Below are 72,089 nucleotides of genomic sequence, written 5' to 3'. Positions count from 1 at the left end.
CAGAGACTTATATTGGTTACAAACTGTATGGCCATGGCAGGCTTTTTGTTAACTGTTCTTACAGCTTAAATTAATCCATTTCTATTAATCTATGCCTTGCCACATGGCTCATGGCTTACCGGCATCTTCACAAGCTGTTTTTCATCATGGCGGCTGGCAGTGTCTCTCTGACTCAGCCTTCCACTTCCCAGCTTTATTCTCCTCCTTGTCCCGCCTACACTTCCTGCCTAGCCAATGGCCAATCAGTGTTTTATTTATCGACTAATTAGCAACACATTTGCCATACAGAACTTCCCACAGCACTTCCCCCCCCCTTTTTTTTTTCAAAAAGGAAGGTTTTAATCTTAAAGTAAAATTACATATAATTTGGGAATTTGGGCGTAGCTTCTCTTACTACTTCCTGCTGGAAGGGGGCGCTGTATCTTATGAGGAAACAAAGAAAATTTTAGAATTATGGAATAGTCCATGAGGCTGTATCGTCTGAGCCAGATGCCTTCAAACCATTCTGGATGTTGGATCGTCTGGGCCATGGTGTCACCAGAGACCTTTCAGGGGGTCTTGGGTGGTCAAATCTGATGTATCTTAATCTTGAACAAATCCATAGCCTCTGTCTTTCTGTGGGAACAAAAGCAGAGTCTCCTTTCCAAAGTAACATATCCTTATATTCAAATTTTGAAGTCAAGATATCTTTAAAATATACATTTTGGCATAACTCAACAGCTTTTACAATCAAATGTTTTTCTGCAGTTAAAAATCCCAAAGCCAACACAATTCAGATTCTCTGTGTAATATTCATCTTCACGTGGCTTTTTTTTATATTAATTTTACTGTCTCTTTAAAGACTTTATTTTTAAAAACTGTTTATTTCTTTATATAACTGTATATATTCCTTTTTCTCTCTTTCAAGCCTACGTACATTTTTACACACATTGTAAACTATTACATCTGAATCTGTCTTATTGTGAATCTATCACTTTAAACTGAAGCAGCTGTGGCTGCTGGCTCCACCCACCTCAGCTTCCCAACTTGGCTACATTTACCACCAGCTCTGGGAGCTATCGTGGGTCTATGCTTTTATCCAAGCAGCGTGTAGTCCAGAAACCTATTTTTTTTGTGCTAGCAAAGTCTAAATCCACCATGCAGCTTAATCTGCCACTTGCAGAGGCCTCATTCCCGCCATACGGCAGGTCGAGCATGCAGGCCAGGAACCCACAAGTAGCTCAAACCAGCAGCTGACGCTCATTTGAGAGAGACAATTAGGAACTGTTTTTAGCTCCGTTTTAGAATCATTTTTCTCAGTTTTTAGGTGGAAACCCTTGCCACCACGTTGGACGCCATTTGTTGCTAGAATTTTCCTGCCTGGCCCACAGTCAGGGCAAATCTCTTTCACCTGCCAGTCCCACAGCGTCTCAGACCCGACCAAGTAAACACAGAGACTTATGTTGCTTTCAAACTGTATGGCCATGGCAGGCTTCTTGCTAACTGTTCTTATAGCTTAAATTAATCCACTTCTATAAATCTATACCTTGCCACGTGACTCGTGGCTTACCGGCATCTTCACATGCTGTTTGTCATCGTGGCGGCTGGCAGTGTCTCTCTGACTCAGCCTTCCACTTCCCAGCTTTATTCTCCTCCTTGCCCCGCCTATACTTCCTGCCTAGCCAACGGCCAATCAGTGTTTTATTGATTAATCAGCAACACATTTGCCATACATCCCACAGCAAATGTCCTTATTGAAAAAAATGAATCCAGACAAATAAAACAAAATTCTCACCTGAAAAAGGTTTACTATCTAAAATGTCCTTTTGAACAAAAGAATCCAGACAAATAAAAGATAATGCTCCCATGACAAAGGTCTACTATCTAAAATGTACACACTGAACTAAGAAATCCAAACAAATAAAACAAAATTCTGCCCTGGCAAAGGTCTTCTATCCATAATGTACATATTTAACCCAAGTATCCACAGAAATAAAACAAAATTTTCACCTGACAAAGGCTTACTATCCAAAATATACACACTGAACCCAAGAATCCAAACAAATAACACAAAATCTCATATGACTAAGGTCTGCAATCCAAAATGTCCATACTGAACCCAACAATCAAGGCAAATAAAACAAACTTCTTTCCTGACAAAGCTCTCCTATCCAAAATGTACACACTGAACCCAAGTTTCCAGACAAATAAAATAAAATTCTCCCCTGATACAGCTCTACTATCCTAAAGGTACACAGTGAACCAAAGAATCAGGACAAATAAAACAAACTTCACCCCTGACAAAGGTCTACTATCCAAAATATCCTCATTGAACACAAGAATCTGGACAAATAAAACAAAATTCTCCCATGAAAAAGGTGTACTATCCAAAATGTCCTTATTGAACCCAGAATCCAGACAAAGAAAAGAAATTTCTCACCTGACAAAGGTCTACCATCCAAAATGTCCTTATTGAACACAGGACTCAAGACAAATAAAACAAAATTCTCCCCTGACAAAGGTTTTCTCTCCAAAATATACACACTGAATCCAAGAAACCAGACAAATAAAACAAAATTCTCCACTGACAAAGGTCGACAATTCAAAATGTCCTTATGGAACCCAAGAATCCAGTAAAAGAAAAAAAAAAAACCTCACTGACAAAGGTCTACTATCCAAAATGAGAACACTGAACCCAAGAATCCAGACATATAAAACAAAATTCTCCCCTGACAAAGGCCTACTACCTAAAATGTCTTTATTGAAGCCAAGAACCCAGACAAATAAAACAAAATTATCCAATGACAAAGGTATACTATCAAAAATGTCCTTATTGAACCCAAGAATACAGACAAATAACACAAAATTCTCCTGACAATGGTCTATTATACAAATTGTCCTTATTGAACCTGAGAATCCGGAAAAATAAACCAAAATTCTTCCCTGAAAAAGGTGTGCTATCCAAAATGTACTTATTGAACCCAAGAATCCAGAAAGTTAAACAAAATTCTCACCTGCTTATGGTCTACTACTCAAAATGTCCTTTTTGAACCCAAAAATCCAGACAAATAAAATAAAATTTACCCCCCTGATAAAGGTCTACTATGCAAATTGTACACACAGAACCCACAAATCTAGAAATATAAAACAAAATTCTCCTCTGACAAAAGTCTACTCTTCAAAATATACACACTGAACTCAAGAATCAAGACAAATAAAACAAATTTACCCGGGAAAAAGGTTTACTATCCAAAATGTCCTTATTGAACCCAAATATCCAACCAATAAAACAAAATTCTCCCCTGATAAAGGTCTTCTATCCAAAATGTACACACTGAACCCAAGACATAGGGAAAAGCACTGTGGGAAATGAAGTTCTGATAACATAGAAAAATGACCTGAGGGCAATGTAGTTCTGATGATGTAGAGAAAGGAACTGTGGGAAATGTAGTTATGATGTCACACAGAAAGGCACTACGGAAATGGACTTCTGATAACACAGAGAAAGGCAATGTGGGAAATGTATTTTTAATGAAATAGAGAAAGAAACTGTGGGAAATGTAGTTCTGATGACATAGAGAAAGGCTTTTTGGGAAAAGTAGTTTTGAGGACCCAGCGAAAGGCACTGTGGGTAATGTATTCCTGAGAAGGTAGAGAATGGAACTGTAGAAAATGTAGTATTGATGACATAGGGAATTGGACTCTGGGAAACTAAGTTCTGAAGAAAGAGAGAATGAAACCTTTGGAAGTGTAGTCTTGACAATGTAGAGAATGGAACTGTGAGAAATGTAGTTCTGATGACACAGAGAAACATACTGTGGTAAGTGTAGCTCTGAAGACACAGAGAAAAGCACGGTGGGAAAAGTAGTTCTGATGATGTAGAGAAAGGAACTGTGGGAAATGTAGTTCTGATGACGTTGAGAGAGGCTGTTTGGTAAATGATGTTCTGATGTCAGAGAAAAGCAGTGTGGGAAATTTATTTCTATTGTCACACAAAAAAGCACTGTGGGAAATGAAGTTCTGATGATGTAGAGAAAGGTACATTGGGAAAGGTCGTTCTGATAACATAGAAAATGCATTGTGGGAAATGTAGTTCTGAGGATGTTGAGAAAAGCACTGAGGGAAATGTAGTCCTGAGGAGGCAGAGAATGGAACTTTGGGAAATGTATTTCCAATGACCCAGTAAAGGGAACTGTGGGATACGTCATTCTGATGACATGGAGAAAGGCACAGAGTAAAACGGAGTTTTTAAGACAGGAAGAAAGGCACTGTGGGAAATGAAGTTCTGGTGATATAGAGAACACACTGTGGGAAGTGTAGTTTCATGACACAGAGAATGGCACTCTGGTAAATGTAGTTCTGAAGACACAGAAAATAGCACAGTGGGAAATGGAGTTTTGATATGGTAGGGAAAAAAAACTTTGGGAAATGTAGTTTTTATGACCCAAAGAAAAGTAATGTAGTAAATGTAGTCCTGAGAAAGTAGAGAATGGAACCTTGGGAAATGTAGTTCTGATGACATAGAGAATGGAAATGTGGGAAATGTAGACTTGACAATGGAGAGAAAGGCACTGAGGGAAATGTAGTTCTAATGAGATAGAGAAAAGCACTGTGGGAAATGGAGGGAAATGTAGTTCTGATGAGACAGAGAAAGGCACTGTGGGAAATGTAGGTCTGATGACACAGAGAAAGGCACTGTGGGAAATGTAGACCGGAAGAGGTAGAGACTGTAACTTTGGGAAATGTAGTTCTCATGACATAGGATATGGAACTGTGGGAAATGTAGTTCTGATGACATAGAGATTGGAAGAGTGAGAATATGTAGTTGTTATGACTTAGAGCAAGACACTCTAGAAAATGTTGTCCTGAGATTGAAGAGAATGGTAGTGAGGGAACTGTAGTTCTGATGACACAGAGAATGTAACTCTTGGAAATGCAGTTCTGATGAAAAAGAGAAAGGTACTGTGGGAAATGTAGTTCTGATGACATAGCGAATGGAACTGTGGGAAATTTCGTCTTGACAATGTAGAGGATGAAACTGTGGGAAATGTAGTTTTGATGTTGTAGAGAAAGGCACTGGGGAAAAGTCGTTCTGATGACATGGAGAAAGGCATCAAGGGAAATGTAGTTCTGAACACAAAGAAAAAAAACTGTGGAAAATGAAGTTCTCATGATATAGGGAACGCACTGTGGGAAACGGAGTTCTCACGACACAGAGAATGGCACTGTGATAAATCTAATTCTAAAGAGACAGAGAAAAGCCCGGTGGGAAATGGAGTTTTGATGACGTAGGGAAAGGAATTTTGGGATATGCAGTTCTGTTGACCCATAGAAAGGAACTGTGGGAAATGTAGTTCTTTGAAGTTGGAGAATGAACTATGGAAAATGTAGTTCTGATGACATAGTGAATGGAACTTGGGAAATGTAGTTTTGATGACTTAGGGAAAGACTACCTGAAAACTAGTCATGACAATGTAGAGAATGGAACTGTGGGAAATGTAGTTCTAATGACATAGAGAATGGAACTGTGGCACATGTAGTTATGAGAAAGAGAGAAAGGCACTGTGAGAAATGTAGTTATGATGATGAAGAAAAAGGCATTGGGAAAATGTTGTTCTGATGACGGAGAGAAAGGTTCTTTGGGAAACGTAGTTCTGATGACACAGAGAAAGGCACTGTGGGAAACGTAGCCATGAAGAAGAAAAGAATAAAATTTTGGGAAATGTAGTTCTGATGACACACTGTAAGGCAGAGTTTTAAAAGTAGTTCTAATAAACAGAATAAAGTGTGGGAAAATATAGTTATGATGAGGTAGAGAAAGGCACTGTGGGAAATGTAGTTCTGATGACGTAAAGAAGGGCACTATGGGAAACGTAGCTTTGATGATACACAGAGAAAGGAACTGTGAAAATGTAGTCCTGAGAAGTTAGAGATTGGAGCTTTGGGAAATGAAGTTCTAACGATATTGAGAAAGGCAGAGAGGGATGTGTAGTTCTGATGACACAAAGACAGGCACTGTGGGAAATAAAGTTCTGATGATATAGAGAAAGCACTGTGGGAAAAGAAGTTCTGATGAAACAGAGATTGGAAAGGCGGTAAATGTAGGTCTGATGACATAGAGAATGGAACTGTGGGAAATGTAGTTCGGATGACATAGAGAATGGAACTGTGAAAAAAATGTAGTTCTGATGATGCTCAGAAAGGTATTGAGGGAAATATACCTCTGAAGAGACAGAGAAAGGCACTGTGGGAAATGTAGTCCTGAAAATTTAGAGAATGGAAGTTTGGGAAATGTAGTTTTGATGATATAGTGAATGGACTGTGAGAAAGGTAGTTCTGATGACATAAAGAAAGATACTCTGGGAAATTTAGATCCGATGAAAGATAGGAAGGTACTGTGGGAAATGTACTTCTGATGATGTAGAGAAAGGCACTGTGGGAAATGTAGTTCTGAGAAGGTAGAGAATGTAACTGTGGGAAAAGTAGGTCTGATGACATATAGAAGGAAACTGTGGGAAATGTAGTTCTGATGACTTTGAGAAAGGAACTGTGGGAAATGTAGTTGTGATGACACAGTGAAAGACACCCTGGGAAATGTAGTTCTGATGAAAGAGAGAAAGGTAATGTGGGAAATGGAATTCTGATGAGGAAGAGCAAGGCACCATGGGAAATGTAGTTCTGAAGAAATAGTGCATGGAATTGTGGGAAATGTAGTCTTGACAATGTAGGGAATAGAACTGTGGGAAATGTAGTTCTGATGACACAGAGAAAGGCTCTGTGGGAAATACTGTTATGTGGAGGTAGAGAATGGAAATTTTTCAAATGTAGTTCTGATGACACAGTGAGTGGAACTGTGGGAAAAGTTGTTCTGATAACGTAGTGAATGGAACTTGGGAAATGTGTTTCTGAGGACATAGAGAAAGACACTCTGGCAAATGAAGTCATGACAATGCAGTGTTTGGATCTGTGGGAAATGTAGTTCTGATGATGTAGGGAATGGGATTGTGTGAGGTGTATTTTTGATGATATACAGAAAGGAACTGTGTGAAATGTAGTTGTGATGACTTAGAGAAAGACACTGTGGGTAATGTTACCCTGACATTTTAGAGAATGGACCTGTGGGAAATGTAGTTCTGATGACATAGACAGAGAATGGACCTGTGGGAAATGTAGTTCTGATGACATAGACAGAGAATGAAACTGTGGGAAATGTAGTTCTGATGAAAGAAAGAATGGAACTGTGGCAAATGTAATGCTGATGATATAGGGAATGAAACTGTGGGAAATGTAGTCTTGGCAATGTAGAGAATGGAACTGTGGGAAATGTAGTTCTTATAACATATAGAATTGAACTGTCAATAAATGTAGTTCTTTTGATTGTAAAGAAAGGCACTCAGGGCAATGTAGTTCTGATGAGACACAGAAAGGTACTGTGGGAAATGCATTTCTGATGACAAACTGAATGGAGCCTTGGGAAATGTAGTTCTGATGACATGGAGAGAGGCACAGAGAGACATGTAGTTCTAAAGACACAGAGAAAAGCACAGTGTGAAATGGAATTATGATGAGATAGGAAAAGGATCTTTGGGAAATGTAGTTCTGATGACCCAACGAAAGGCACCCTGGGAAATGTAGTCATGACATTGTAGAGAATGGAAATTTGGGAAATGAAGTTCTGATGACATAGAGAATGGAACAGTGGGAAATGTAGTTTTGATGAAAGAGAGAAAGCAAATATGGGAAATGTAGTTCTGATGAGACCAAGAAAGGCACTGTGGGAAATGTAGTACTGAGAAGGTAGAGAATGGAATACTGGGAAATGTAGTTTTGATGTCATAGTGAATGGAATTGTGGGAAATGTAGTTCTGATGATGTAGAGAAAGGCACTGTGGGAAATTTAATTCTGATTATACATCAAAAAATACTGGGGAAATGTAGTTCTGATGATGTAGAGAAAGGTACTCTGGGATATATAGATCGTATGTAATGGAGAAAGGTACTCTGGGAAATGAAGTTCTGATGACATAGTGAATGGCACTGTGGGAAATGTAGTTCTGATGAAAGAGAGAAAGGAAACATGGGAAACATAGTTCTGATTATACAGGGAAAGGCACTGTGAGAAATGTAGTCCTGAGCAGGTAGATAATGGAACTGTGGGAAATGTAGTTCTGATGACATAGAGAATAAAAATGTGGGAAAATGTGGTTTTGTGTTCTAGGGATAGACCCTCTGGGAAATGTACTCATGACAACGTAGTGAATGGAACTGTTTGAAACGTAGTTCTGGTGACATAGAGAATGGAACTGTGGGAAATGTAGTCTTGACAATGTAGTGAATAAAACTGTGGGAAACGTAGTTCTGATGACATAAAGAATTTAACTGTGAAAAAATACAGTGTTGACCACATAGAGAAACAAACTGTGGTAAATGTAGTCCTGAGAATTTAGGGAATGGAATTTTGGGAAGCGTAGTTTTGATGGCATAGTGAATGGAACTTGGGAAATGTAGTTCTGATGATCTACAGAAAGAAACCCTGGGAAATGTAGTCATGACAATGTAGAGAATGAAGTGTGGGAAATGTAGTTCTGATGACATAGAGAATGGAACTCTGGGAAATGTAGTAGTGATGAAAGAGAGAGGAACTGTGGGAAATGTAGTTCTGATGGTATAGTGAAAGTAACTGTGGGAAATATAGTTCTGTTGACACAGAAAAAAGCACTCTGGGAAATGAGGTTCTGTTGACACAAAGAAAATCAAGGTGGGAAATGGAGTGTTCATGAGGTAGGAAAATGAACTTTGGGAAATGTAGTTCTGATGACCCAGAGAAAGATACTCTGGGAAATATAATTTTGAGGACATTGTGAAAGCAACTGTGGGAAATGTAGTTCTGATGCCGTAGAGAATGGAACTGTGGAAAATGTCATCTTGACAATGGAGAGAATGGAACAATAAATGTAGTTCTGATGTTGTAGAGAAAGGCCCTGAGGGAAATGTCATTCTGATAATGTAGGTAAATGCCAATAGGGAAATGTGTTTCTAAAGACACAGAGAAAGGCACTGAGAGAAATTTACATCGGATGGCATAGAGAACAGCACTCTGGGAAATGTAGTTCTCAGAAGTTAGAGACTGAAACTTTGGGAAATGTAGTTCTAATGAAATAGTGAATGGAACTGTGGGAAAAGTAGTTCTGATGATGTAGAGAAAGGTACTGAGGGAAATGTAGTTTTGATGAGAGACATAAATGCATTGTGGGAAATGTGGTTCTGATGACACACAGAAAGGCACTGTGGGAAAATGTAGTCCTGCGAAGTAAGTGACTGTAACTTTGGGAAATGTAGTTCTAACGACATAGTAAATGGAACTGTGGGAAACATAGTTCTGATGACATGGAGAAAGGCACAGAGGCAAATGTAATTCTGAAGACTCAAAGAAAAACACTGTGGGAAATGAAGTTCTGATGACACAGAGAATGGCATTGAGGTAAAGGTAGTTCTGAAGACACAGAGGAAAGCAGGTTGGGAAATAGAGTTTTGATGAGTTAGGGAAAGGAACTTTGGGAAATGTAGCTCTCATGACATAAATAACGGAATCTGGGAAATGAATTCTTGACAATGTAGAGAATGGAATTGTGGTAAATGTAGTTCTGATGAAATATAGAACGGAACAGTGAAAAAATATAGTTCTGATGATGTAGAGAAAGGCACTGAGGAAACAGTAGTTCTTATGAGACAGAGAAAAGCACAGTGGGAAATGTAGTTCTGAGAACTTAGAGATTGGAACTTTGGGAAATGCAGTTCTGATGACACAGTGAATGGAAGTGTGGGAAATGTAGTTTTGACAATGTAGAGAATGGAACTTTAGGAAATGTAGTTCTAAAGACACAGAGAATGGAAGTGTGGGAAATGTAGTCTTGACAATGTAGAGAATGGAACTCTAGGAAATGTAGTTCTGAAGACACAGAGAAAAGAACAGTGGGTAGATTAGTTTTCATGATGTAGGAAAAGGAACTTTGAGAAATGTTCTGATGACATAGAGAATTGAAATGTGAAAAAATGTAGTTCTGAATACATAGAGAAAGGCACTGAGGGAAATGTCGTCCTGCAAATTTACAGAATGAACATATGTGAAATGTAGTTCTGATGACAGAGTGAATGGAACTTGGCAAATGTAGTTCTGATGATCTAGGGAAAGACACCCTGGGAAATGTAGCCTTGACAATGTGGAGAATGGAACTGTGGGAAATGTAGTTCTGGTGAATATAAATAAGGAACTCTGGGATATGTAGTTCTGATTAGAGACATATGCAGGGTGGTAAATGTAGTTCTGAAGACACAGAGAAAGAAAGGCGTGGAGGCAAATATAGTTTTGATGATGTAGGGAAAGGAATTTTGGGAATTGTAGTTCTGATGACACAGCAAAATGCACTGTGGGAAATGTAGTCCTGAGTAGGTAGAAAATGGAATTGTGGAAAATGTACTTTTAATGACGTAGTGAATGAAATTGTGATAAAATGTAGTTCTGATGATGTAGAGAAAGGCACTGTGGAAAATGTAGTTTTGATGACATAGGAAAAAGAACTTTGGGAATTGTAGTACTGATGACATAGAGAATTGAACTGTGAAAAAATGTAATTCTGAATACGTAGAGAAAGGCATTGAGGGAAATGTAGTGCTGATGAAAGAGAACAGAACTATGGGAAATGTAGTTCTGATGACATAGAGAAAGGCACTGTGTGTAATGTAGTTCTGAGGATGTAGAGAAAGGCACTATGGGAAATGAAGTTCTGAGGATGTAGAGAAAGGCACTGTGGAAATGTAGTTGTGATGACACAGAGAATCACACTGTGGGAAATGTAGTTCTGATAACAGACAAAGGCACTCTGGGAATTGTAGTTCTGATGACATAGAGAAAGGCACTGTGGGAAATGTAGTTCTGCTGATGTAGAGAAAGGAACTGTGGGAAATATTGTTCTGGATGACATAGAGAAAGGTACTGTGGAAATGTAGTTCAGATGGCATACAGTAAGGCACTCTGGGAAATGTAGTTGTGATGACACTGTGAAAGGCACTGTGTGAAATATAGTTCTGATGATGCAGAGAAAGGCACTCTGGGAAATGTAGTTGGGATGATACTGTGAAAGGCAATGTGGGAAATGGATTTCTGATGACACAGAGAAAGGCAGTATGGGAAATGTACTTCTTATGATGTAGAGAAAGGCACTGTGGGAAATGTAGTTCTGACCACACAGAGAAAGTCACTGTGGGAAATGCAGTTCTCATGACACTGCTCGCTTTACATTTCTTCTAGATTCCTTCTTTTGCTGTGTTAAAATATTAGAATCAAAATCAACTCAGGAGGATGATACTTATTTAATATTAATAGTAATAGGGTTTGTTAGACTTAAACCTCCAGGTCAGAGTCCATTATTGGGGAAAGTTAAGGCTCGAAATGGAAGTGAGGTTTCCTTGGTTTCCCAGGACGCTCTCTCTCCTTCCCAGGGAATCCGAGTTTTATGGAGGAGGGTCCTGGCTGTCCAGGTCTCTGGTCACTCAGCCTCATCCTTTGCTCACATTCTTTTTTCTGTCTTTTAGTGTATTATTAATATATTTATTAATTATAATATTATTAATGTCATATTAATATAATATCATTAATATATTAATTAATATAATATTATTAATGTATTATTAATGTCAATGTGTCGGGGTGGTGGAGCCCAGTCCCCACGTGCTGCGATTATCTTGCTTTCTCTCAAAGTCCAGGCCCACCCGCCTGGGCGATGGTGCCGTGTGCCATGAGCAAGGTCCTTGAACCCTCGTCTCAACCAGGTCAGTTCTTGGGTTGTGTCACTAAATTACAGTCAGGGCCATCCTTCAGAAACATGACAATACACCAAGCTGATAAGAAAAAAAATTAATGGATTTAGGGGTTTTTTGAGCTGAAATTAAATTTTTAAAAATTTTTTTAAGTTAAATGTTAAATGTTAAATGTATAATAATTCTGTAGATAGCGCATCTTTAAAGGGACCACGTGCATACCCCATCATTTTCATAAAGATTTATTAATTTCAGTTTAAAAGGGGGACTTATGCTCATGCATTTTATTCATCTTATGAATGAATGCACGTGTTACATGAACCACTGGCACGGTTTGGCTTCATGCACTGTTGCATAGGTTCCACGGGGATCCCTAACATGAATACTAAACAACAGGCTTCTAAAATTGAAAGAATCATTTTAAATCTTTAAAAGTTTTTTTATAGCATTAAAATAAAGAAAATATGTGCAAATTTCCTTTAGCATGCGAGTTCTTGATATGATCTTTCATAAATATAAGGATACAGATGTCAGAGAATGTGGCCACGATTTGAACATGTGTAGTTCTTAGGATTCTTTCAAACCTATGAGGACGATTCCCCAGCTAATTTTAAGCTGCACTTTACCCTCAGATTATGAGGTAAGGAAATATTCTAAGCACAAAACCACATGGCCAATCTGAGTGCCTGAAATAGTCCATAAAATTATAACCAGGGATGGAAAAATTGCTCAGTGTTTTAGACTTCCTTTTGCCTCCAAGACACAGGACTCCCAGCTTCCTTTCAAGCACCATGATGGTCTGCAGGCTGACATGCTCTCCACCATGATAAAAAATGTAAATAAGCCATCCTAATTGAATATATTAATATATTTAGTATATTTCCATTGTATAAACGTAAAATTCATATTCCTTAATGTTAAACTCCATGATGGTTTTGTGACCACAGAAAGGTCATAGAGCAGATGAGGGAATCAGTGATGTGTGCTTCATCAAAGGCACGTAAGTTCTCTGCTATGCATCTTTGGTAGCCTTAAAATGTGCATATGAAAATTGTCATCTTCATTGTTTACAAATTAACAATCTTTACCTCATTAAAATTTGCTTCTTTAGACAGTTGTATAAATCATGGTAGAATTTTCCCCCATTGGAACATTTAGTTCACTGTTAGGTCCAATTAACAGAGTGAATATCACAGGTTATTGTTCAGAACCTATGAATTTCTAATGATGCAAATAATAACATAAATTGGCAATTTAAAAAGTGAAGTTTGAAACTCCTTCTCCTTTATATAGAAGAGGAACCAAGAGTACAGTCTCATCATTGTCCTTCAAAGTTATATAATGTGTTTCTTCATGTATCTGACAATAAGTCACATCATGCCAGACTTCCCTGAATGAAAATGTCATTGACAAAATGTAACAGTGTCAATCTAAGTCCTGGACTGACTGCCAAACAGAACACTCTGACAAATAAACAAGCTTCCAAAGTGAACCACACTTTATAGCGTATTCGATCCACAAAGGGAAACAGATGGAAAGTGTTTTAGTTGATATCCTCTGTAACAACTGAAATACGGATCATTTCTCAAGAAGCTGGAAACTGAGACATAGAAAAATGAAGATTCTTCTGTTAACCGCTGTCATCGGCTTTGCTTGCACAGAAGAGGTACTTAATATTGGTTAAAATATTTTCCTAAAGCAGAGCAGCTTACAATATTGTCGTAGACAGGGCAGCAATCCTTATCGTCAGTCTAAAGCTACAGTTATATTTACAGTAATTCTATCCATCAGAGAAAAATGCATTTAATGTCTTCTAGTTTTAACAATGCTTGAGATTTTAATAATTCAGTACAAATATATGGTTTGTGTATTTGTATGGTTATACATGAAAGACATTGTGATTGCATGCATTTCTATAATTTTTTTAAACAATAGAGCACAAGGCATGTATAGGATTATTCAAATAAATGTGAATTCAATTTCTCCTCTACTCCAAAAATGACTTATACATTTGAATGGACATTTTCAATTGCAGTAATATTGCTGAAGTCTGTCTGTAGCAAGACCTTCTGCTGGATTTACTGAAACACAATCATAAATTTAAAAACATAAAAGCCTGTTATAAAAGAAATGTATTTTAATAAAGTTAGGTATAACGTGTAGGTTCCTGTTCAGGAATGACATTTTGTCTCAAAACTTCCAGTAAAGAAAATTTATTTGTGGGGAAATGCTGGTAATAATAATGTGATCCTTTGCTTTTGTGTCATTTGCTAGTACTGTGGTAACTCTTCTTTGCTAACTGGGAATTTTCAGAAAATCCTCCGTGTTCAAATGCTAAATAGTTTAATTTTCTCCTCGTTTCAACCTAACAGGATAACTCCAATTATAAAATAATCATTAACTTCAATGTCCTTTCTTATTGCTCTTGCTAATACTGTAAGTGCTTTTATATTTCATTGGATGTATACTCATACTTCTTTGCTCTGACAAGTAAACAATTATCTCTTTATATTTCTGGATATTTGGCAATAGATGAAACTTTTCTCAATACGATTGCTAGCCAGAACTTGGATGTTTGGAAAGACCACATGGTTTAGGGTGGTGACAGAGGAGATGCCATAGATGGTATTTACATTAAAAGGGGTGCTTTAGGGCTGGAGAGATGGCTCAGTGGTTAAGAGCACTGACTGCTCTTTCGGGGGTCCTGAGTTCAATTCCCAGCAACCACATGGTGGCTCACAACCACTTGTGGTGAGATCTGGTGCCCTCTTCTGGCCTGCAGGGGCGCATGCAGGCAGAATACTGTATACCTAAAAAATAAATCTTAAAAAAAAAGGGATGCTTTAACTTCTTTAACATGTGAAAAAAAATTCTGAAATAATTGATTGATTTAATTTTTCAGTTGGAAGTACATGTCAGATCAGGGTTACGTTTATGATGCAAAGTGCCAATATTTATAATTTGATTATGTATTCACCATCAATTTGATATATATAATTTGATTATATATTATAATATATATCATAAATTTATCATGTATTTATATTAATTTGGTTATGAATTGTAAGGATATGGCTATTGATTCTACATCAAATTCTATCTTCCTAAAGTAAATATTTTAATAAATATATATTAAGCTGGAATAAAGGAAATCATTGAGTGCACACAATTATGCTATGTGAAGTTGGATTAATAGAAGTGGGAACTATGCTGAAAATTATTTGAATGCCACATCTGATATCTTACAAATAATAATTAAGTAATAATTCAATAAAACACAGTATCCAGGAAATTTTAACATATTGTGACTTATATATAATGCATTCCTCAGAAAGCTTAATTCTTTCTTTCTGTCTCATGAAGTCTATGACAATTTAAATGAACACTTTTGAAATTCAGCAGGGCTGTTTCCAAAAAAGCACCTGTCAAAAAATCTGAGGATGGCATATTTGAATTCAAAGAACTCTGTCTGTCATCAAAATAAATGTTTCTTTCATGCTATTTATTTTAGCTGTAATTAGCTGACATTGATATTGTTAGGTATTATTTTCAACTCTTCTGTTTCTCATTGTTATAATTATTTTGTCTGTGAATTTAGAGTTCTGTTATTATCTTTTATTTGCTTTTTTCATAGGAGAACATATGATCAATATAAATGTGAATATGTGCAATCACACATCATATCAGAAAAGTTCATTTTTTTATTTTCTGTTTTTAAACATTTATCAAATATGCACATATACAATTTTTTCATTAATTTAAATTAGATTATTTTCTCATAAAATGCATCCTGATTATAGTTTCCCTCCCCTCTATTCCTATCAGTTCCTCTCCACCTCCTCTCCATTCTGCACTCACAACATTTTGATCTCTTCCTAGAAAAGTAGAGGCTTTTAAGAGATAACCGAGCATAACAAAATAAAGCATAGTAAGATGGAGCAAGAAATATCTTTTCAGTTTTTGAAATGACAAACCAGCTGGAGAAAAAGTGTCCCAAGTGCAGGTAACTTGGGTTTCAGATGGCATAAATCTTTCTTCCAATAATTTTAATGTAATTAATGATATGTCCATATTTGAAAATTTTACATTTACCTTCTACTTGTTCCTTCCAAATCCATTATTTCTCATCTCCATACGTATCTTTTCCCTCATTTTGTTAATATTTCTGTTTTCTTAAGACAATCAATCCAATTAGTACTGCCTATGTGTCTATGACAGGGGCATAATATCCTACAGTGAGGGAAAAGTCCAACACTAGCCCAAGAAAGAGACTGAATCTCACTTCAGCTGCAGACATCAATGACCAATACCTCTCCAGATAGGAATTATGCTTCTGATATTTTTGCCATTTGTATGCTGTCATTAAAACTCTCCTCATCTTGAAAATTCTGGTGAAGGTAACATGGGCTTTTGCTCATTTATATGTGTATCACTGAAGTCATTTTATATCATGGCATTTCAAATAACTCCCCATTTCTCTGACAATTGCATTTTTTATAATGTCTTCTTAGATGTTTTAGCATACTTCTATTCTTTTATTTATTTATTTATTTATTTATTATTATTATTATTTTTTTTTTTTTTGGTTTTTCAAGACAGGTTTTCTCTGTGTAGCTTTGCGCCTTTCCTGGAACTCACTTGGTAGTCCAGGCTGGCCTCGAACTCACAGAGATCTGCCTGGCTCTGCCTCACGAATGCTGGGATTAAAGGCATGCGCCACCACCGCTCGGCATTATTCTTTTATTTTTTATAATGTCTTCCTAGATGTTTTGGCATACTTCTATTCTTGGGTGCATCATAAGCATGCAGAGTAGCTTATCTTAAGAATAGTCTGCAGTTAGGTTTGTCTGCATTTACTCATTACAAGAAAAGGTTTCTCATACCTAGGTGGAGTTCAGCACTAACTTTGGATATGAATATCAGTACTTAGAAGTTAGTTTGAGAACACACTGATTTAGAAAAGTGAAAATGGTCCCTCCTTTAGGGTGCATGTTTTGTATGAGTTTTCACAAAATTTAAAATTCCAGACTTAAATTAGCTTGTGTGCACCCAAACACTTTAAGTTCAATCAAGAGAGGTGCTAATAGATCTCTTAAACATGTTTTCTATGGTGCACCAGGGGGTCATTTCAGGCAGATGATGAGTATTGAGGCCTGAGAGATCAAGTAAAACCTTTGTTGTCTTTCCTTCAGCAGTCACCCATGTAGCATCTTCATAATTATGGAAGTGAGTTGCAGGAGAGAATGTTTCCTTCTCATTTTTTAAAGCTTTCTTCTTTTTTTAATTAAATTTATTTATTCTTATATTTTATATATACACCAGAATAAGGAATCTGATCCCACTACAGATGTCTGTGAACCACCATGTGGGTGCTGGGAATTGAACTCAGGACCTCTGGAAGAGCAATCAATGCTCTTAAACGCTGAGCCATCTCTCCAGCCCCTAAAAGCAAGTTTTTTTTTTTGTTTTCTGTTTTTTTTTTCACCCCGGAGCTGAGGACTGAATGCAGGGCCTTGTGCTTGTTAGACAAGTGCTCTACCTCTGAGCTGAATCTCCAACCCATCCATCCTATCCCCCATTATGAGGCCATAATAATCAGATTTTTATGTTTTTAATTCCTAATTTTTTAGTTCTTTGTATACTACAGAAACTAGTCTATTGAATGAGTGTCCCTGAAAAATGGTTTCTTTCTCTGGTTTCTCTGACTCTCCATTCTATTGGGTATTTTCTTTAATGTAAATTGATTTAGTTTGGGGAGATGCCATTTGCCAATACTTGAGCTTTCTTCAATTATTTTGGTGTTCCATTCACAATGTCTTTACCTGTAATTAGAAGTTCAAGAATAGTCTAAGAAATCCTTTTTTTTGTTCCAGTACTTAAAAGTTACTTATAAGTATATCACATAAGAATAGCTACTAAAATAATTTAACTGACATTGAAACTGAAAATACAATATTTAACTAGATTTTCAGAGTGAGTATTTTCTTTCAGCCTTTAGAAAAATTTCATACTCTCTACATAGCAGCTGATGAAGTAAAACAAATAGAGGAGAATGGGCCACTAAGAATTCTCATACGTCATATTCTACCACACAATAATTATGCTGAAGTTGGCATCACATTTTATATCAGATAAGTTAAATTTACTCAGATCCAAGAAGCAAAATAGTGACTATTAATTAGTAGTACACGACCACAATTTCCTTGACATTGTGTGAAAATAAGTCAATGATGTCATAAGGTTAATCACCACACATATATCACATCATAATATCATATTAACATAGGTCATGTTGTGCTGACATGTTACCCCAGAATGCAGTCAAATGCAATGAAATTCTCTGAGACACCAATGTTGGAAAGTAGTTCATCATATCCCTTGCTCTTCATAATTATTTGTATAGAGCTTTGTTGTTAATCTGTCAGCTCCCAAGAATTTCTGAACGTGCCATGGATGTAGTCTTGGTGGTATTCTTCAACATTACAGTTTCCTGTTCTGCAAGGTGAACTCAATCTCAGTAGGTGGAAGAGTATCCACGTGGACTCTAATCCTTGTTCATCCATCTGATGAGTTCTAAAATTACAGTCACACATCATCCCATCTACATATTCATGTCCATTTAACATATGTCTTATCTCATAAAAAGAATTACATAAACACATCAAAGCAAGATATCAAAACAAAGGCCATGTTTGTACCCCAGCAGTCAGTAGGGAGTGGTCAATTTCCAATATTTATGCTTATCACACAACCTGGGCTGGTGCACTGTAGATGTAACCAACCTTCTTATTAAATAAGAAACACAGAACCAATGCAAAGAAGAAAGCCAAGAGGTCAGAGCTAAGAGCTAAAACCTTACCCTTCCTCCTGCATTGGTCCTACCTCTCAGAACTCACTACCCCTGTGTTAAAGTCTTTATATAGTGTTCCTATTCTGCCTTCTCATTGGTTGTAAACCCAACCACATGACCGCCTCATCATGGCCTGTCTGTATAGGCCTCCAGGTTTTCCTTACTTGGTATTGAGATTAAAGGCATGTGTGTCCAATAATGGCTGTATCCCTGAACACACAGAGACTTACCCAGCTCTGCCTACCAAGTGCTGGGATTACAAGTGTACGCCACCACTGCCCTGCTTTCCTATGGCTTGCTAATAGCTCTGACACCCGGGCAACTTTATTTATTAACATACAAATAACATTTTAATACAAATAAAATATCACCATATTTCCCCTTTTCTATTTTAATAAAAAGGAAAAAAGAAAAAGCTTATAACTAACATAAGAAAAACTATATACAAAAGTACAATAACTATATACAATATATACAAATAATAAATACCTAAACAATGTCTAGTTCATTTGTATTTGACAAATTCAGAGAAAATAATTCCATTATCTATTCTATTGTATCTAATTCACTTTCTATCCTAATTAATCGTCAACTATAACTAACTAATCTTCAACTCCCTCAGAGACCCAAGAAGGAAATAGTATTAGCTAACAAAAATAAAAAATAAAAACAGGAAGTATATGCAAGCAACTTCCAAAAACTTGTGAGCTGACAGAAACAGCCAGCTGCCTGGACAATCATCTGAGGTTTCTCCGCAGTGTTGGGGCATCATCTTCAGCCTATAGGCTTAGCATATCTGACAGACTCATTTGTGAAGTAGAATGTACACAAGGTCAACAGTTCAACCTCACATTGGGTAAGAGCAGTCTATATACCAGAAATACCTGAATTCCACTAGTGTCATGTCATGATTCAGGATTTTAAATTCTGGAAATTGTTGATGTTTTTTGAATTCAGCTGTCCATTCTTCTTAGCTATGTGTGTATGTGGCTTCATTTCAGCATCCCGTTCTTCTCCACATCCCTCTATTAAATGCCATTCTTCTGTTGAGAGGTGTGAGCTTAATTACTCTTCAAGAATAACTGTTTCAGCTACCTCCCCATTGCACATCAGAAGCCATCGGCCCACTGCCTGTTCAGCTGCCTTCGAAGAAAAGGGCACTGTACCTTTCCCAGATTGTGAAGGCCACTTCAGGGATGGTGCTATATTGTCCTGGCCTCAGAAGATGCCTTTTGATAAAGCCATAACCACACTTGTTTTCACAAGAATCAGTAGTCCTTTGTTTCGTGTCCTGTCTGTCCTGTTTGTCAGCAGTTGATTCGAGGATACTTTGTTGTCCAGTGGCTAACTTTTGCTACAATGAAAGTTAACTCCAATTGCAGTTTTTTCAATGCCCATATTTTCTCTGAAGTAGATTGGTACTGTCAGGAGCCGACATGTCTCATAGTCATAACAAAAAAGAAAAATTTTCTAAGTTATTAAAACATTTTAAATGCCATATTCTGTAGATCTCTGAAGGGTTAGAAGATAACCTGTCTATCTAAAATATATCTACTCAATCTTGAAAACATACCTAATATAACTACAAGTTCTATTATAATGTCTAACTACTAACTTTCATTTCTTTATATCCTAATAGTTGGTAATAAAAACATTCAAGGATTAGAAAATTGCATTACATTGTTAAATGAATGGTACAATTAGAAATATACATATAGCATTTTCTAACAATGTCAATTTCAATATATATAATTTGTATACAATATAAAACAATCCAATCCAATGTAAAGTATTTACATTTTTCTTTTCTTTCTTTCTTTCTTTCTCTTTTTTTTAAAATAAGAACCTTAAATCTAATCTCCTTTGCTTAGCCTTTTTCCTCACCCTTTACAACAACTTGTAACCAACCCCCCAATCAATGAAAATTATCCCAGACCCAAAACCCATTAAAAGACCTAAAAGACCAAAAAAACCAACAACCCCACACCACCTCTTTAGGAATGTGGGCGTCGTATTCTTGAAATTGCTTCCTGCTGGGTATGGGCGAAGTTATCTTTATCCTGAAAGAAAAATTTTAGGTTAATTGTCAAATTCTAGGAAAGGTAACTATATCCTTTGTTATCCAGTCTGTGTATAATGCCAAAGTTCAGGGTTTATCTCAAATCCTTATTCAAGTAGTCTTTGAAACAGGATCATCTCAGCTAGTGCTCTCAAAATTGCTCTGAGCACTTTGTAGTTCAAAGCTGATCTGTAGATGATGTTTGTCAGCTTAGTGATGTTATTATTGTCCACGTGGAATTGTTGTTGTTGTGGGGCCCCATTTTCTTCCTGGAGACTTCAGTTGATGTTAGGCCTGACTGTGATTTCCTGCAAAAAACTGATAAGAGACTCGAACATAAAGACTATATATGCGGCTTTTTAGAATTAGTTAGTACTGTATATGACCATTTATATCTTAACAAAGTTTAAAATGTATATATATCTATATATATTAATCTTGTAAATTTTGGTATAAATTTCATACTTTAAGAAAAGTTTAAAGAATCAGAATAGAATCAAAGAGTTGAGATTAGTAATAGAATAGTCCCTTAATTAATTTGGCTTTTCTCCTGTCCCATAGCAGAAGATGGCTCTTTTCCTCTGGCATGATACAGGGAGTCTGTATTTTCCTTTTAACAACATGCTTGAGTTTAAAGAAGGAGAGAGCCATTCACCAACTCCAAAGTCAGCTTTAAATTTTAATTGAACTGGGACTATTAGAAGTTAAATAGTGTTAAATCTTTAAAGAAAAGCAGAAACAAACATTTAGGAAGACATAAAATTTTTTAGATAACATACCCATACACCATTTCACTCTGTTTCTTAGGATAGACGATTTGTCCCTTTTCTTCAGTTGTCTCATTTGTCCAGGGTTCTTCAGATTCCTTAACCTTCATTCTCCTAAAAGACAAAAACAGAAACCTTTCCCCAAGCTTTTTGGGGATGTTCCTTTTTTGGCAAGTTATTATCTGATTAAATGAAAAGGCATATGTTACTGGTGTAAGTTAGTTTAAATTGGATGTTCATGATAGTTGATGAACTATCACCTCCTCTAAGTAAGAGGTCTCTCTTGTTCAAATCGAACCTTTATCAATTTTGATGGTACCCACAACTTATCTTCTCCTGTAGAAATAAAAGCAAAACCTCGTCCCCAATGTAATACATACCCTGGTTTCCATTCTGAGGTCAGCACATCCTTAAAGTATATAGGTTGATTTAATTCTGTAGTTTTTTCTATTATCCAATGTCTCTCTGCAGCTGTTGTTCCTTTCTCATTGGCATTAAGAAAATTCAAAGTTAATAGAGCATTATGCAGTCTGTTTCTGGGGGTTTTTGTTACCCCTTTCTGTTTATTTAGAATATCCTCTAGAGTTCTGTTTGATCTTTCTATAACTGCTTGACCTGTAGGATTATGTGGTATGCCTGTAATATGCTTTATATTGTAATAAGCAAAAAACTGTTTCATTTTAACAGAGACATATGATGGAGCATTGTCAGTTTTGATTTGTGCAGGTATACCCATGATGGCCATAACTTCTAGCAAATGAGTGATTACAGAATAAGCCTTTTCAGAACACAAAGCAGTTGCCCACTGAAATCCTGAATAAGTATTGATAGTGTGGTGTACATATTTCAGTTTTCCAAATTCTGCAAAGTGAAACACGTCCATCTGCCAGATTTCATTCCTTTGAGTACCCTTTGGGTTACATCCTGCTGGTAATGGCGTTTGATTGTAGAAGGAACAAGTAGGACATTTCTTTACTATTTCTTTGGCTTGTTGCCAGGTTATGGAAAAATCCTTTTTTAAACCTTTACTATTGACATGATGTTTTTTATGACATTCTGAGGCCTCCAGCACATTTCCTATTAATAACTTATCAATCTCATCATTGCCTTGTGCTAGAGGGCCTGGCAGACCAGTATGGGATCGAATGTGAGTTATATATAAAGGATGACTCCTTTTCCTGATTGTATCTTGTAATTGAATAAATAGTGAAGTTAATTCTGAAGCATCAGGGATAAATTCTGCAGTCTCAATATGTAATACTACTCTTTCAGCATACTGAGAGTCAGTTACTATGTTGAGAGGTTCTGAAAAATCCATTAATACCAACAGAATAGCATATAATTCTGATTTTTGAACTGAATTATAAGGACTTTGAACCACTTTACTTAAATTTTCTGATTTGTAACCTGCCTTTCCTTGTTTGTTGGCATCTGTATAAAATGTACAAACTCCAGATATGGGCTTTTCCCATACAATTCGAGGCAAGATCCAATCAGCTCTCTTTATAAGATCAATTCTATCGCTTTTGGGATATTTGCTGTTAATTTCTCCCAAAAAATTACTGCAAGCTCTTTGCCAAGGTTCACTTTCTGTCCATAATTTTTCAATGTCCTCCTTAGTTAAAGGTACGACAATTTCTGCTGGGTCTATTTCTGCTAATTGACGAAGTCTCAATTTTCCTTTCCAAATCAAGTAAGAGATTTTTTCCACATAAATTTTTAATATTTTGTTTGGTTTATTTGGTAAAAATATCCATTCTAATATAATATCTTCCCTCTGCATTAGTATTCCTGTAGGAGAATGCCTAGAAGGTAAAATAACCAAAGTGCAATCCAGCTTTGGATCAATACCATCCATGTGCCCTTCATGTACTTTCTTTTCTACCAAGGCCAATTCTTTCTCAGCTTCAGGTGATAACTTTCTTGGACTATTTAAGTCCTTGTCACCTTCTAAGGTTTTGAACAAATTATGCAGTTCATCATTTTTTACCCCAACAATAGTTCATAGATGAGAAATATTTCCAAATAATCTTTGAAAGTCATTAAGAGTCTGTAGTCTATCTCTCCTAATTTGCACCTTTTGGGGTGTAATTTTTGTAGCTCTAAATTATATCCTAAATAATTAATAGAATCTCCCCTTTGTATCTTTTCAGGAGCAATTTGTAATCCCCAGCAAGGCAAAATTTTCTTTACTTCTTCAAACATTCTTTCTAAAGTATCTGTATTTGAATCAGCTAGTAAAATATCATCCATATAATGATAAATTATAGATTTAGGAAATTTTTTACGTATCACTTCCAAAGGCTGTTGTATAAAATATTGGCACAGAGTTGGGCTATTCAACATTCCCTGTGGGAGGACCCTCCATTGAAATCTTTTAACCGGTTGAGAATTATTATAAGTAGGCACTGTGAAAGCAAATCTTTCTCTGTCTTTTTCTTGTAACGGTATTGAAAAGAAACAGTCTTTTAAATCAATAACTATGAGAGGCCATCCTTTTGGTAACAGAGTAGGCAGAGGAATTCCAGATTGTAGAGAGCCCATTGGCTGAATTACTTTGTTAATTGCTCTAAGGTCTGTTACCATTCTCCATTTACCAGATTTCTTTTTAATAACAAATACAGGAGAATTCCAAGGGCTGGTTGATTCCTCAATATGCTGAGCATTTAACTGTTCTTCTACCAGCTCTTCTAAAGCCTGGAGTTTCTCTGTTGTTAAAGGCCATTGCTGGACCCATACAGGCTTTTCTGTTAACCATTTTAAAGGTAGAGCTCTTGGTGTCTTTGGAAGATCATCAGTTGTTGTGCCCTGTTCTTGTATAATATGGATGGCTGGTGACCACACAGAATAATGCCTTCTAATATTTCTCTCAGAAACATGTGCTAATTTATGATTTGTTTCTGAGATTGGAGGGATGTGAATCTGAGTATTCCATTGTTGCAACAAGTCTCGACCCCACAAGTTCATAGCTATGTTAGCTACATATGGTTTCAATTTTCCTCTCTGTCCTTCTGGACCTATACACTCGAGCCATCTTGCACTCTGTTTCACCTGAGATAATGTCCCAATTCCTAACAGTTGAACATTTACCTCCTGAAGAGGCCAAGTTGGATGCCAAAATTCTGGTGCAATTATGGTAATGTCCGCACCTGTGTCTACCAGACCAGACAACAAAACACCATTTATTTTTATCAATAGTTTTGGTCTTTGTTCATTAATAAAAGTTTGCAAAAAATTTTCTTTATATTTGCTCCTGAATTTTCTATTCTCTCTGTTTCATCATCCTGACCAGCATGACTTATTCCAATAGGCATTTGGTTATTTAATTGCTCTGGGTAGGGGTTTCCTCTATGACTGCAGGAAAGGTTTGAACTGGATTTGCTATTGGGGCCTGCATGAGGCCCCTCTGGGAGTTTCTCGAAGACTGAGGCAAAGGATTACCCTGTCTGTCCCTTGTTGATCTACATTCGTTGGTCCAGTGTTTTCCCTTACCACACCTTCTGCATACTCCAGAAGGAAGGGGCATTCTGTTGCCTTTGTTCCTTGAAGAAACATTGTTTCTAGGAATGACCTGTTTACAGTCCCTTTTCAAATGTCCTTGCTTTCCACATCCAAAACATCTAACATTCCTCAAACCTTTTGAAATTGCTTCTCCTACCCACATATCATCATGCTCATGAGCTTCAACATTAACCATGTCTCTAATCCAATCTTCCAAAGGTGCAGATGTTGCCTTTAACGGCCTGATTATTGTTTTGCATGCTGCATTCGCATTCTCAAAGGCCAAAGATTCAATTATTATCTTACTAGCTTCTGAATCCGGGACCATTCTCTTTACTGCTGAAGCCAGTCTTTGTAAAAAATCTGTGAAAGATTCTTTTGGGCCTTGTACAACCTTTGTAAATGACTCAGTTTTTTTTCCTGGTTCCTCAACTCTGTCCCCTGCATTCAAGGCTGCTGTTCGACATAAAATTAGGGTTTGGACATCATATAAACATTGTGTTTGTGCTGAAGCATATTGACCTTCTCCAATAAGCTGATCCTGGCAGACTTGTATTCCTTTATCCCTCCACTGCTTTTCTATGTTTTTAGCTTCGTCCTTGAACCAAGTTAGCCACTGAAGCCTTTGACTGGGTTCAAGAACAGCTTGTGCCAGCTCCCGCCAGTCCTGTGGTACAATGCTATTATATGTTGACCATGAGTTTAACATTTGCTTTACATATGGGGAATGCATGCCATAAGATACTATTGCCTCCTTAAGCCTTCGTAAATCTAACATTTCAATTGGAGCCCAAATATTTTGTGTAGTCATTTGATCAGGCGACTGCTGTACGGTTACTGGACAAACTAAGGGTGACTGTGTGAAAACAGGCTTTCTTTCTGTAACCCTATGATCCAATCTTGAAGCAACTTCACTGTTAGTTTCTTCTGTCTGAGTTTTTACAGGTTTAATAGGTTTTTCTAAAGCTGTCATCCTGGCACTTAAATTGACTATCTTTTTAAATAGTAAAATGAGGATAAACAGTAATAAAATGCATAATTCGATCAACATTAATCTTCTCATATAGCTGTTCCATTGTCAGACTGTCTAAAATTGCAAACAAAGCCCAATTTTCTTCCAATGTACACAGAAAACCCATTTTTTTTAATGTGGAAAAAAAATTTCTTTTAAATAGTTTCCTTTAAAATATCTGATATGTTAAGTGACTTACCAAGTCCTTGTAGAACAGTACCAATCCGAGGGAATTTCAAACAGCCACCTAGTGTCCGAGGTGTGAGTCCAGAGACAGGGAGAGAGAGAGAGAGAGAGAGAGAGAGAGAGAGAGAGAGAGAGAGAGAAAGGTGTGTGTGCAGGCTGGAAGAGATGAGAGAGGCCTTGGGGGGGAGAGAGCAAGCAAGCGTAGCCACAAGTTCTGCCTAAGAGCTTGAATCCAGCCACGTGTTCCCGCTTGAGCCTAGTCAAGCCTTGGCTCTGGCTACCTTAAGCTCCATCCACGTGCGTTGGTTTTACTGGCAGGGGCCCTGTTCGGCAGGGCAGGCCTCAGTTGTTTGTAGCACTGGCTTTAAGCAAGTAGCTCAAGGTTGGTCCGGCCTGAGGCCAAGCCGACCTGGGCCCGGGCTAGGGAGCCGGCCGCCCTGGCAGGAAACCAGACCTGCCAGCCGCCCTGGCGGGAACCCAGACCTGCCGCCAAGCCAAGTTAAGCGGTTTTAATGGATTCTTGCCCCACGTTGGGCGCCAAATGTAGATGTAACCAACCATCTTATTAAATAAGAAACACAGAGCCGATTAAGAGAAGAAAGCCAAGAGGTCAGAACTAAGAGCCTTACCCTTCCTGCTTCAGCTATCCTTCTTCAGCCAAGAGAGCTCTCCGAAAAAAGGGCCTCTTTCTGTGTATATGTCTTTATATAGTCTAGATGTTCTGCCTTCTCATTGGTTGTAAACTAAACACGTGACTGCCTTGTCACTGCCTGTATGTACCGCCCTCCAGGTCCTTAAAGGCGTGCGCCACCACCACCACGCACTTGCTATGGCTCTAAAACTCTGACCCCCAGGCAACTTTATTTATTAACATACAATTAAAATCACATTTCAGTACAAGTAAAATACCACCACAAACACCCAACACCCCACAGGCAGATTCTCATTTGCCCTCGCCTCACTTTCTCTCTCTCTCATTTATCTATCCTCCTCTACCTCCACCTCTACCTCTATCTCTGTGTCCCTCTATCCCTCGCTCCTATGTACAGTCCCATCCCTGGTATCCAGGGTAGCTAGGCCATGATGAGTTGGGAAATGCTTTGCACTCCCCAACAGGAAGCCTTCCTTCCATGAGCACTGAAAGTCTCCAGAGGACCTCCTGTTCATGGCTGACATCTTCCATCATTGAGCCTAGAAGAAAATCACTCTCCCTAGCACCTGGAGACAAGCCTGTCTATGCTCTTCCAACTCTCCCTCTCTACAAAGTTTCCTGAAGACATGTCCTGAGGCTAAAAGGGGAGCTTCCTGTTGCTGGGGGTTTGGGTGGAGGCCCTGACTTCCCATACATGCTTGCCACGCCACTCCAAAGGACTGTCCTGCCACCTTCCCGATGATTCCTATACAATGCTCTCATCCACCATGCCACGACACGCCCCTGAGACCCAAACCACACGCAGGATGCACCACTCCAAACCTTGTGCTCACGGGAGCTGGAGATGAAGGATGGAGACCTAAAAGGCTTCCCCTACATGCCCACCAGTCCTTCCCCTTCAACACGGACCTGACCACAATAACTCTTATATACTGTGCCTCTCAGCCACCTCTTATGGATCCAAACAGGACTACACCACAATAAACCCAGGCACTCACAAACACCAAATACACACACACACACACACACACACACACACACACACACACACACACAGCAATTCTAAGACTCCACATACTGCCCTCTGTTAATTTCAGAGCCTTCTCCAAGTATTCTTCCTGTTGAGATGGTGTCTGGACAGGGCAGTGCAGGACAAGGGGCTTTCCGACCTTTGACCCTGGGGATTCTACCTGGTTTAAGGCAAAGGTGAGCTAAGCAGGAGAACACAGGAAGGAGTATTCAGCCTGCATGTGTGTCCTGCATGACAGAGAAGAAGCTTCTCAGGGGAGGCAAGGGCCGTGAAACCTGGCCTCCATGGTACCTAAGTCCTGCCTGGCCTGTTTGTGAGCACCCCTGAGACCAAACCCTGCTCTGGATGCTTCTACTGGGATTCACCCTGAGCCACCACACTGCCTTGAGCTCTAAGATCACTGGGTACACACAACCAGCTTGCATAGGATGATGATGGGGGGGGGGGTCCCAGACCAATTGTTGGATTCTGGGGATGTGGCTCTGGAGCAGGAACCTTTTCTGACAGGTCCCAGTCCCTGAATTCCACCTGTAGCACACCTCAAGTGGAAGGGCATTTGTAAAAGGAACAAAAGGCAAGCCAGAGAGAAGGCCTGGCAGCCAGAGAGGAGAGGGGATGGCAGGAGGAATTAAATGGATGACAGACATTTGGCCACAGTGGCTACCAGCAACCAGGCCTGAGACCCTGAAAACCTCCCAAAGAGGCAGGGCAGAGTTTGTGTGGTCTCCAGAAGTGAGCTGCGGATACTGCTAGGGAGGCTCAAAAAAAGTTAGGGGCTCCCTGGGTGGCCTTGTGCACCAAGGTAAGGGCAGGCGGGTTGGCACTCTGGGGCGAAATTTCCCCACAAGGACACCCATGCAGCCCAGGCTGCACAATCCCCTGCGGAGAGGTCCTCTGCTGCTGCCAGACATGGCGGCAGTAGGATCCGGGAGGCTGTGCTTCAGTGACCCGCAAGCCAAGCCTCGTGTCGCCTGCCTGGAGCCGGTCACCTGGACCCTGTTTCCTCCTCCAGCTCTCCTGGGTCATGGAGCAGGCCAGAGAACCGCTTTGGTCCTGGGGGACCCAGGCGGGAGCCCTTCCCTAGCCAGCCCGACTCCATTTCCTGGGACGCACAGGGACCTGCTGGCAGAATAGGCAAACTTAATCCGCGTGATGGCAGCAGTGCACCAAGAATGCCAAAGGCCAAGGGCGAAGGGCGCTCTCCCTCTGCCCTTCGCAAAGCAAACAAAAATTAAAAAATTAAAAAAAAAAAAAGTCAGCATTCTCCTGCCAAGCTCCAAGATGGAGGCCAACTATGTAGATCAGGACTGGACAGACATGAGGCTCTAGAGCTGCTGCTAGGGATCCCAGGGTGTTCAGTGAGTGGGGGTGTGGTGGGCAATGGAGGTTACCGACCTTAACAGGTTCCTCCATGCCCTGCACTGCCCTGAGACACTGGGCTTTGGGCACATGGCAGCCCATGAAGGCCCCCCCTGAGGGTATCATGTGGTACCTGGAGAGGGGCCAGGTGGTGGAGGGTGTGATGGAGGGGGCCAAGTGGCGAGTGTGTGGATGTGGGCATAGAAGCTCTTTAGAGCCCATACCAGACCCTAAGGGAATCCTCCACAAACCACATGCCAATCTGGACTATAGGGGAAGAGCCTCAGAAACGTACTCATGGATTTGGGGACCAAGGGCTGAACGTCGCCCCCTAGCTGCCAAACCAGGGTATTCTAACAGCTGCATCCCTGCCCTTCGCCCAGCCTTCACCCCAGACACATAGACACACACACACACAGACACAGACACAGACACAGACACACACACACAGACACACACACACACACACACACACACACACACACACACACACACAGAAGCTTTCAGAGATCCAGTGGCTATGTACATGACTCCACCCACCAGGGTGACCAGTACAGCTGCCAGCATGGCCTTGGGTCTGCTGACCCAAGCTTCCAGGTCAAGGTGGCCCGGCAAGAGGGGCCTCCAAGGCTGTACCCGGTTCTTCTAGGGCAGTGGGATGGAAGGTGTTACACCAAGGGAGACGACCACCCAACTCACTGGGGCCCTAGACCCAGCTCGGGCTTCCCACCTGGCAGAAGGCCGCTCCAGGATGGACACAAGGCAAAAGGGCAGGCAGCTCTGTGCACTTGTGAGGGATGCAGAGTCAGCGGCCTGAGTCCCGTGTCCCAAGTTCCGATGGTCTAATACTGAGATGGGAGAGGAGAAGGGCTTCCTTCCAAAACCTTGGACTTGGTAGTGATATGCGTTCAGATGGATGCTGCCCCACATCATCCGAAGCAGGGACCACAAGGCTCAGGGACAACCACAGTCTCTTCTCAACAGGCAGGGCGTCCAGGGCCCTGAGGTGGAGACAAGGACACATCAAAGAAGAAACATTGCACCCACCTCCCCCCTTGCCTACCAAACCCTGGGCTCAGGCCCCCACCTTAACCGTCTCCTAGGCAGCACCAGGCAACCATTCTGACCTACCTCCACCTCTGTCACAATCTCTCTCCTCTGCACAGCCATCCACCTCCCACCCCTAACCTCCCACCTCCCGACCCTACCCTACACCAACTACCAGGCACTACTCAGGAAACTTCTCTTTCTGTTCTCTAACTTCCTCAAGACCCTGTCAGGCATGGAACTCTCTGTATCCTCTGTGGACACCTACCTACCTGTGGCAGGGCCCAGGCACACACAGGACTCAGCTCTCTCAAGAGATTCAAGTGGACCGAGGACAGGCAACATAGAAGCTGAGGGACAAGAAGCAATTCTTACTCTTAACTCCAGGATGCCTGCAGCACACACCCACCCTGTGTGTCCTTATGGATTTCCCACAACATTCCCGGTGTCATCACACAAAATTCCCTCCAGGGGCACAGATCCATGGAACAGAAAAAAGTGTCCATAGACAGTGGGTCCTCCCAACAGCCTGCATGAAAAAAAACACCAACAAACTAGAGAACACCTGTAGATATAACCAACCGTCTTATTAAATAAGAAACACAGAGCCGATTCAGAGAAGAAAGCCAAGAGGTCAGAACTAAGAGCCTTACCCTTCCTGCTTCAGCTATTCTGCTTCAGCCAAGAGAGCTCTCCGAAAAAAGGGCCTCTTTCTGTGTATAAGTCTTTATATAGTCTAGATGTTCTGTCTTCTCATTGGTTGTAAACTAAACACGTGACTGCCTTGTCACTACCTGTATGTACCGCCCTCCAGGTCCTTAAAGGCGTGCGCCACCGCCGCCACGCACTTGCTATGGCTCTAAAACTCTGACCCCCAGGCAACTTTATTTATTAACATACAATTAAAATCACATTTCAGTACAAGTAAAATACCACCACATTTCCCCTTTTCTATTTTAATAAAAAGGAAAAAAAAGAAAAAGGTTATAACTAACAAAAGAAAAACTATATACAAAAGTACAATAACTATATACAATATATACAAATAATAAATGTCTAAACAATGTCTAGTCCATTTGTATTTGACAAATTCAGAGATAATAATTTCATTATCCTATTTTGTTAAGTCCAAAATGTATCTTATTCACTTTCTATCCTAATTAATCTTCAACTTTAACTAACTAACCTTCAACTATAACTAACTAATCTTCAACTCCCTCAGAGACCCAAGAAGGAAATAATATTAGCTAACAAAAATAAAAACAGAAAGTGCATGCAAGCAACTTCCAAAAAAATTGTGAGTTGACAGAAACAGCCAACTGCCTGGACAGTCACCTGACGTTTCTCCGCAATGCTGGGGCATTATCTTCAGCCTATATAGGCTTAGCATATCTGACAGACTAATTTGTGAAGTAGGATTACACAAGGTCAACAGTTCAACCTCACATTGGGTGAGAGCAGTCCATGCACCAGAAACACCTGAATTCCACTAATGTCATGTCATGATTCAGGATTTTAAATTCTGGAAAATGTTGATGGTTTTTTAGTTCAGCTCTCCATTCTTCTTGGCTGTGTACATATGGCTTCATCTCAGCATCCCGTTCTTCTCCACATCTCTCTATCAAATGCCAGCCTACTATTGAGAGGCGTGAGCTTAGTTACTCTTCCAGAATAACTGTTTCAGCTGCTGTTCCATAGCACATCAGAAGCCATCGGCCCACTGCCTGTTCAGCTGCCTTCGAAGAAAAGGGCACTGTACCTTTTCCGAGTTGCGAAGGCCACGTCAGGGATGGTGCCATATTGTCCTGGCCTCAGAAGATGCCTTTTGATAAAGCCATAACCACGCTTGTTTAGGCAAGAATCAGTAGTCCTTTGTTTCATGTCCTGTCTGTCCATTTTGTCATCAGTTGATTCGAGGATACTTTGTTGTCCAGTGGCTACCTTTTGCCACAATGAAAGCTAACTCCATACGCAGTTTCTTCAATGCCCATATTTTCTCTGAAGTAGATTGGTACTGCCAGGAGCCTACATGTCTCATAGTCAATAACAAAAAAGAAAAATTTTCTAAATTATTAAAACATTTTAAATGCTATATTCTGTGGATCTCTGAAGGGTTTGAAGATGACCTATCTAAAATATATCTGCTCAATTTTTAAAACATATCTAATATGACTACAAGTTCTATTGTAATGTCTAACTACTAACTATCATTTCTTTATATCCTAATGGTAATAATAACATTCAAGGATCAGAAAATTGCATTGTTAAATGAACGATATAAGTACAATTAGAAATATACATATAGCATTTTCTAACAATATCAATTTCAATATATATATAATTTGTATACAATATAAAACAATCCAATCCAATGTAAAGTATTTAAAACTAGTAATTGTCTTTTTCTTCTTCTTTCTTTCTCTCTCTTTTCTTTTTTTTTAAATAAGAACCTTAAATCTAATCTGCTTAGTCTTTTTCCTAACCCTTGACAACAACTTGTAACCAACCCCCCTAAACAATGAAAATTATCCCAGACCCAAAACCCATAAAAAGACCAAAAAACCACCCACCCCACACCACCTCTTTGGGAATGTGGGCATCGTATTCTTAAAATTGCTTCCTCCTGGGTATGGGCGTAGTTATCATTATCCTGAAAGAAAAATTTTAGGTTAATTGTCAAATTCTAGGAAAGGTAACTATATCCTTCATTATCCAGTTTGTGTATAATGCCAAAGTTCAGGGTTTATCTCAAGTCCTTATTCAAGTAGTCTTTGAGACTGGATCATCTCATCTAGTCATCTCAAAATTGCTCTGGGCACCTTGTAGTTCAAAGCTGATCTGTAGATGATGTTTGTCAGCTTAGTGATGTTATTATTGTCCACGTGGAATTGTTGTTGTTGTGGGGCCCCAACTTCTTCCTGGAGACTTCAGTTGATGTTAGGCCTGGCCGTGAATTCCTGCAGAAAACTGATTAGAGACTCGAACACAAAGACATATATATGCAGGTAATTGAAGCCTTTTCTCTAGAATTAATTAGTACTCTATATGACCATTCATATCTTATATATCTATGTATATTAATCTTGTAAGTTTTGATATAAAATTTATACTTTAAGAAAAGTTTAAAGAATCAGAATAGAATCAAAGAGTTAAGATTAGTAATAGAATAGTCCCTTAATTAATTTGGCTTTTCTCCTGTCTCATAGCAGAAGATGGCTCTTTTATTCTGGCATGATACAGGGAGTTTGCATTTTCCTTTTAACAACATGCTTGAGTTTAAAGAAGGAGAGAGCCATTCTCCAACTCCAAAGTCAGCTTTAAATTTTAATTGGACTGGGACTATTAGAAGACCAATAGTGTTAAATCTTTAGAGAAAAGCAGAAACAAACATTTAGGAAGACATAAAATTTTTTAGATAATATATACCCATACGCCATTTCACTCTGCTTCCTGGGATAGATGATTTGTCCCTTTTCTTCAGTTGTCTTATTTGTCCAGTGTTCTTCAGATTCCTTAACCTTCATTCTCCTAAAAGCCAAAAAAAAACCTTTTCCCAAGACTAATTTTGGGGATGTTCCTTTTTGGCAAGTTATTATCTGATTAAATGAAAAGACATATGTTACTGGTATAAGTTAGTTTAAATTGGATGTTCATGTTGGTTGATGAGCTTCACCTCCTCTAATTAAGAGGTTTCTCTTGTTCAAATCGAACCTTTATCAATTTTGATGGTACCTACAACTTATCTTCTCCTGTAGAAACAAAAGCAAAACCTCGTCCCCAATGTAACACATACCCTGGTTTCCATTCTGAGGTCAGCACATCCTTAAAATATATAGGCTGATTTAATTCTGTAGTTTTTTCTATTATCCAATGTCTCTCTGCAGCTGTTGTTCCTTCCTCATTGGCATTAAGAAAATTCAAAGTTAATAGAGCATTATGCAGTCTATTTCTGGGCGTTTTTGTTACCCCTTTCTGTTTATTTAGCATATCCTTTAGAGTTCTGTTTGATCTTTCTATAACTGCTTGACCTGTAGGATTATGTGGTAAGCCTGTAATATGCTTTATATTGTAATAAGCAAAAAACTGTTTCATTTTAACAGAGACATATGATGGAGCATTGTCAGTTTTGATTTGTGCAGGTATACCCATGATGGCCAGAACTTCTAGCAAATGAGTGATTACAGAATCAGCTTTTTCAGAACTCAAAGCAGTTGCCCACTGAAATCCTGAATAAGTATCGATAGTGTGGTGTACATATTTCAGTTTTCTAAATTCTGCAAAGTGAAACACGTTTATCTGCCAGATTTCATTCCTTTGAGTACCCTTTGGGTTACATCCTGCTGGTAATGGCGTTTGATTGTAGAAGGAACAAGTAGGACATTTCTTTACTATTTCTTTGGCTTGTTGCCAGGTTATGGAAAAATCCTTTTTTAAACCTTTACTATTGACATGATGTTTTTTATGACATTCGAGGCCTCCAGCACATTTCCTATTAATAACTTATCAATCTCATCATTGCCTTGTGCTAGAGGGCCTGGTAGACCAGTATGGGATCCAATGTGAGTTATATATAAAGGATGACTCCTTTTCCTGATTGTATCTTGTAATTGAATAAATAGTGAAGTTAATTCTGAAGCATCAGGGATAAATTCTGCAGTCTCAATATGTAATACTACTCTTTCAGCATACTGAGAGTCAGTTACTATGTTGAGAGGTTCTGAAAAATCCATTAATACCAACAGAATAGCATATAATTCTGATTTTTGAACTGAATTATAAGGACTTTGAACCACTTTACTTAAATTTTCTGATTTGTAACCTGCCTTTCCTTGTTTGTTGGCATCTGTATAAAATGTACAAACTCCAGATATGGGCTTTTCCCGTACAATTCGAGGCAAGATCCAATCAGCTCTCTTTATAAGATCAATTCTATCGCTTTTGGGATATTTGCTGTTAATTTCTCCCAAAAAATTACTGCAAGCTCTTTGCCAAGGTTCACTTTCTGTCCATAATTTTTCAATGTCCTCCTTAGTTAAAGGTACGACAATTTCTGCTGGGTCTATTTCTGCTAATTGACGAAGTCTCAATTTTCCTTTCCAAATCAAGTCAGAGATTTTTTCCACATAAGTTTTTAATTTTTTGTTTGGTTTATTTGGTAAAAATATCCATTCTAATATAATATCTTCCCTCTGCATTAATATTCCTGTAGGAGAAGGTAAAATAACCAAAATGCAATCCAGCTTTGGATCAATACGATCTATGTGCCCTTCATGTACTTTCTTTTCTACCAAGGCCAATTCTTTCTCAGCTTCAGGTGATAACTCTCTTGGACTATTTAAGTCCTTGTCACCTTCTAAGGTTTTGAACAAATTATGCAGTTCATCATTTTTTACCCCAACAATAGTTCGTAGATGAGAAATATTTCCAAATAATCTTTGAAAGTCATTAAGAGTCTGTAGTCTATCTCTCCTAATTTGCACCTTTTGGGGTCTAATTTTTTGTAGCTCTATTTTATATCCTAAATAATTAATAGAATCTCCTCTTTGTATCTTTTCAGGAGCAATTTGTAATCCCCAGCAAGGCAAAATTTTCTTTACTTCTTCAAACATTCTTTCTAAAGTATCTGCATTTGAATCAGCTAGTAAAATTATCATCCATATAATGATAAATTATAGATTTAGGATTTTTTTTACGTATCACTTCCAATGGCTGTTGTACAAAATATTGGCACAGAGTTGGGCTATTCAACATTCCCTGTGGGAGGACCCTCCATTGAAATCTTTTAACTGGTTGAGAATTATTATAAGTAGGCACTGTGAAAGCAAATCTTTCTCTGTCTTTTTCTTGTAACGGTATTGAAAAGAAACGTCTTTTAAATCAATAACTATGAGAGGCCATCCTTTTGGTAACAGAGTAGGCAGAGGAATTCCAGATTGTAGAGAGCCCACTGGCTGAATTACTTTGTTAATTGCTCTAAGGTCTGTTACCATTCTCCATTTACCAGATTTCTTTTTAATAACAAATACAGGAGAATTCCAAGGGCTGGTTGATTCCTCAATATGCTGAGCATTTAACTGTTCTTCTACCAGCTCTTCTAAAGCCTGGAGTTTCTCTGTTGTTAAAGGCCATTGCTGGACCCATACAGGCTTTTCTGTTAACCATTTTAAAGGTAGAGCTCTTGGTGTCTTTGGAAGATCATCAGTTGTTGTGCCCTGTTCTTGTATAATATGGATGGCTGGTGACCACTCAGAATAATGCCTTCTAATATTTCTCTCAGAAACATGTGCTAATTTATGATTTGTTTCTGAGATTGGAGGGATGTGAATCTGAGTATTCCATTGTTGCAACAAGTCTCGACCCCACAAGTTCATAGCTATGTTAGCTACATATGGTTTCAATTTTCCTCTCTGTCCTTCTGGACCTATACACTCGAGCCATCTTGCACTCTGTTTCACCTGAGATAATGTCCCAATTCCTAACAGTTGAACATTTACCTCCTGAAGAGGCCAAGTTGGATGCCAAAATTCTGGTGCAATTATGGTAATGTCCGCACCTGTGTCTACCAGACCAGACAACAAAACACCATTTATTTTTATCGATAATTTTGGTCTTTGTTCATTAATAAAAGTTTGCCAAAAATTTTTCTTTATATTTGCTCCTGAATTTTCTATTCTCTCTGTTTCATCATCCTGACCAGCATGACTTATTCCAATAGGCATTTGGTTATTTAATTGCTCTGGGTAGGGGTTTCCTCTACGACTGCAGGAAAGGTTTGAACTGGATTTGCTATTAGGGCCTGCATGAGGCCCCTCTGGGAGTTTCCCGAAGACTGAGGCAAAGGATTACCCTGTCTGTCCCTTGTTGATCTACATTCGTTGGTCCAGTGTTTTCCCTTACCACACCTTCTGCATACTCCAGAAGGAAGGGGCATTCTGTTGCCATTGTTCCTTGAAGAAACATTGTTTCTAGGAATGACCTGTTTACAGTCCCTTTTCAAATATCCTTGCTTTCCACATCCAAAACATCTAACATTCCTCAAACCTTTTGAAATTGCTTCTGCTACCCACGTATTATCATGCTCATGAGCTTCAACATTAACCATGTCTCTAATCCAATCTTCCAAAGGTGCAGATGTTGCCTTTAACGGCCTGATTATTGTTTTGCATGCTGCATTCGCATTCTCAAAGGCCAAAGATTCAATTATTGTCTCACTAGCTTCTGAATCTGGGACCATTCTCTTTACTGCTGAAGCCAGTCTTTGTAAAAAATCTGTGAAAGATTCTTTTGGGCCTTGTACAACCTTTGTAAATGACTCAGTTTTTTTCCTGGTTACTCAACTCTGTCCCATGCATTCAAGGCTGCTCTTCGACATAAAATTAGGGTTTGGACATCATATAAACATTGTGTTTGTGCTGAAGCATATTGACCTTCTCCAATAAGCTGATCCTGGCAGACTTGTATTCCTTTATCCCTCCACTGTTTTTCTATGTTTTTAGCTTCGTCCTTGAACCAAGTTAGCCACTGAAGCTTTTGACTGGGTTCAAGAAAAGCTTGTGCCAGCTCCCGCCAGTCCTGTGGTACAATCCTATTATATGTTGACCAAGAGTTTAACATTTGCTTTACATATGGGGAATACATGCCATAAGATACTATTGCCTCCTTAAACCTTCATAAATCTAACATTTCAATTGGAGCCCAAATATTTTGTGTAGTCGTTTGATCAGGCAACTGCTGTATGGTTACTGGACAAACTAAGGGTGACTGTGTGAAAACAGGCTTTCTTTCTGTAACCCTATGATCCAATCTACTGTCTGAGTTTTTACAGGTTTAACAGGTTTTTCTAAAGCTGTCACCCTGGCACTTAAATTGACTATCTTTTTAAATAGTAAAATGAGGATAAGCATAGTAATAAAATGCATAATTCGATCAACATTAATCTTCTCATATAGCTGTTCCATTGTCAGACTGTCTAAAATTGCAAACAAAGCCCAATTTTCTTCCAATGTACACAGAAAACCCATTTTTTGTTAATGTGGAAAAAAATTTTTCTTTTAAATAGTTTCCTTTAAAATATCTGATATGTTAAGTGACTTGCCAAGTCCTGTAGAACAGTACCAATCCGAGGGAATTTCAAAACAGCCACCTAGTGTCCGAGGTGTGAGACCAAAGAGAGAGAGAGAGAGAGAGAGAGAGAGAGAGAGAGAGAGAGAGCATGCAAGAATCGTAGCCACAAGTTCTGCCTAAGAGCTTGAATCCTGTCACGTGTTCCCGCTTGAGCCTAGTCAAGCCTTGGCTCTGGCTACCTTAAGCTCCAACCATGTGCGTTGGCTTTACAGGCAGTGGCCCTGTTCGGCAGGCAGGCCTGAGTTGTTTGTAGCACTGGCTTTAAGCAAGTAGCTCAAGGTTGGTCCGGCCTGAGGCCAAGCCGACCTGGACCCGGGCTAGGGAGCCGGCCGCCCTGGTGGGAAACCGGACCTGCCGGCCACCCTGGTGGGAAACCGGACCTGCTGCCAAGCCAGGTTAAGTGGTTTTTAATGGATTCTTGTCACGTTGGGTGCCAAATGTAGATGTAACCAACCGTGTAATTAAATAAGAAACACAGAGCCGATTCAGAGAAGAAAGCCAAGAGGTCAGAACTAAGAGCCTTACCCTTCCTGCTTCAGCTATCCTGCTTCAGCCAAGAGAGCTCTTCAAAAAGGGGCCTACTTCCTGTGTGTATGTCTTTATATAGTCTAGCTGTTCTGCCTTCTCATTGGTTGTAAACCTAAACATGTGACAGCCTTGTCACTGCCTGTATGTACCCCCCTCCAGGTCCTTAAAGGCGTGCGCCACCACGGCCACGCACTTGCTATGGATCTAAAACTCGAACCCCCAGGCAACTTTATTTATTAACATACAATTAAAATCACATTTAAGTACAAGTAAAATACCACCACAGTCTGCTTTTGAGAAAAGAGCATTCTTCTACTCTACTGTCTTTTCTATAGGATCAGAACAGTGAGCTTGCTCAGAACAGAAAAACTGTGCTTCCTACAAACACGGGCCATATCTAGTTCAACTCTGCTTAGGAAACTGAAAAAGAACTGTAGATTCTCTTCAGTTCAATATATTGTATTTTCTGGGAAGAGACGTGAGTGCTATTTGCACTCTGTATGGCAATTTGAGCACAATTGCGACTTTTCTTAACAGAAAAAAACTCTTGCTTGTAGGACCAGAATCTGCATGTGATTCAAATCTGTTTATGAATGGGAAACAAACACTAGCTAGCCTTATGAGAAACACCCTCTGCTTTTGAGAAAAGAGCACTCTTCTACACTACTGTGTTTCCGATAGGACCAGAAGAGTGAAATTGCTCAGAACAAAAAAACTGTGCTTCCTACACACACGGGCCATATCTAGTTCAACTCTGTTTAGGAAACTGACAAGAATAGTAGCTTCTCTGCAGTCCAATACACTGGACATGCTGGGACCAGACGTAAGTGCTATTTGCACTGTGTATGGCAATGGGAGCGCAATAGTGACTTTCCTTACCAGAAAACAACTCTTGCTTGTGGGACCAGAAACTGCAAGTGATTCAACTCCGATTATGAATGGAAAGCAAACACTAGCCGGCCTTACAAGAAACACAATCTACTTTTGAGAAAAGAGCACTCTTCTACTCTTCTGTGTTTCATGTACTGCCAGAACAGTGAGCTTCCACAGAACAAAAGAACTGTACTTCCTACACACCCGGGCCATAACTAGATCAACTCTACTTTGTAAAATGACAAGAACAGTAGCTTCTCTACAGTCCAATAAACTGTGCTTGCTGGAAACAGACACCAGTGCTATTTGCACTGTGTATGGCAATGGGAGCGCAATAGTGACTTTCCTTACGAGAAAACAATTCTTGCTTGTAGGACCAGGAATTGCATGTGATTCAACTCCGATTATGAATGAGAAACAAACACTAGCTTGCCTTACAATAAACATACTCTTCTTTTGTGAAAAGAACCCTCTTCTACACTTCTGTGTTTCCTATAGGACCAGAACAGTCAGTTGCTCAGAACAAAAAAATTGTGCTTCCTACACACATGGGCCATATCTATTCTAACTCTTCTTTGGAAACTGACAAGAACAGTAGCTTCTCTTAAGTCCAATACACTGTACTTGCTGAGAACAGACGCGAGTGCTATTTGCACTGTGTACGGCAATGGGAGCACAATAGTGACTTTCCTTACCAGAAAACAACTCTTGCTTGTAGGACCAGAAACTGAATGTGAATCAACTCTGATTATGAATGGAAAGCAAACACTAGCCGGCCTTACAAGAAACACACTCTACTTTTCAGAAAAGAGCACTCTTCTACTCTTCTGTGTTTTGTGTAGTGCCAGAACAGTGAGTTTCCACAGAACAAAAGAACTGTACTTCCTACACACACGAGCCATACCTAGTTCAAATCTGCTTAGGAAACTGACAAGAACAGGAGCTTTTCCACAGTCCAATACACTGTACTTACTGGGAACATACGTGAGTGTTATTTGTACTGTTTGGCAATGGGATCGCAATAGTGACTCTTCTTACCAGAAAACAACTCTTGCTTGTAGGACCAGAAACTGCATGTGATTCAACTGCATTTATGAATGGCAAACAAACAAGAGCTCACCTTACAAGAAACACACTCTGCTTTTGAGAAAAGAGCACTGTTCTACTCTACTGTGATTCCTATAGCACCAGAACAGTGAGCTTGGTCAGAACAAAAGAACTGTGCTTCCTACACACACGAGCCATATCTAGTTCAACTCTGCTTAGGAAACTGACAAGAACAGTAGCTTCTTTTTTGTCCAATACAATGTGCTTGCTGGGAACAGACATGAGTGCTTATTTGCACTGTGTATGTCAATGGGAGCACAATAATGACTTTCCTTACTAGAAAACTACTCTTGCTTTTAGGACCAGAAACTGCATGTGATTCAACTCCGTTTATGAATGGGAAACTAACACTAGCTCGCCTTAAAAGAAACACACTCTACTTTTGAGAAAAGAGCACTCTTCTACTCTACTGTGTTTCCTATAGGGCGAGAACAGTGAGATTGCTCAGAAAAAAAGAACTGTGTTTCCTACACATGGGCCATATCTAGGTCAACTCTGCTTAGGAAACTGACAAGAACAGTAGCTTCTCTTCAGTCCAATACAAAGTACTTGCTGGGAACAGACGCGAGTGCTTTTTACATTGTGTATGACAAGGGGAACACAATAGTGAATTTCCTTACCAGAAAACAACTCTTGCACGTAGGACAAGATACTGCATGTGATTCAATTTCGTTTATGAATGGGAAACAAACACTAGCTCTCCTTATGAGAAACACACTCTGCTTTTGAGAAAAGAGCTCTATTCTACTCTAATGTGTTGTCTATAGGGTCAGAAAAATGAGCTTGCGCAAACAAAAGAACTGTGCTTTCTACATACACGGGCCATATCTCTTTCAACTCTGCTTAAAAAACTGACAAGAACAGTAGCTTCTCTTCAGTCTATTACACTGTACTTACTGATAACAGACGAAAGTGCTATTTGCACAGTACACGTCAATGGGAGTATAATAGTGACTTTACTTACCAGAAAACAACTCTTGCTCATAGGACCAGATACTGCATGAGATTCAATTCCGTTTGTGAACGGGAAACAAACACTAGCTCTCCTTACAAGAAACACACTCTTCTCTTTTTTTTTTTTGTTTTTGTTTTTGTTTTTGTTTTTGTTTTTCGAGACAGGGTTTCTCTGTGTAGCTTTGAGCCTTTCCTGGGACTCACTTGGTAGCCCAGGCTGGCCTCGAACTCACAGAGATCCGCCTGGCTCTGCCTCCCGAGTGCTGGGATTAAAGGCATGCGCCACCACCACCCGGCCACTCTTCTCTTGAGAAATGAGCATTCTTCTACTCTGCTCTGTTTCCTATAGGACCAGAAGAGTGAGCTTACTCAGAACAAAAGAGCTGTGCTTCCTACAGACACGGGTCATATCTTGTTCAACTCTGCTTAGAAAACTCACAAGAAGAGTAGCTTCTCTTCAGTCCAACACACTGTACTTACTGGGAACAGACTTGAGTGCTATTTGCACTGTGTAGAGCAATGGAAGCACAAAAGTGACTTTCATTACCAGAAAACAACTATTGCTCAAATGACCAGAAATGCATGTGATTCAACTCCGTTTATGAATGGAAAACAAACACTAGCTCGTCTTACAAGAAACACACTATGCTTTTGAGAAAAGAGCACTCTTCTTCGCTACTGTGTTTCCTATAGGGCCAGAAGAGTGAGCTTGCTCAGAACAAAAGAACTGTGCTTCCTACACACACAGGCCATATCAATTTCAACTCTGCTTAGGAAACTGACAAGAACAGTAGCTTCTCTTCAGTCCAATACACTGTACATGCTGGGAATAGATGCGAGTGCTATTTGCACTGTTTATGGCAATGGGATGCAATAGTGACTTTTCTTACTAGAAAACAACTCTTGCTTGTAGGACCAAAAACTGCATGTGATTCAACTTTCTTTGTGAATGGGAAACAAACACTAGCTCGCCTTTCAAGAAACAGACTCTGCTTTGGAGAAAAGAGCACTCTATGGCCAGGCGGTGGTGGCGCATGCCTTTAATCCCAGCACTCGGGAGGCAGAGCCAGGCGGATCTCTGTGAGTTTGAGGCCAGCCTGGACTACCAAGTGAGTTCCAGGAAAGGCGCAAAGCTACACAGAGAAACCCTGTCTCGAAAAACCCAAAAAAAAAAAAAAAAAAAAAAAAGAGCACTCTTCTTTCTACTCTACTGAGTTTTCTAGAGGGCCAGAACAGTGAGCTTGCTCAGAACAAAGAACTGTGCTTCCTACACACACGGGTCATATCTAGTTCAACTCTGCTTAGGGAACAGACAAGAACAGTACCTTCTCTTCTGTCTAATACACTCTACTTGCTGGACAGATGCGAGTGCTATGCGCACTGTATATTACAATGGGAGCACAATAGTGACCTTCCTTTAAGAAAACAACTCTTGCTACTAATACCAGAAACTGCATGTGATTCAACTCGGTTTATGAATGGGAAACAAACACTAGCTCACCTTACGAGAAACACACTCTACTTTTGAGAAAAGAGCACTCTTCTACTCTACTGTGTTTCCTATATTTCCAGAATAATGAGCTTGCTCAGAACAAAAGAACTGTGCTTCCTATACACACGGGTAATATCTAGGTCAACTCTGCTTCTAAACTGACAGGAACAGTAGCTTCTCTTCAGTCCAATACAAAGTACTTGCTGGGAACAGACGCGAGTGCTTTTTACATTGTGTATGACAAGGGGAACATAATAGTGAATTTCTTTACCAGAAAACAACTCTTGCACGTAGGACAAGATACTGCATGTGATTCAATTTTGTTTATGAATGGGAAACAAACACTAGCTCTCCTTACAAGAAAAACACTCTGCTTTTGAGAAAAGACCTCTCTTCTACTCTAATGTGTTTTCGATAGGGTCAGAAAAGTGAGCTTGCGCAAACAAAAGAACTGTGCTTCCTACACACACGGACCATATCTCTTTCAACTCTGCTTAAAAAACTGACAAGAACAGTAGCTTCTCTTCAGTCTATTACACTGTACTTACTGATAACAGACGAAAGTGCTATTTGCACAGTACTTGTCAATGGGAGCGTAATAGTGACTTTCCTTACCAGAAAAGAACTCTTGCTCGTAGGACCAGATACTGCATGAGATTCAATTCCGTTTATGAATGGGAAACAAACACTAGCTCTCTTTACAAGAAACACACTCTGCTCTTGAGAAATGAGCATTCTTCTACTCTGCTCTGTTTCCTATAAAGCCAGAAGAGTGAGCTTACTCAGAACAAAAGTGCTGTGCTTCCTACACACACTGGTTATATCTAGTTCAACTCTACTTAGGAAAATTACAAAAACCGTAGCTTCTCTTCAGTTCAATACACTGTAATTGCTGGGAACAGACTCGAGTGCTATTTGCACTGTGTATGGCAATGGAAGCACAATAGTGACTTTCATTACCAGAAAACAACTATTGCACAAAGGACCAGAAATGCATGTGATTCAACTCCATTTATGAATGGGAAACAAACGCCAGCTTGCCTAACAAGAAACACACTCTGCTTTTGAGAAAAGAGCACTCTTCTTCTCTCTGTGTTTCCTATAGGGCCAGAACATTGAGCTAGCTCAGACAAAGAACTATGCTTCCTGCACACATCAGCCAGATATATCTAGTTCAACACTGCTTTGGAAACTGATAAGAACAGTAGCTTCTCTTCAGTCCAATACACTGTACATGCTGGAAACAGACTCGAGTGGTATTTGCTCTGTTTATGGCAATGGGATACTATCGTGACTTTCCTTTACAGAAAACAACTTATGCTCGTAGGACCAGAAACTGCATGTGATTCAACTCCCTTTGTGAATGGGAAACAAACACTAGCTTGCCTAACAAGAAACACACTCTGCTTTTGAGAAAAGAGTACTATGTTTCCTAAAAGGTCAGAACAGTGTGCTTGCTCAGAACAAAAGAACTGTGCTTCCTACACACACGGGTCATATCTAGTTCAACTCTGCTTAAGAAACTGACAAGAACAGTAGCTTCTCTTCAGTCTAATACACCCTACTTGCTGGAAACAGAAGCGAGTGCTATTTGCACTGTATATTACAATGGGAGCACAATAGTGACCTTCCTTTAAGAAAACAACTCTTGCTACTAATACCAGAAACTGCATGTGATTCAACTCGGTTTATGAATGGGAAACAAACACTAGCTCGCCTTACATGAAACACACTCTGCTCTTGAGAAAAGAGCACTCTTCTACTCTACTGTGTTTCCTATAGGGCCAGAAGAGTCAGCTTGCCCAGAACATAAGAACTGTGCTTCCTTACACACGGGCCATATCTAGTTCCACTCTGCTTAGGAAAATGACAAGAACAGTAGGTTCTTGTCAGTCCAATACACTGTAATTGCTGGGAATAAACGTGAGTGCTATTTGCACTGTTTATGGCAATGGGATGCAATAGTGACTTTCCTTACCAGAAAACAACTCTTGCTTGTAGGACCAGAAACTGCATGTGATTCAACTCCGTTTATGAATGGGAAACAAACACTAGCTCTCCTTAAATAAACACACTCTGCTTTTGAGAAAAGAGCATTCTTCTACTCTATTCTGTTTCCTACAGGGCCAGAAGAGTGAGCTTACTCAGAACAAAAGAAATGTGCGTCCTACACACAAGGGCCATATCTTGTTCAACTCTGCTTAGGAAACTCACAAGAACAGTAGCTTCACTTCAGTCCAATACACTGTACTTGCTCTGAACAGACGTGAGTGCTATTTCACAGTATGTGTCAATGGGAGCGCTGGTAGGACCAGAAACTGCATGTGATTCAACTCCATTTATGAATGGGTAACAAACACTATCTTGCCTTACATGAAACACACTCTGCTTTTCAGAAAAGAACACTCTTCTACTCTACTGTGTTTCCTATCGGGCAAGAACAGTGAGCTTGCTCAGAAAAAAGGAACTGTGTTTCCTACACATAAGGCCCACACCTAGTTCAACTCTGCTTAGGAAACTGACAAGAACAGTAGTTTCTCTTCAGTTTTATACACTGTACTTGCTAGGAACAAACGCTAGTGCTCTTTGCACTGTGTATATCAATGGGAACGCAATAGTGACTTTCCTTACCATTAAACAACTCTTGTTCATAGAACCAGAAACTAAATGTGAATCAAGACTGTTTATGATTGGGAAACAAACACTAGCTCCCTTACAAGAAACACACTCTGCTTTTGACAAAAGAGCACTCTTCTACTTTACTGTGTTTCCTAATGGGCCAGAAAAGTGAGCCTGCTCAGATCAAAAGAATTGTGCTTCCTACACACACGGGTTATTCCTCATTCAACTCTGCTTAGGAAAATGACAAGAACAGTAGCTTCTCTTCAGTCCAATACAATGTAATTGCTGGGAACAGACGCGAGTGCTATTTCCACTCTGTATGGAACTGGGAGCTCCATAGTGACTTTCCTTACCTGAAAACAACTCTTGCTCCTAGCACCAGAAACTGCATGTGATTCAACTCCATTTATGAATGGGAAACAAACACTAGCTCGCCTGACAAGAAACATACTCTGCTTTTGAATAAAGAGCACTCTTCTACTCTACTGTTTTTCTTATAGGGCCAGAAGAGTGAGCTAGCTCAGACAAAGAACTATGCTTCCTGCACACATCAGCCATATCTAGTTCAACTCTGCTTAGGAAACTGACAAGAACAGTAGCTTCTCTTCAGTCCAATACAAAGTACTTGCTGGGAACAGACGTGAGTGCTATTTGCACTCTGTATGGAATTGGGAGCCCAATAGTGACTTTCCTTACCAGAAAACAACTATTGTCCTAGGACCAGATACTGCATGTGATTCAACTCTGTTTATGAATGGGAAACAAACAATACCTCACCTAATAAGAAACACACTCTGCTTTTGTGAAAAGAGCACTCTTCTACTCTACTGTGTTTGCTAAAGGGCCAGAACAGTGAGCTAGCTCAGACAAAAGAACTGTTCTTCCTACACACACGGGCCATATCAAGTTCAAATCTGCTTAGGAAATATGACAAGAACAGTAGCTTCTCTTCTGTCCAATATACTGTACTTGCTGCGAACAAACCCGAGTGCTATTTGCACTCTTTATGGAAATGGAGCACAATAGTGACTTTCCTTACTAGAAAACAACTCTTACTCGTAGTACCAGAAACTGCATGTGATTCAACTGCATTTATAACTGGGAAACGAACATTAGCTCGTCTTACAAGAAACACACTCTGCTTTTGAGCAAAGAGCACTCATTTACTCTACTGTGTTTCCTATATGGCCAGAACAGTGAGCTTACTCAGAACAAAAGAACTGTGCTTCCTACTCACACGGGCCATATCTAGTTCAACTCTGCTTAGGAAACTGACAAGAACAGTAGCTTCTCTTCAGTCCAATACACTGTACTTGCTGGGAACAGATGTGAGTGCTATTCGCACAGAGTAAGGCAATGGGAGCACAATAGTGAATTTCCTTACCATATATCAACTCTAGCTCATAGGACAAATAACTGCTTGTGTTTCAACTCCGTTTATGAATGGGAAACAAACACTTGCTCTCCTTACAAGTAACATACTCTGCTTTTGAGAAATGAGCACTATAGGGCCAGAACAGTGAGCTTGCTCAGAGCAAAAGAACTGTGCTTCCTACACACATGGGCCATATTAGTTCAACTCTGCATAGGAAAGTGACAATAAGAGTATCTTCTCTTCAATCCAATACACTGCACTTGCTGGGAACAGCAGCGAGTGCATTTGTACAGTGTATGGCAATACTGACTTTCCTTACCAAAAAAATTCTCTTGCTCGTAGGACCAGATACTGAATGTGATTCAACTCCGTTTATGAATGGGAAACAAAAACTAGCTCTCCTTACAAGAAACACACTCTGCTTCTGAGAAAAGAGCACTCTTCTACTCTACTGTGTTTTTTTAAAGGGCCAGATAAGTGAGCTTGCTCAGAACAAAAGAACACGTGCCATATCTAGTTCAACTCTGCTTAGGAAACTGACAAGAACAGTAGCGTCTCTTCAGTCCAAACACTGTACTTGCTGGGAACAGACGCGAGTGCTATTTGCACTGTGTATGGCAATGGGAGCACAATACTGACTCTCCTTAGCAGAAAACAACTCTTGCTCTTAGGACCAGAAACTCTATGTGATTCAACTCCATTTATGACTGGGAAACAAACACAAGCTCTCCTGACAAGAAACACACTCTGCTTTTGAGAAAAGAGCACTCTTCTACTCTACTGTGTTTCCTATAGAGCCAGAAGAGTGAGCTTGCTCAGAACAAAAGATCTGTGCTTCCTACATACACTGGCTATATCTAATTCAATTTTGCTTAGGAAACTGACAAGAACAGTAGCTTCCCTTCAGTCTAATACCCTGTACTTGCTGGGAACAGACACGAGTGCTATTTGCACTGTGTATTACAAAGGGAGCACAATAGTGACTTTCCTTACAGGAAACCATTTCTTGCTCGTAGGACCAGAAACTACATGTGATTCAACTCTGTTTATGAATGCGAAACAAATGCTACCTCGCGTTAAAAGAAACACACTCTGCTTTTGAGGAAAGGGCACTCTTCTACTATATTTCGTATAGAGCCAGAAGATTTAGCTTGCTGAGAAAAAATGAACTGTGCTTTCTATAGACACAGGTCAAATTCTGTTCAACTGTGCTTAGTAATTTGACAAGAACACTACCTTCTCTTCAGTCCAATACACTGCACCTGCTGGGAACAGACGCAAGTGCTATTTGCACTGTGTATGGCAATCTGAGCGCAATAGTGACTTTCCTGACCAGAAAACAACTCTTGTTTGTAGGACCAGAAAGTGCATGTGATTAAAATTCGTTTGTGAATGGGAAACAAACCCAAGCTCACCTTAGAAGAAAAACACTCTGCTTTTGAGAAAAGAGCACTCTTCTACTCTACTGTGTTTCCAATAGGGTCAGAACAGTGAGCTTGCTCAGAGCAAAAGAACTGTGCTACCTACACACGAGCCATATCATGTTCAACTGTGCTTAGGAAACTGACAGGTACAGTAGCTTCTCTTCAGTCAAAATACACTGTACTTGCTGGGAACAGATGTCAGTGCTATTTGCACAATGAATGACAAAGGGAGCACAATAGTGACTTTCCATACCAGAAAACAACTCTTCCTCGTAGGACCAGAAACTGCATGTGATTCAACTGCGTTTATGGAAACTTAAACAAACATTACTTGGTCTTAAAAGAAACACATTCTGCTTTTGAGAAAATAGCACTCTTCTACTCTACAGTGTTTTCTATAGGCAAGAACAGTGAGCTTGCTCAGAACAAAAGAACTGTGCTTCCTACACACACGGGCCATATCTAGTTCAACTCTGCTTAGGAAACTGACAAGAACAGTAGCTTCTCTTCAGTCCAATACACTGTACTTGCTGGGAACAGACGCGAGTGCTATTTGCACTGTGTATGGCAATGGGAGCGCAATAGTGACTCTTCTTAGCAGAAAACAACTCTTGCTCGTAGGACCAGAAACTGCATGTGATTCAACTCCATTTCTGACTGGGAAACAAATACTAGCTCGCCTTACAAGAAACACACTCTGCTTTTGAGAAAAGAGCACTCTTCTACTCTACTGTGTTTCCATAGGGCCAGAGCAGTGAGTTAGCTCAGAACAGAAGAACTGTGCTCCCTACCACAGGGGCAACACTGTTAACTCTGCTTGCAAAACTGACAAAAACAGTAGCATATCTTCAGTCCAATACACTGTACTTGCTCTGATCAAAAAGGTATGCTATTTGTACTGTGTATGGCAATGGGAGCGCTATAATGACTTTACTTACTAGAAAACAACTCTTGCTAGTAGGACCACAAACTGCATGTGATTAAACTCTGTTTATTAATGGGAAACAAACACTAACTTGCCTTATGAGAAAAACACTCTGCTTTTCAGAAAAGAGCACTCTTCTTCTCTACTGTGTTTCCTATAGTGCCAGAACAGTGAGCTTGCTCAGAACAAAAGAACTGTGCTTCCTACTCACACGGGCCATATCTAGTAAAACTTCTCTTAGGAAACTGACAAGAACAGTAGCTTCTCTTCAGTCTAATACACTGTACTTGCTGGGAACAGACAGGAAGGCTATTTGTACTGTGAATGTCTAAGGTAGCAGAGTAGTGACTTTCCTTACAATAAAACAACTCTTGCTTGTAGGACCAGAAACTGCATGGGATTCCACTCCTTTTATGAATAGGAAACAAACACTTGCTCACCTTACAAGAAACACACTCAGCTTTGGAGAAATGAGCACTCTTCTACTCTACTGTGTTTCCTATAGGGCCAGAACAGTGAGCTTGCTCAGAAAAACAGAACTGTGCTTTCTACTCACACGGGCCATATCTAGTAAAACTCTGCTTTGGAAACTGACAGGAACAATATCTTCTCTTCATTCCAATACACTGTACTTGTTGGGAACAGATGCCAGTGCTATTTGCACTGTGTATGGCAACGGGAGCACAGTAGTGACTTTCCTTACCAGAAAACAACTTTTCCTCATAGGACCAGGAACTGCATGTGATTCAACTCCCTTTATGAATGGGAAACAAAAACTAGCTCGCCTTTCAAGAAACAAACTCTGCTTTTGAGAAAAGAGCACTCCTCTTCTCTACTCTGTTTCCTATAGGGCCAGAGGAGTGAGCTTGCTCAGAACAAAAGAACTGTGCTTCCTACTCACACAGGCCATATCTAGTAAAACTCTGCTTAGGAAACTGACAAGAACAGTATCCTTCTCTTCAGTGAAATACACTGTAATTGCTGGGAAAAGACGAAAGTGCTATTTGTACTGTGTATGGCAATGGGAGCACAATAGTGACTTTCCTTACCAGAAAACAATTCTTGTTCGTAGGTCCAGAAACTACATGTGATTCAACTCCGATCATGAATGGGAAATAAAGAGTAGCTGGCCTTACAAGAAACACACTCTTCTATTGAGAAAAGAGCACTCTTCTACTCAACTGTGTTTCTTGTAGGGCCAGAACAATGAGCTTGCTCAGAACAAAAGAACTGTGCTTCCTCCACATACCGGCCCTATCTAGTTCAACTCTGCTTAGGAAAATGACAAGAACAGTAGCTTCTCTAGGCCATACACTGTACTTGCTGGGAACAGACGCGAGTGCAATTTGCACTGTGTATGACAAGGGGAGCTCAATAGTGTCTTTCCCTACCAGAAAACAACTCTTGATTGTAGAACCAGAAACTGCATGTATTTCAACTCTGTTTATGAATGGGAAATAAACACTAGCTCGCCTTACAGGAAACACACTCGGCTTTTGAGAAAAGAGCACTCTTCTACTCTACGGTGTTTCTTATAAGGCCAGAAGAGTGAGCTTGCTCAGAACAAAAGAACTGTGTTTCCTACACACACGAGCCATATCTAGTTTATCTCTGCATAGGAAACTGACAAGAACAGTAGCTTCTCTTCAGTCCAAAACACTCTACTTGCAAGAGAACAGACGTGAGGTCGATTTGCACTGTATATGAAAATCGGAGCGCAATAGTCACTATCCTTACCAGAAATCAACTCTTGCTCATAAAATCAGAAACTTCATGTGATTCAACACCCTTTATGAATGGGAAACAAACACTAGCTCGCCTTACAAGAAACACTCTCTGCTTTGGGGAATAGAGCACTCTTCTACTCTACTGTGTTTCCTAAAGGGCCAGAACAGTGAGCTTGCTCAGATGAAAAAAACTGTGCTTCCTACACACATGGGCCATATCTAGTTCAACTCGGATTTGTTAAATGTCAAGAACAGTAGCTTCTCTTCTGTCTAAAACACTGTACTTTCTGGGAAAAGACGTGAGTGCTATATGCGCTGTGTATGGCAAAGGGAGCGCTATAGTGACTTTCCTTACCATAAAACAACTCTTACTCCTAGGATCAGAAACTGCGTGTGATTCAACACCCTTTATGAATGGGAAACAAACACTAGCGCGACTTACAATAAACACACTCTGTTTTTGGGAAAAGAGCACTCTTCTACTCTACAGTGTTTTCAATAGGGCCAGATCAGTGAGCTTGCTCAGAAGAAAAGACCTGTGCTTCCTACACACATGGGCCATATCTATTTGAACTATGTCTGAAAATTGACAAGAACAGTAGCTTCTCTTCAGCCCAATACACTGTACTTGCTGGGAGCAGACTTGAGTGCTATTTGCTCTGTGTATGGCAATGGGAGCACAATAGTTATTTTCCTTACACTAGATATCCTTACAAGAAACACTCTGCTTTTGAGAAAAGAGCAATATTCTTCTCTATTTTGTTTCCTATAGGGCCAGAAGAGTAAGCTTGCTCAGAACAAAAGAACTGTGCATCCTACTCACACAGGTCATATCTAGTAAAAGTCAGCTTAAGAAACTGACAAGAACAGTATCTTCACTTCCGTCCAATACACTGTACTTGCTGAAAACAGACGCGAGTGCTATTTGCACTGTGTATGGCAATGAGAGAGCAATAGGGACTTTTCTTACCAGAAAACAACTCTTCCTCATAGGACCAGAAACTGAATGTGATTCACCTCTGTTTATGAATGGGAAACAAATGCTAGCTAGCCTTACAAGAAACACACTCTGCTTTTAAAAAAGGAGCACTTTTCTACTCTACTGTGTTTCCTATATGCCCAAAACAGTGAGCTTGCTCAGAACAAAAAAACTGTGCTTCCTACACACATGGGCCATGTCTAGTTCAACTCTGCTTAGGAAACTGACAAGAACAGTAGCTTCTCTTCAGTCCAATACACTGTAATTGCTGGGAACAGAAGCGAGTGCTATTTGCACTGTGTATTTCAAAGGGAGCTTAATAATGACTTTCCTTACCAGAAAAAAAAAAAAAAACTTGCTCGTAGGACCAAGAAACTACATGTGATTCAAATCCGTTGATTAATGGGAAACAATCACTGGATCACCATACAAGAATCACACTCTGCTTTTGAGAAAAGAGCACAATTCTACTCTACTGTGTTTCCTATAGGGCCAGAACAGCGAACTTGGTCAGAACAAAAGAACTGTGCTTCCTACACACAGAAGCTATATCTAGTTCAACTCTGCTTAGGTAAGTGATAAGAACATTAGCTTCTCTTAAGTCCAATACTCAGTACTTGCTGGGAAAGGACGTGTGTGTTTTTGCACTGTGTATGGCAATGGGAGTGCATTAGTGACTTTCCTTACCAGAAAACCACTCTTGCTCATAGGACCAGAACCTGCATGTGATTCAACTCATTTTATGAATGGGAAACAAACACTAGCTCGCCTTACAAGAAACACACTCTGCTTTTGAGAAAAGAGCACTCTTCTTCTCTACTGTGTTTTCTATAGGGCCAGAAGAGTGAGCTTGCTCAGAGCAAAAGAACTGTTCTTCATCCACACACGGGCCATATCTAGTTCAACTCTGCTTAGGAAACTGACAGGAACACTAGCTTCTCTTCCATCCAATACACTGTACTTTCTGGGAACAGACTCGAGTGCTCTTTGCACTGTATATGGCAAAGGGAGCGCAAAAGTGACTTTCCTTACCAGAAAACAACTCTTGCTCCTAGGACCAGAACCTGCATGTGAATCAATTCCATTTATTAATGGGAAACAAACACTAGCTCACCTTACAAGAAACACACTCTGCTTTTGGGAAAAAGCACCCTTCTACTCTACTGTATTTCCATAGGGCCAGACCAGTGAGCTTGCTCAGAACAAAAGAACTGTGCTTCATACACACACAAGCCATATCTAGTTCAACTCTGCTTAGGAAAATGACAAGAACAGTAGATTTTCTTCAGTCAAATACACTGTACTTGCTGCAACCAGACGAGAGTGCTACATACTCTGTGTATGGCAATGGGAGCACAATAGTGACTTTCCTTACCAGAAAACAACTCTTGCTTGTAGGACCAGGAACTGCATGTGATTCAATTCCGTTTATGAATGGGAAACAAACACTAGCCAGCCTTACAAGAAACACACTCTGCTTTTGAGAAAAGAGCACTCTTCCTCTCTGTTGTGTTTCCTATAGGGCCAGAACAGTGAGCTTGTTCAGAGAAAAAAACTATGCTTCCTACACACAGGCCATATCTATTTCAACTCTGCTTAGGAAAATGACAGGAACAGTATCTTGTATTCAGTCCAATACACCGTATTGCTAGGAACAGACGCAAATGCTATTTGCACTGTGTATGGCAGTGACTTTCCTTACCAAAAAACAATTCCTGCTTGTAGGACCAGAAACTGCATGTTATTCAACTCCGATTGTGAATGAAAAACAAACACTAGCTCTCTTTACATGAAACACACTCCGCTTTTGAAAAAAGACCACTCTTCTACTCTACTGTGTTTCCTATAGGGCCTGAACTTGCTCAGAACAAAAGAACTGTGCTTCCTACACACATGGGCCATATCTAGTTCAACTCTGCTTAGGAAACTGAAAAGAACAATAGCTTCTCTTCAGTCCAATACACTGTACTTGCTGGGAACACAAGCGAGTGCTATTTGCACTGTGTATTTCAAGGGGAGCGCAATAGTGACTTTTCTTACCAGAAAACAATTCTTGCTCATAGGATGAGAAACTTCTTGTGATTCAACTTTGTTTATGAATGGGATACTAACACGAACTCGCTTTACAAGAAACCTACTTAGCTTTTGAGATAAGAGCACTTTCCTACTCTACTGTGTTTTCCATAGAGCCAGAACAGTGAGCTTGCTCAGAAGAAAAGAATTGTGCTTCATACGCACAAGAGCCACATCTTGTTCAACTCTGCTCCGGAAACTAACAAGAACAGTAGCTTCTCTTTAGTCCAATACACTGTACTTGCTGGGAACAGACGTGAGTGCTATTTACACTGTGTATGGCAATGGGAGCACAATAGTGACTTTCCTTACCAGAAAAAAAACTCTTGCTCATAGGACCAGAAACTGCATGTGATTCAACTCCGTTTATGAATGGGAAACTAACACTAGCTCGCCTTACAAGAAACACACTCTACTTTTGAGAAAAGAGCACTCTTCTACTCTACTCTGTTTCCTATAGGGCCAGAAGAATAAGCTTGCTCAGAACAAAAGAACTTGTTTCCTACACACACGTGCCATATCTAGGTCAACTCTGCTTCGAAACTGACAGGAACAGTAGCTTCTCTTCAGTCCAATATACTGTACTTGCTGGGAATATACACGAGTGCAATTTGCAAAGAGTATGGCAATGGGAGTGCAATAGTGACTCTCCTTACCAGAAAACAAGTCTTGCTTACAGGACCAGAAACTGCATGTGATTCAACTCTGTTTAAGAATGGGAAACTAACACTAGCTCGCGTTACAAAAGCACACTCTGCTTTTGAGAAAAGTGCACTCTTCTACTCTTCTGTGTTTCCTATAGGGCCAGGACAATGAGCTTGTTCAGAATAAAAGAACTGTGCTTCCTACAAACACGGGCTATATCTAGTTCAACTCTGCTTAGGAAACAGACAACAAGAGTACCTAGTTATCAGTCCAATACAATGTACTTGCTGGGAACAGACACGAGTGGTATTTGCACTGTGTATGGCAATGGGAGTGCAATAGTGACTTTCCTTACCAGAAAACAACTCTTGCTTGTAAGACTAGAATCTGTATGTGATTCAACTCCGTTTATGAATGAGAAACAAACACTAGCTCACCTTACAAGAAACACAATCTGCTTTTGAGAAAAGTGTTCTCCTCTACTCTTCTGTATTTCCTATAGGGCCAGGTCATTGAGCTTGCTCAGAACAAAAGAACTGTGCTTTTTACACACGGGCCATATCTAGGTCAACTCTGTTTAGGATACTGAAAAGAACACTAGCTTCTCTTCAGTCCAATACACTGTATTGCTGGGAACAGACGCGAGTGCTATTTGAACTGTGTATGGCAATGGGAGTGCGATAGTGACTTGCCTTACCAGAAAACAACTTTTGCTCATAGGACCAGAAACTGCATGTGATTCATCTCTGTTTATGAGTGGGAAAGTAACACTAGCTAGCCTTACACGAAACCCACTCTGCTTTTGATAAAAGGGCACTTTCTACTATATATTGTTTCCTATAGGGCCAGAAGAGTGAGCTTACTCAGAACAAAAAACTGTGCTTCCTACACACATGGGCCATATCTATTCCAACTCTTTTTACGAAACTGAGAAGAACAGTAGCTTCTCTTCAGTCCAATACACTGTACTTGCTGGGAACAGACGCGAGAGCTATTTGCACTGTGTATGGCAATGGGAGCGCAAAAGTGACTTTCCTTACCAGAAACAACTCTTGCTTGTAGAACCAGAAACTGCATGTGATTCAACTCCGATTATGAATGGGAAACAAACAATAACTCGCCTTACAAGAAACACAATCCTCTTTCCTCTTTTGAGAAAAGAGCACTCTTCTACACTTCTGTGTTTTCTATATGGCCAGAAGAGTGAGCTTGCTCAGAACAAAAGAACTGTGCTTCATACACACACGGGCCATATCTAGTTCAACTCTGCTTAGGAAACTGAAAAGAACAATAGCTTCTCTTTAGTCCAATACACTGTACTTGCTGGGAACAGACGCGAGTGCTATTTACACTGTGTATGGTAATGGGAGCACAATAGTGACTTTCCTTACCAGAAAAAAACTCTTGCTCATAGGACCAGAAACTGCATGTGATTCAACTCCATTTATGAATGGGAAACTAACAGTAGCTCGCCTTACAAGAAATACACTCTACTTTTGAGAAAAGAGCACTCTTCTACTCTACTCTGTTTCCTATAGGGCCAGAAGAGTAAGCTTGCTCAGAACAAAAGAACTGTGTTTCTTACACACGTGCCATATCTAGGTCAACTCTGCTTCTAAACTGACAGGAACAGTAGCTTCTTTTCAGTCCAATACACTGTACTTGCTCGGAATATACACGAGTGCAATTTGCAAAGAGTATGGCAATGGGAGTGCAATAGTGACTCTCCTTACCAGAAAACAAGTCTTGCTTACAGGACCAGAAACTGCATGTGATTCAACTCTGTTTAAGAATGGGAAACTAGGGTTGGGGATTTAGCCCAGTGGTAGAGCGCAAGGCCCTGGGTTTCGATCCTCAGCTCAAAAAAAAAAAAAAAAAGAATGGGAAACTAACACTAGCTCGCCTTACAAAAGCACAGTCTGCTTTTGAGAAAAGTGCACTCTTCTACTCTTCTGTGTTTCCTATATGGCCAGAACAATGAGCTTGTTCAGAATAAAAGAACTGTGCTTCCTACAAACACGGGTTATATCTAGTTCAACTCTGCTTAGGAAACAGACAACAAGAGTACCTACTTATTAATCCAATACACTGTACTTGCTGGGAACAGACACGAGTGGTATTTGCACTGTGTATGGCAATGGGAGTGCAATAGTGACTTTCCTTACCAGAAAACAACTCTTGCTTGTAAGACTAGAATCTGTATGTGATTCAACTCCGTTTATGAATGAGAAACAAACACTAGCTCACCTTACAAGAAACACAATCTGCTTTTGAGAAAAATGCTCTCTTCTATTCTTCAGTGTTTCTTATAGGGCCAGATCAGTGAGCTTGCTCAGAACAAAAGAACTGTGCTTTTTACACACGGGCCATATCTAGGTCAACTCTGCTTAGGATACTGAAAAGAACACTAGCTTCTCTTCAGTCCAATACACTGTATGGCTGGGAACAGACGCGAGTGCTATTTGCGCTGTGTATGGCAATGGGAGTGCGATAGTGACTTGCCTTACCAGAAAACAACTTTTGCTCATAGGACCAGAAACTGCATGTGATTCATCTCTGTTTATGAGTGGGAAAGTAACACTAGCTAGCATTACAAGAAACCCACTCTGCTTTTGAGAAAAGGGCACTTTCTACTCTATATTGTTTTCTATAGGGCCAGAAGAGTGAGCTTACTCAGAACAAAAAACTGTGCTTCCTACACACATGGGCCATATCTATTCTAACTCTTCTTAGGAAACTGAGAAGAACAGTAGCTTCTCTTCAGTCCAATACACTGTACTTGCTGAGAAGAGACGCGAGTTTTATTTGCACTGTGTATGGCAATGGGAGCGCAAAGGTGACTTTCCTTACCAGAAACAACTCTTGCTTGTAGGACCAGAAACTGCATGTGATTCAACTCCAATTATGAATGGGAAACAAACAAAACTCGCCTTACAAGAAACACAATCCTCTTTTGAGAAAAGAGCACTCTTCTACAATTCTGTGTTTTCTATATGGCCAGAAAACTGAGCTTGCTCAGAACAAAAGAACTGTGCTTCCTGCACACACGGGCCATATCTAGTTCAACTCAGCTTAGGAAATTGACAAGAACAGTAGCTTCTCTTCAGTCCAATACACTGTACTTGCTGGGAACAGACGTGAGTGCTATTAGCACTGTGTTTGGCAATGGGAGCGCAATAGTGACTTTCCTAACCAGAAAAAAACTCTTGCTCATAGGACCACAAACTGAATGTGATTCAACTCCGTTTATGAATGGGAAACAAACACTAGCTCGCCTTTCAAGAAACACACTCTGCTTTTGAAAAAAGAGCCTTCTTCTACTCTACAGTGCTTCTAATAGGACCAGAAGAGTCAGCTTGCTCAGAACAAAAGAACTGTGCTTCCTACACACACGGGCCTTATCTAGTTCCACTCTGCTTAGGAAACTGACAAGAACAGTAGCTTCTCTTCAGTCTCATACACTGTACTTGCTGGGAATAGCCACAAGTGCTATTTGCACTCTGTATGAAACTGGAACTGCAATAGTGACTTTCATTACCAGAAAACAACTCTTGCTAGTAGGACCAGAAACTGCATGAGATTCAACTCCGTTTATGAATGGGAAACAAACACTAGCTCACCTAACAAGAAACACACTATGCTTTGGTGAAAATAGCACTCTTCTACTCTATTGGTTTCCTATAGGGTCAGAAGAGTGACCTAGCTCAGAACAAAAGAACTGTGCTTCCCAAACACATGGGCCATATATAGTTCAAGTGTGCTTAGGAAAATGACCAAACAGTAGCTTCTCTTCAGTCCAATACACTGTACTTGCTGGGAACAGACGTGAGGGCTATTTGCATTCTGTTTGGAACTGGGAGCACAATAGTGACTTTCCTTACCAGAAAACAACTCTGGCTCATAGGACCAGAAACTGCATGTGATTCAACACTGTTTATGAATGGGAATCAAACACTAGCTCCCCTTACAAAAACAACAGTCACCTTTTGATAAAAGAGCACTCTTGTACTCTAATGTGTTTGCTATAGTGACAGAACAGTGAGCTAGCTCAGAACAAAAGAACTGTACTTCGTACACACACAGACCATATCGAGTTCAACAATGCTTAGGAAACTGACAAGAATAGTAGCTTCTCTTCAGTCCTTACATTGTACTTGCTGGGAACAGAGTGAGTGCTCTTTGCACTGTGTATGGAATTGGGAGCACAATAGTGACTTTCCACACCAGAAAACAATTCTTGCTCATAGGACTAGAAACTGTATGTGATTCAACACCGTTTATGAATGGGAAACAAACACTAGCTCGCCTTACAAGAAACACACTCTGCTTTTGAGTAAAGAGCTCTCTTCTACTTTACTGTGTTTCCATAGGTCAAGAACAGTCAGCCTGTTCAGAACAAAAGAATTGTGCTTCCTTCACACACAGGCCATATCTAATTCACTCTGAATAGGAAAGGAACAAGAACAGTAGATTCTCTTCAGTCCAATACACTGTACATGCTGGGAAAAGACGCGAGTGCTATTTGCACTGTGTATGGCAATTGAAGCACAATAGTGACTTTCCTTACCAGAAAACAACTCTTGCTAGAAGGACCAGAAACTGCATGTGATTCAACTCCATTTATGAATGGGAAACAAACACTAGCTCGCCTTATGAGAAATATATTCTGCTTTGGGTGAAAGAGCACTCTTCTACACTACTGGGTTTCCTATAGGCCAGAAGAGTGAGCTAGCTCAAAACAAAAAAAAACTGTATGAATGGGAAACAAACATTAGCTCGCCTTACAAGAAACAAACTCTACTTTTGAGAAAAGAGCACTCTTCTAATCTACTGTTTTTCCTACATGGCCAGAAGAGTAATCTTGCTGCTAACAAAAGAACTGTGCTTCCTACACACACGGGCCATATCTACTTCAACTCTGCTTAGAAAACTGACAAGAACAGTAGCTCCTCTTCAGTCCAATACACTGTACTTGCTGGGAATAGACGTGAGAGCTATTTGCACTGTGTAGGGCAATGGGATCGCAATAGTGACTTTCCTTAACAGAAAACAACTCTTGGTCATAGGACCAGAGACAGCATGTGATTCAACTCTCTTTATGAATGGGAAACAAACACTAACTCACCTTACAAGAAACACACTCTTCTGTTGAGAAAAGAGCACTCTTCTGCTCTACTCTGTTTCCTACATGGCCAGAAGAGTGAGCTTGCTGCTAACAAAAGAACTGGGCTTCCTACACGCACCGGCCATATCTAGTTCAACTCTGCTTAGGAAACTGACAAGAACAGTAACTTCTCTTCAGCACAATACACGTTACGTGCTGGGAACAGACACGAGTACTCTTTACACTGTGTATGACAAGTGGAGCACAATAGTGGCTTTCCTACCAGAAAACAACTCTTGCTAGTAGGACCAGAAACTGCATCTGATTCAACTCCGTTTATGAATGTTAAACAAACACTAGCTTGCCTAACAAGAAACACACTTTGCTTTTGAGAAAAGAGCACTCTTCTAATTTACTGTGTTTCCTATAGGGCCAGAACTTTAAGCTTGCTCAGAAAAATAGAACTGTGCTTCATACACACACGGGCCATATCTAGTTCAACTCTGCTTAGGAAAGTGACAAGAACAGTAGCTTCTCTTCAGTCCAATACACTGTACTTGCTGGGAACAGACACGAGTGCTATTTGTACTCTGTATGAAATGGGAGCGCAATACTCACTTTCCACACCAGAAAACAACTCTTGCTCATAGGACCAGAAACTGCATGTGATTCAACTCGGTTTATGAATGGGAAACAAACACTAGCTCACTTTACAAGAAACACACTCAGCTTTTGAGAAAAGAGCACTCTTCTACTCTACTGTGCTTCCTATTTGGCCAGAAGAGTAAGCTTGCTCAGAACAAAAGAACTGTGCTTCCTACACTCACAGGCCATATCTAATTCAACTCTGCTTAAGATACTAATAAGAACAGTAGCTTCACTTCAGTCCATACACTGTACCTGCTGGATACAGACGCGAGTGCTATTTGCACTGTGTATGACTATTGGGAGCACAATAGAATCTTTCCTTACCAAAAAACAAATTTGATCATAGGACAAGAAATTGCATGTGATTCATCTCTGTTTATGAGTGGGAAACTAACACTAGCTCGCCTTCCAAGACACACTCTGCTTTTTAGAAAAGAGCACTCTTCTACTCTGTTTCCTATAGGGCCAGAAGAGTGAGTTTGCTGCGAACAAAGAACTGTGCTTCCTACACACACAGATCATGTCTAGTTCAACTTTGCTTAGGAAACTGATATGAACAGTAGCTTCTCTTTAGTCCAATACACGGTACTTTCTTTGAACAGAGACAAGTGCTCTTTGCATTGAATATGACAAAAGGAGCACAATAGTGACTTTCCTTACCAGAAAACAACTCTTGCTCATAGGACCAGAATCTGCATGTGATTCAACTCCGTTTATGAATGTTAAACAAACACTAGCTCGCCTTGCAAGAAACACTCTGCTTTTGAGAAAAGAGCACTCTTCTACTCTACTGTGTTTCCTGTAGTGCCAGAAGAGTGAGCTTGCTCAGAAAAAATACTGTGCTTCCTACACACACAGGTCATATCTGGTTCAACTCTGGTTAGGAAAATGACAAGAACAGTAGCTTCTCTTCAGTCCAATACACTGTACTTGCTGGGAACAGACATGAGTGCTATTTGCACTCTGTAAGTAATTGAGAGTGCTATGGTGACTTTCCTTACCAGAAAACAACTCTTGATTATAGGACAAGAAACTGCAAGTGATTCAACTCCCTTTATGAATGGGAATCAAACACTAGCTCGCCTAACAGGAAACACATTCTGCTTTTGAGAAAAGCACACACTTCTACTCTACTGAGTTTCTTATAGGGCCAGAACAGTGAGCTATCTCAGAAAAAAAGAACTGTGCTTCCTACACACACGGGCCATATCTAGTTCAACTCTGCTTATGAAACTGACAAGAACAGTAGTTTTTCTTCAGTCCAATACACTGTATTTGCTGGGAACAGTTGCGAGTGCTATTTGCAATGTGTATGGCAACGGGAACACAATAGTGACTCTCCTTACTAGAAAACAACTCTTGCTCGTAAAACCAGAAAATACATGTGACTCAAATCCATTTATGAATAGGAAATTAACACTAGCTCGCCTTCCAAGACACACTCTGCTTTTGAGAAAAGAGCACTCTTCTACTGTACGGTGTTTCATATAGGGCCAGAAAAGTGAGCTTCCTCAGAACAAAAGAATTGTGATTGCTACACACATGGGCCATATCTAGGTCAACTCTGCTTAGGAAAATGACAAGAACAGTAGCTTTTCTTCACTCCATACACTGCACTTGCTGCGAACAGATGTGAGGGCTATTTGTATTGTGTATGACAAGGGGAACACAATAGTGACTCTCCTTACCAGAAAACTACTCTTGCTCATAGGACCAGAAATTGCATGTGATTTCAACTCCGTTTATGACTGGGAAACAAACACTAGCTCGCCTTAGAAGAAACACCCTCTCCTTTGGAGAATAAAGCACTCATCTACTCTACTCTGTTTCCTATAGTCCAGAACAGTAAGCTTGCACAGAACAAAAAAACTGTGCTTCATACACACATGGGCCATATCTAGTTCAACTCTGCTTAGGAAAATGACAAGAGCAGTAGCTTCTCTTCAGTCCAATACACTGTACTTGCTGGGGACAGACCCGAGTGCTATTTGTCATGTGTATGGCAATGGGAGCCCATTGCTACTTTCCTTACCAGAAAATGACTCTTGCACGTAGGACCAGAAACTGCATGTTATTCAACTCCATTTATGAATGGGAAACAAACACTAGTTTGTCTTACAAGAAACACACTCTGCTTTGAGAAAAGAGCCATCTTCTACTCTACTGTATTTCCATAGGGCCAGAAGAGTGAGTATGCTCAGAAAAAAAGAACTGTGCTTCCTACATACACAGGCCACAGGTAGTTCAATTCTGCTTAGGAAGCTCACAAGAACAGTAGCTTCTCTTCAATCCAATACACTGTCCATGCTGGAACAGATGCAAGTGTTATTTGCACTGTGTATAGCAATGGGACAGTAATAGTGACTTTCCTTACCAGAAAACAACTCTTGCTCCTAGGTCCAGAAACTGCATGTGATTCAACTTCATTTATGTATTGGAAACTAACTCTATCTCGATTTAAAAAAAAAACACTCTGCTTTTGAGAAAGGAGCCCTCTTCTACTCTACTGTGTTTCCTATTGGGCCAGAACAGTGAGCTAGCTCAGAACAAAAGAACTGTACTTCCTACACACATGAGCAATATCTAGTTCAGCTCTGCTTTGGAAACTGACAAGAACAGTAGCTTCTCTTCAGTCCAATACACTGTACTTACTGGGAAGAGATGCAAGTGCTATTTGCATTCTCTATGGAACTGACAGCACAATAGTGACTTTCTTTAGCGGAAAACCACTCTTGCTCATAGGACCACAAACTGCTTGTGATTCAACTCCGTTTATGAATGGGAAATAAACACCAGATCGCCTTAAAAGAAACACACTCTGCTTTTGAGAAAAGAGCACTCTTTTACTCCACTGTCTTTCCTAAAGGGCCAGAACAGTGAGCTTGCTCAGAGCAAAAGAACTGTGCTTCCTACATACACGGGCCATATTATTTCAACTCTGCTTAGGAAACTGACAAGAACAGTAACTTCTCTTCAGTCCAATACACTGTACTTGCTGGGAACAGACGCGACTGGTATTTGCACTGTGTATGGCAATGGGAGCACAATACTGACTTTCCTCACCAAAAAATTTCTCTTGCTCGTAGATACAGAAACTACATTTGATTCAACTCCATTTATGAAGGGGAAACAAACACTAGCTCAACTTACAGGAAACACACTCTGCTTTTGAGAAAAGAGCACTTTTCTACTCTACTGTTTTTCCTGTAAGGCCAGAAGAGTGAGCTTGCTCAGAACAAAATAAGTGTGCTTCCTAAACACAAAGGCCATATTACTTCAACTCTTCTTAGGAAAGTGACAATAACAGTATATTTCCTTCAGTCCAATACACTGTACTTACTGGGAACAGATGCGAGGGCGACATGCACTGTGCATGGAAATGGGAACACAATAGTTACTTTCCTTAACAGAAAACAACTCTTGCTCATAGAACCAGAAACTGCATGTGATTTTATTCCATTTATGAATGGGAGACAAACACTAGCTCGCCTTACAAGAAATACACTCTGCTTTTGAGAAAAGAGCACTCTTTTCTCTAATGTGTTTTTTATAGGCCAAAAGAGTTAGCTTTCTCAGAACAAAGAACTGGGCTTCCTACACACGCGCAATATCTAGTTCAACTCTGCTTAGGACACTGACAAGAACAGTAGCATCTCTTTAGTCCAATATACTGTTCATGCAGGGAACAGACGCGAGTGCTATCTGCACTGTGTATGGCAATGGGAGTGCAATAGTGACTTTCCCTACCAGAAAACAACTCTTCCTTGTAGGATCAGAAACTGCACGTGATTCAACTCCATTTATGAATGAGCAGCAAAAACTAGCTTGCCTTCCAAGAAACACACTCTGCTTTTGAGAAAAGAGCATTCTTCTACTCTACTGTGTTTCCTGTAGTGTCAGAACAGTGAGCTTGCTCAGAACAAAAGAGCTGTGCTTCCCACACAGGAGACATATTTAGTTCAACTCTGCTTAGGAAACTGACAAGACAGTATCTTCTCTACAGTCCAATACACTGTACTTGCTGGGAACAGAGGCGAGAGCTATTTACACTATGTATGGCAATGGGAGTGTAATAGTGACTTTTTTTTTTTTACCAGAAAACAACTCTTAATCGTAAGATCAGAAACTGCATGTTATTCAACTACTTTTCTGAATGGGAAACAAACACAAGCTTGCTTTACAAGAAAAACACTATGCTTTTGAGAAAAGAGCACTCTTCTTCTCTACTGTGTTTCCTATAGGGCCAGAACAGTGAGCTTGCTCAGAAAAAAAGAACTGTGCTTCCTACACACACGGGCTTTATCTAGTTCATCTCTGCTTAGGACACTGACAAGAACAGTAGTTTCTCTTCAGTCCAATACACTGTTCTTGCAGGGCACAGACGAGAGTGCTATCTGCACTGTGTATGTCAATGGGAGCGCAATAGTTACTTTCCTTAAAAGAAAACAACTCTTGCTCATAGGACCAGAAACTGCATGTGATTCAACTAAATTTATGAATGGGAAACAAACACTAGCACGCCTTACAAGAAGCACACTCTGCTTTTGAGGAAGAGCACTCTTCTACTCTACTGTGTTTCCTATAACGCCAGAAGAGTTAGCTTGCTCAGAACAAAAGAACTGTGCTTCCATAGCTAGTTAAACTCTGCTTAGGAAACTGACAGGAACAGTATCTTCTCTTAAGTCCAATACACTGTACTTGCTGGGAACTGACGCGAGTGCTATTTGCAATGTGTATGGCAAACGGAAGGCAATAGTGACTTTCATTACCAGAAAACAAATCTTGCTGGTAGGAACAGAAACTGCATGTGATTCAGCTCCCTTTATGAATGGGAAACAAACACTTGATTGCCTTACAAGAAACATACTCTGCTTTTGAGAAAAGAGCACTCTTCTTCTTTACTGTGTTTCCTTAAGGGCCAGAGGAGTGAGCTTGCTCAGAACAGAAGACCAGTGTTCCCACACATACAGACCTTATCTAGTTCAACTCTGCTTAGGAAAGTGACAAAAACAGTAGCGTCTCTTCAGTCCAATACACTGTACTTGCTGGGAACAGACGCGAGTGCTATTTGCACTGTGCATGGCAATGGGAGCGCAATACTGACTTTCCTTACCAGAAAACAACTCTTGCTCCTAGGACCAGACACTGGATGTGATTCAACTCTGTTTTATGAATGGGAAACAAACACCAGCTTGCCTTAAAAGAAACACACTCTGCTTTTGAGAAAAGAGCACTCTTCTTCTCTACTGTCCTACCTATAGGCCAGAACAGTTAGCTTGCTCAGAACAAAAGAACTGTGCTTCCTAGACACACAGTCCATATCTTGTTCAATTCTCTCAGGATCTCATAAGAACAGTAGCTTCTCTTCATTCCAATTCACTGTACTTGCTCGGAACAAAGTTGAGTGCTATTTGCACTGTGCATGGCAAAGGGAGCGCAATAGTAACTTTCCTTACCAGAAAAAAACTCTTGCTCTTAGGACCAGAAAGTGTATTTGATTCAAATCTGTTTGTGATTGGGAAGCAAAAACTAGCTCGCCATTCAAGGAACACACTCTGCTTTTGAGAAAAGAGCACTCTTCTACTATACTGTGTTTCCTAAAAGGCCAGACAATGTGAGCTTGCTCAGAAAAAAAGAACTGTGCTTCCTACACACACGGGCCATATCAAGTTCAACTCTGCATAGGAAACTGACAAGGACAGTAGCTTCTCTTCAGTCCAATAAACTGTCCTTGCTGGGAACAGACGCGAGTGCTATTTGCACTGTGTATGGCAATGAAAGCACAATAGTGACTTTCTTACCAGAAAACAACTATTGCCTGTAGGACCAGAAACTAAATGTGATTCAACTCCGTTTATGAATGGGAAACAAAAAGCAGCTCGCCTTACAAGTAACACATTCTGCTTTTGAGAAAAGAGCACTCTTCTACTCTGCTGGGTTTCCTATAGGCCAAAACAGTTAGCTTGCTCAGTACAAAAGAACTCTGCTTCCTACACACATGGGCCATATCTAGTTCAATTCTCTTAGGATGTGATAAGAACAGTAGCTTCTCTTCAGTACAATACACTGTACTTGCTGGGAACAGATGTGAGTGCTATTTGCACTGTGTATGGCAATGTTAGGGCAATAGTAACTTTCCTTACCTGAAAATAGTTATTGCCTATATGGAAGAGAAACTGCATGTGAATCAACTCCCTTTATGAATAGGAAACAAACACTAGCTCGCCTTACAAGAAACACACTCTGCTTTTGAGAAACGAGCACTTTTCTACTCTACTGTGTTTCCTATTGAGCCAGAAGAGTGAGCTTGCTCAGAACAAAAGAACTGTGCTTCCTACTCATACGGGCCATATCTAGTTCAACTCTGCTTAGGAAACTGACGACACAGTACCTTCTCTTCAGTCCAATACATTGTACTGGCTGGGAACAGATGCGAGGACTATTTGCACTGTGTATGGCAATGGGAGAACAATAGTGACTTTCCTTCCCAGAAAACAGCTCTTGCTCGTAGGACCAGAAACTGCATGTGATTCCACTCCGTTTATGAATGGTAAACAAATTCTAGCTAGTCTTACAAGAAACACACTCTACTTTGAGAAAACATCACTATTCTACTCTACTGTGATACCTATAGGGCCAGAACATCGAGCTTGCTCAGAACAGAAGAACTGTGCTTCCTACGCAAGGGCCATATCTAGTTCAACTCTGCTTAGGAAACAGAGAAGAACAGTAGCTTCTCTTCAGTCCAATACACGGTACTTGCTGGGAACAGACGCGAGTGCTATTTGCACTGTGTATGGCAAAGGGAGCGCAATAGTGACTTTCCTTACCAGAAAAAAACTCCTGCTCCTAGGACCAGAAACTGCATGTGATTTAACTCCGTTTATGAATGGGAAACAAACACTAGCTCGCCTTACAAGAAACACACTCTGCTTTTGAGAAAAGAGTGCTCTTTTCTACTCTACTGTGTTTCCTATAGTGCTAGAACAGTGAGCTTGCTCAGAACAAATGAACTGTGCTTCCGACACACACAGTCCATATCTAATTCAGTTCTACTTAGGAAACTGTTAAGAACAGTAGCATCTCCTCAGTCCATACACTATATTTGCTAGGAACAGATGCGAGTGCTATTTGCACTGTGTATGGCAATGGGAGCACAATAGTGACTTTCCTTAACAGAAAACACCTCTTGTTCATAGGACCAGAAACTGGATGTGATTCAACTCTCTTTATAAATGGGAAGCAAATACTAGCTTGCCTTACAAGAAACACACTCTGCTTTCGAAGAAAAGCGCACTCTTCTACTCTACTGTGACCTGTAGGGCCAGAAGATTGAGCTTGCTCAGAACAAAAGAACTGTGTTCCTGCACCCACAGGCCATATCTAGCTCAACTCTGCTTAGAAAACTGACAAGAACTGTATCTTCTCTTCAGTCCAATAGTCTGTAATTGCTGGGAAGAGACGCAAGTGCTGTTTGCACTGTGTATGGAAATGGGAGCGCAATAGTGAGTTTCCTTACCAGAAAACAACTCTTGCTCTTAGGACCAGAAACTGGATGTGATTCAACTCTCTTTATGAATGGGAAACAAATACTAGCTCTCCTTACAAGAAACACACTCTGCTTTTAAGAAAAGAGCACTTTTCTTCTCTACTGTGTATCCTATAGGGCCAGAAGAATGAGCTTGCTCAGAACAAAAGAACTGTGCTACCCACACACACGTATCATATCTAGTTCAACTCTGCTTAGGAAACTGAAAAGATCAGTAGCTTCTCTTCAGTCCAATACTCTGTACTTGCTGAGAACAGACACGTGTGCTCTTTGCACTCTGTATGACAATGGGAGCGCAATAGTGACTTTCCTTACCAGAAAAACACTCTTGCTCGTACGACGAGAAACTGCATTGATTCAACTCTCTTAATGAATAGGAAACAAATACTAGCTCATCTTAGAAGAAAGACACTCTGCTTTTGAGAAAAGAGCACTCTTCTTCTCTACTGAGTTTCCTATAGGGCCAGAAGAATGAGCTTGCTTAGAACAAAAGAACTGTGATTCCTACTCATACGGGCATTATATCGTAAGACTCTGCTTAGGAAACTGACAAGAACAGTAGCTTTTATTCAGTCCAATACACTGTACTTGCTGGGAACATACGTGAGGGCTATTTGCACTGTGTATGGCAATGGGAGCGTAATAGTTACTTTCCTTACGAGAAAACAACTCTTGCTCATAGGACCAGTAACTGCATTGATTCAACTCTGTTTATGAATGGGAAACAAACACTAGATCATCTCATAAGAAACACACTCTGCTTTTGAGTAAAGAGCACTCTTCTACTCTACTGTGTTTCCTATAGGGCCAGAACAGTGAGCTTGCTCAGAACAAAAGAACTGTGCTTCCCACACACACGGGCCATATCTAGTTCAACTCTGCTTAGGAAAATGACAAGAACAGTATCTTCTCTTCAGTCCAATACACTGTACTTGCTGGGAACAGACGCGAGGGCTATTTGCACTGTGCATGGCAATGAGAGTGTAATAGTGACTTTCTTTACCAGAAAACAACTCTTGCTCGTAGGACAAGAAACTGCATGTGATTCAACTTCCTTTATGAATGGGAAACAATCACTAGCCCGCCTTACAAGAAACACACTCTGCTTTTGAGAAAAGAGCACTCCTCTTCTCTACTGTGTTTCCTATAGTTCCCAAAGAGTGAGCTTGCTCAGAACTGTGCTTCCTACTCACACGGGCCATATCTAGTAACACTCTTCTTAGGAAACTGACAAGAACAGTATCTTCTTTTCAGTCCAATATACTATACTTGCTGGAAACAGACGCAAGTGGTATGGCAAAAAGAGCATAATAGTTCATTTCCTTACCAGAAAACAACTCTTGCTCGTAGGACCAGAAACTGCATGTGATTCAACTATTCATGAATGGGAAACAAACACTAGCTCACCTTAAAAGAAACACACTCTGCTTTAGAGAAAAGAGCACTCTTCTACTTTACTGTGTTTCCTATTGGGCCAGAAGAGTGAGTTTGCTCAGAAGAAAAGAACTGTGCTTCCCACACACAGGGGCCATATCTAGTTAACTCTGCGTAGGAAACTGACAAGAACAGGAGGTTCTCTTCAGTCGCGAACAGACGCGAGGGCTTTTTGTACTGTGTATGGCAATGGGAGCGTAACAGTTACTTTCCTTACCAAAAAACAACACTTGCTAGTACGACCAGAAACTGCATGTGACTAAACTCCGTTTATGAATGGGAAACAAACACTAGCTTGCCTTACAAGAAACACACTCTGCTTTTGAGAAAAGAGCAGTCTTCTACTCTGCTGTGTTTCCTATAGAGCCAGAAGACTGAGCTTGCTCGGAACAAAAGAACTGTGCTTCCTACACACACGAACCATATCTACTTCAACTCTGCTTAGAAAACTGGCAAGATCAGTAGCTTCTCTTCAGATAAATACTCTGTACTTTCTGGGTACAGACGCGTGTGCTGTTTGCACAGTATATGGCAATGGGAGCACAATAGTGACTTTTTTTTTTTAACCAGAAAACAACTCTTGCTTATGGGACCAGAAACTGCATGAGATTCAACTCAGTTTATGAATGTGAATCAAACAGTAGGTGGCCTTACAAGAATCAAACTTTGCTTTTGAGAAAAGAGCACAATTCTATACTACTGTGTTACTTATAGGGCCAGAAGAGTGAGCATGCTCAGTATAAAAGTACTGTGCTTCTTAGACACACGGGCCATATCTAGTTCAACTCTGCTTAGGAAATTGACGAGAACAGCAGCTTCTCATCAGTCCAATACACTGTACATGCTGGGAACAGACGCGAGGGCAATTTGTACTCTGTATGGCAAAGGGAGTGCAATAGTGACTTTCCTTACCAGAAAACAACACTTGCTCATAGGACAAGAAACTGCTTGTGATTCAACTCCCTTTATGAATGGGAAACAAACACTAGCTCATCTTAGAAGAAAGACACTCTGCTTTTGAGAAAAGAGCACTCTTCTTCTCTACTGAGTTTCCTATAGGGCCAGAAGAGTGAGCTTGCTCAGAACAAAAGAACTGTGCTTCCTACACACACGGGCCATATCTAGTTCAACTCTGCTTATGAAAATGACAAGAACAGTATCTTCTCTTCAGTCCTATTAATACACTGTTCTTGCTCTGAACAGACACAAGTGGTATTTGCACTGTGTATGGCCAAAAGAGCATAATAGTGAATTTCCTTACCAGAGTACAACTCTTGCTCGTAGGACCAGAAACTGCATGTGATTCAACTATTCATGAATGGGAAACAAACACTAGCTCGCCTTACAAGAAACACACTCTGCTTTAGAGAAAAGAGCACTCTTCTACTTTACTGTGTTTCCTATATGGCCAGAAGGGTGAGTTAGCTCAGAACAAAAGAACTGTGCTTCCTACACACAGGGGCCATATCTAGTTAACTCTGCTTAGAAAAATGACAGGAAAAGGAGCTTCTTTTCAGTCCAATACACTGTACTTGCTGGGAACAGACACGAGGACTATTTGCACTGTGTATTGCAATGGGAGTGCAATAGAGACTTTCCTTACCAGAAAACAACTCTTGATCGTAGGACAAGAAACTGCATGTGATTCAACTTCCTTTATGAATGGGAAACCATCACTAGCCCGCCTTACAAGAAACACACTCTGCTTTTGAGAAAAGAGCACTCTTCTTCTCAACTGTGTTTCCTATAGTTCCCGAAGAGTGAGCTTGCTCAGAACAAAAGAACTGTGCTTCCTACTCACTACTACGGGCCATATCTAATAAAACTCTTCTTAGGAAACTGACAAGAACAGTATCTTCTTTTCAGTCCAATATACTGTACTTGCTGGGAAGAGACGCAAGTGCTATTTGCACTGTGTATTGCAAAAAGAGTGTAATAGTGAATTTCCTTACCAGAAAACAACTCTTGCTCGTAGGACCAGAACCTGCATGTGATTCAACTATTAAAGAATGGGAAACAAACACTAGCTCGCCTTAAAAGAAACAATCTGCTTTTGAGGAAAGAGTACTCATCTACTCTACTGTGTTTAGTATAGGGCCAGAACAGTGAGCTTGCTCAGAACAAAAGAACTGTGCTTCCTCCACACACCGGCCATATCTAGTTCAACTCTGCTTAGGAAACAGACAGGAACAGTACCTTCTATTTAGTCCAATACACTGTACTTGCTGGGAAAAGACGCAAGTGATA

Source organism: Peromyscus eremicus, unplaced genomic scaffold (assembly GCF_949786415.1).
Source record: "Peromyscus eremicus unplaced genomic scaffold, PerEre_H2_v1 PerEre#2#unplaced_80, whole genome shotgun sequence".
In the NCBI taxonomy this organism is placed as follows: Eukaryota; Metazoa; Chordata; class Mammalia; order Rodentia; family Cricetidae; genus Peromyscus; species Peromyscus eremicus.
This window is presented reverse-complemented; position numbering follows the sequence as displayed.